Below are 72,089 nucleotides of genomic sequence, written 5' to 3'. Positions count from 1 at the left end.
TTGTTGTTACTTTTGCTCTGCACTGGCATTGTTGCTATTTATTGCTATTTGCCCATTTGGGTATTTTTTTGAATTAATTTTTGTTGTTTTTTCCTTTGTCCTTTTTTTGAAAGTATAGTCTTTACTTTTACTGCCCCTGAAGAGTCTCCCTGAGGGACGAAACAGGGCATGTCGGGACACTAGTGAGTGACAGATTGAGTCTTAGGCCCCATTCAGGGACAGGTTCCTGACGGGGTTGACCCTAACGGGGTGGATGTTCTGTTTGTTGGTAGGCAGGGACCATTAGCCCCCTTTCCATTAACTAGGTAGGGACGTTAATTAGGGCTTTATAGGATTTGCCTTCACTCAAACAATCTTACTTGTGGACCTGCCTGCATTCAAGTAATCCTGACAAGAGCCCTCGTTCATGTACTGCTATCAAAGGACAGCACCTGGCATAGACGTATTAGACAGCTCGTTCATATGGGTTGGGTAAGATCGTTCCATTTATTATTATCTTGGAAGCATTGAACTGCAGGTGCATTTACCAACAGGGTATATGTTGTTCAGATACTTCTCACTGCGTTGTTTTGAGCTATGTGTACTCTTATTTTAATCTTATTCAGTAAAAGTTATGTTTTAGGGCTCTTTCACACCTGCGTTATTGTCTTCCGGCATAGAGTTCCGTCGTCGGGGCTCTATGCCGGAAGAATCCTCATCAGGATTATCCTAATGCATTCTGAATGGAGTGAAATCCGTTCAGGATGCATCAGGATGTCTTCAGTTCCGGAACGGAACGTTTTTTTGGCCGGAGAAAATACCGCAGCATGCTGCGCTTTTTGCTCCGGCCAAAAAAACTGAAGACTTGCCGCAAGGCCGGATCCGGAATGAATGCCCATTGAAACGCTCTGGAGCGCCCCGGGAGCCGCACGGATGGTAAGTATACCGCTCCCCCGCTCCCCGCTCCTACTATGGCAACCAGGACTTTAATAGCGTCCTGGCTGCCATAGTAACACTGAAAGCATTTTGAAGACGGATCCATCTTCAAATGCTTTCAGTACACTTGCGTTTTTCCGGATCCGGCGTGTAATTCCGGCAGGTGGAGTACACGCCGGATCCGGACAACGCAAGTGTGAAAGAGGCCTTAGAATTATAGCCCAGGTCTTCTTTGGGAAAATTTGTATAGATTTGGAGAGAGTCCATATTCCTGTATAGTGTATCTTAAACAGGGTTTTCAGTTTTTGTTGTTGCGTAGCTATAATAGAAGCAGGGGAAGGGGCTGCTACAGGGCCCAAACTCAGAAGGTGCCCGTCCAGGAGGAGGATTTTATGGTCAGTGTCCCCTCAACAGTATTAAACAATGACATCATATACCGTGACAGTATATACAGTGACTAGACATACAGCAGATTTATGTAGAAAATGGACAGAGCGGCTGCCAGGCCTTGTCTGAGAGAGCAATCTTGACTAGCTGCAGGAGTAAGGGTTGCGCGGGAGGAAGGGGCTAAAGTGACACATGTTAGAGTTGTGAAATTTTGCCTGATCCTTAAAGGCCATGTACACCTTTGGGGCAGATCTTTTTTTATTATAGTATTGTACTTATTTTGAGCAAAAAATCATTTTTTTAATTGGTCTTTATTAAAAAAAATGAACTATTGTCTTTGTTGTTCAAATTCTTTTATTCGAGAGAGCCAAGAAAAGAACAATACATCAAAGAGACAAAAACAGCCCGATAACAAGTCGTGGCTGTGTACAAGTAAATGTATACAATCAGATGGTCATAGGTACAAAGAGTAAGAAGATGCACAGGAGAGTGTAACCAGTGATCATTCCTTACAGTTAAGTGGCACATCATAGTCTAATTAGCAGATGCCTAGGAGCGAGCGCTCTGATGTATACACACACAAAGAAACAAATGACATACAGTGGGGGAAATAATTATTTGACCCCTCACTGATTTTGTAAGTTTGTCCAATGACAAAGAAATGAAAAGTCTCAGAACAGTATCATTTCAATGGTAGGTTTATTGTAACAGTGGCAGATAGCACATCAAAAGGAAAATCGAAAAAATAACTTTAAATAAAAGATAGCAACTGATTTGCATTTCATTGAGTGAAATAAGTATTTGAACCCTCTAACAAAAAAAGACTTAATACTTGGTGGAAAAACCCTTGTTTGCAAGCACAGAGGTCAAACGTTTCTTGTAATTGATGACCAAGTTTGCGCACATTTTAGGAGGAATGTTGGTCCACTCCTCTTTGCAGATCATCTCTAAATCCCTAAGGTTTCGAGGCTGTCTCTGTGCAACTCTGAGCTTGAGCTCCCTCCATAGGTTTTCGATTGGATTAAGGTCCGGAGACTGACTAGGCCACTCCATGACCTTAATGTGCTTCTTCTTGAGCCACTCCTTTGTTGCCTTTGCTGTATGTTTTGGGTCATTGTCGTGCTGGAACACCCATCCACGACCCATTTTCAGTTTCCTGGCAGAGGGAAGGAGGTTGTCGCTCAGGATTTCACGATACATGGCTCCGTCCATTTTCCCGTTTATGCGAATAAGTTGTCCTGTGCCCTTAGCAGAAAAACACCCCCAAAGCAAAATGTTTCCACCCCCATGCTTGACGGTGGGGACGGTGTTTTGGGGGTCATAGGCAGCATTTTTCTTCCTCCAAACACAGCGAGTTGAGTTAATGCCAAAGAGCTCTATTTTGGTCTCATCAGACCACAGCACCTTCTCCCAGTCACTCTCTGAATCATTCAGGTGTTCATTGGCAAACTTCAGACGGGCCTGCACATGTGCCTTCCTGAGCAGGGGGACCTTGCGAGCCCTGCAGGATTTTAATCCATTGCGGTGTAATGTGTTTCCAATGGTTTTCTTGGTGACTGTGGTCCCTGCTAATTTGAGGTCATTAACTAACTCCTCCCGTGTAGTTCTAGGATGCTTTTTCACCTTTCTCAGAACCATTGACACCCCACGAGGTGAGATCTTGCGTGGAGCCCCAGAGCGAGGTCGATTGATGGTCATTTTGTGCTCCTTCCATTTTCGAACAATCGCACCAACAGTTGTCACCTTCTCTCCCAGCTTCTTGCTAATGGTTTTGTAGCCCATTCCAGCCTTGTGCAGGTCTACAATTTTGTCTCTGACATCCTTGGACAGCTCTTTGGTCTTTCCCATGTTGGAGAGTTTGGAGTCTGCTTGATTGATTGATTCTGTGGACAGGTGTCTTTTATACAGGTGACTAGTTAAGACAGGTGTCCTTAATGAGGGTGACTAATTGAGTAGAAGTGTCTAACCACTCTGTGGGAGCCAGAACTCTTAATGGTTGGTAGGGGTTCAAATACTTATTTCACTCAATGAAATGCAAATCAGTTGCTATCTTTTATTTAAAGTTATTTTTTCGATTTTCCTTTTGATGTGCTATCTGCCACTGTTACAATAAACCTACCATTGAAATGATACTGTTCTGAGACTTTTCATTTCTTTGTCATTGGACAAACTTACAAAATCAGTGAGGGGTCAAATAATTATTTCCCCCACTGTAGATGAAGACAGAAACAGAAGAACAGATGAAGGGGGAAGGGAAAGAGGAATCTTGACCAAAGACATAGAGAAACAATAATCAGAAAAATAAATTCCAGCTTGAGTTAGCCAGTCTATAAAAATTTCCCAGTTCAAATGGGATTAACAACTAGGCATAGGATAGTGAAAATCTAAGGGGGGGGGGGGGGGGAATATCTCCTTAGGGACTGGCACCGTCTCTGTTCAGCCAATTGACAAATTCGCTAGAACCCTTAAACATAATCCAAGGAGTCCAGATTTTCAAGAATTTATTGGAATTACCCAAGTCCTCCGCCCAGAGTTCCTCCATTCTGTAGATTTTCTCAAAGGTTATTAGCCAGTCCCTAAGGAGAGGGGCAGATGTGGATTTCCAGAATCTAGGTATGACCAGGCGAGCGGCTTGGACAAAGAATCTCAATAGGCCTTTTTTCAAGGTGGAAGCAGAACTAGGGAACATGGAGAGTAAAGCGCCCTCCGGCGTCCACCTAGAAGAACTGCCACAAACCAAATCATAAAGATCATTAATAACTTCCCAGAACGGTGTAATTCTGTTGCAGAACCACCAAATATGGGACATATTGCCCTCCTCACTACCACATCTCCAACAAGTATTGGGGCATGCGGGAAGGAAGGAATGTAACAGGGCCGGGGTCCTGTACCACCTAGATAACACTTTAAAATTCTTTTCCTGGAGTCCGAAGCTTATAGAAGGCTTATAAGATAGCTCAAATGCCTTCTCCCACAGGTCAGCAGGGAATGACTTCCCCAGTTTTCTTTCCCATACCCTTACAAAGGGTAAAGTGGAAATGGTGTCGTCCTTCCCCTGGAGTAGCCCATAAGTCAGAGACACTAAATGTGTAGGAGGGGATGTCTGAGTGCACAATGATTCAAAAGAGGTAAGATCTCTAGCTAAAGCTGTTTTGGGGCCTAAAGAGGATAGGTAATTTTTAAGGCTGTTGTACCGAAACCACGCCCCTTGCGACGAACCCTCCGGAAAGGAGGATAGCGGCCGTAAAGATCCCTTCTCCATAACTGAGAATAAAGTAGGATTACCTGCAAGTTCCAAACCCAGAAACGACTTACTCTTCATGCCCAAAGGGAAATCAGGGTTATTAAATAGAGGGATTAGGGGGCTAGGGAGTTGGGTAAGGCCAAGTGGTATTGCAATTTTATCCCAAATCTTCAGAATACCCGAGGTCAAGAGGGGGAGACACGGGGGTCTTTTAGACCGAGAAATCCAGAGCAGATTCTGGGCTGGGAACCCAACCTCGTGTTTCTCAAACTGGATCCACCTTTTAGAACGTCCGTTATGAAACCAATCCAGTATGTATGAGAGGATGGCTGCTTTGTGATAATTTGGCAGGTCCAGGACCCCCGCGCCCCCCCTTGATCTGTGTCTCACCAAAAATCTCATCCCGATCCTAGGAGAAGAGCCTGCCCATATAAATTTAAGGAACATAGATCTAAAGGTCCTGAAGAAGGCGTTCGGAAGGGGTATGGGGATCGTGCGGAAAAGGTACATGATGCGAGGGAGAATATTCATTTTGAGTGTGTGAATCCTACCAAACCAGGATAACGGAAGCCCCCTCCAGCCCCTTAAGTCCTTTTTAATGTCCTCTATAAGGGGGGTAAAGTTCAGAAGAAATAAATCTGCCGGGTGAGAAGGAATAACCGTGCCCAGGTAAGCTATGTGGCCACGCGCCCACCGGAAAGGAAAAGAGGTTTGTAAGTTGTTGACCAGATCTTGGGGTAAGGTGATATTAAGGACCTCCGACTTATGGAGGTTAACTTTAAAATTGCTGAGATCTCCGAAGGTCGAAAACTCCCTCAATATATTTGGGAAGCCAATTAGCGGGTCTGTGCAGTAGATAAGGAGGTCATCTGCATATATGGCAATTTTTCGACTCCAGGTCTCCCATCTTGAGGCCTTTGATAGACTCATTAGCCCTGAGCCAAAAATTCCATAACCATAATGTACAACAGAGGGGAAAGAGGGCACCCTTGTCTGGTGCCATTATGGATACGGAAAGGAGTCGATAGAGATCCATTAACTCGGACCTGGGCGCTAGGGTCACGGTAAAGTGCTAAGATTCTATCTATCATACCAGGGCCAAACCCAAACGGCTTCAGGGACTCGTGCAGGAAGGACCAGTCCATTGCGATCGAACGCTTTCTCTGCGTCGATCGATAAGAGACACAAAGGAGACCCCATTCTGTTAGCTCTATTAATGATGGCCATGGATCGAATGGTGTTATCGCGTGTTTCCCTCCCCGGGACAAAGCCCGCCTGATCCACGTGAATCAAAGATGATATAAACAGCTTCATTCTGTCTGCAAGAATTTTTGCGTATATCTTCACATCTACGTTGATCAGGGATATAGGGCGATAATTGCTACATGCTAACGGGTCTTTCCCCGGTTTTGGTATAAAACATATGTGGGCCATTAGTGCCTGGGGAGGGAAAGACGAGCCATCTGCTAGGGAGTTACACATTCTGGTAAAAGGAGGGGATATCTCCTCCAGAAAGTGGTTGTAGAAACGAGGCGTAAAGCCGTCGGGGCCTGGACTTTTACAGACTAATAACCCTTTAATCGTTTTGTGGACCTCCAATTCCGATATCTCTCCTTCTAGTTCCTCTCTATGTTCAGAGGATAATTTAGGGCCAAGTAAGCCAGCCATATAGTCCCTGATCTTCTTGATTTTGGTGTCATTGGATAAATCTGCAAACTTCCCTCTCAGGTTATACAACTCCTCATAATAAGAGCGGAATTCTTGGAGTATGTCCCCAGTTGCGTGAATACGTCCCCCCGATCTATGATTTAGGGCAGGAATATATGAGGCGTTCACTTTGGGCCGCAGCATTCTCGCTAGCAATCTACCGCTTTTATCCCCGTGGCCGTAGAAAAGTTTCTGCAGCTTATCCCTAGCACCCAGGTACTTTTGATCGATTATCTTCCGGAGAGCTGTACGGGTCTCGCAGAGCTCCTGGAAATCCTCATTGGACATTGACCTCTTATGTTTCTGTTCCAGACCCGCCAATTTCAGCAGTAATGCTTTGATCTCCCCAGCTCTGATTTTCTTAAGTCTAGAAGCGTGTAGAATAAATCTACCTCTAATCACACATTTTAGGGTCTCCCATTGAATGGTCGGGCTAGAGGGGTCAGATTCATGGTTCAGGGCAAAGTCAGAGAGGGCGGACCTAATGTCAGCTGCACAAACAGGATCCCTAAGTATGTTATCATTAAGTTTCCAGGAACCAAATGATCTGAAGGAGTCACCAATGTCTAGGGTTACCCAAGTCAGGGAGTGATCCGAAAATAAGGCAGGTTCAATGCCCGCAGCTGGGTGTGAGTCAAGCAAAGAGTGAGAAATGAAAATATAGTCTAAACGGTGGTACGTGTTGTGGGAGGCGGAGAAGAATGTGTAATCTTTCGTGGTGGGGAATAGTATGTGCCAAACATCTATTAGTCTGAGGGATCGGAGATGTCTCTTAAAACCATGGGCCACCCCAGGGGAAACAGAGGACCTACCGGAGGAGGCATCCAAGGATACATCCAAGGGGAAGTTGATATCCCCACCAAGGACAATCGGCAGGCCATCAGCTAAGTCGGTCAGTGCGGAGAACACCTTGGAGGCAAAGCGGGAGTGCCCTGTATTGGGAAAGTAGACATTAGCAATTATTAGGAGTTTAGAAGCTAGGGAGACCTTAATGAAAAGAAAACGACCAGAGCTGTCAGAAACCGTGTCCAATATTTCGCAGGGTACTGATTTATGTACGGCAATGGACACACCCCGAGACTTGGACTGTGAGTGTGTGCAATGCGACCAGGTCGTATTATACCTGTTTTTGCAGGAGGGCACATGTCCAGTTTTGAAGTGGGTTTCCTGCAAAAGAGCTATCAAGATCTTTTATTTATGCATGCTATAAAGAATTTGGTTACGTTTGGCTGGCTCATTGAGACCGTTCACATTGTAAGAGCTGATTCTAATAGACGCCATATAGAATAGTACATATTAAGAATCTATATATAAGTTTGTCAGGAATGGAAAGGGGGAGGGAAAAACGAGAGGGGAGACCAAACGAGACAGGGTAGACAGAGCAAAGACATACATTAAACACATAAAACAGTAACTAGTGGCGTTCAGCCTGAGGTAATAACATCTCAGGGATATCTTCAGCCACACAGAGGAGATAGAAGCGATGAAAGCCCAGGGTGAGCAAGCATCCTCCCACCACTCAATACTAAGGCATAACTGGTATAGAGCTATTTGGTAAACGTGTTACTGCCCCTATACTAGTCCAACAAGTGGGACTAAGGACAAGGACAGAACCAAAAAGAAACAGGAACTGCACATAACACCCGCAGGAGTATAAAGGCTAGTGACTTCTAGCTATGAACTAGAGGTAGAAACCGAATACATGAACCATAATTAATGCAAAACGGTTGCAAGAGATCCACTCGAAAAGTGGGCACAGGAAAGTCCAGCAAAGACTAAATATACAGAGCTTCTCACGGCGTCTTCCTCGCCTTCGACGAACGTGGTGAGACTTGCGTCCACTGTACTCTATCTGGCAGCTGTGCAGGGGATGGCATCGCCGGCCAGTCTGGGAGGGAGACCTTTAGTAGCGAGAATGTCTCTAAGAATTTAGGGAGATCTTCAATATCACGGAACGTCACCATCTTGCCGTCCTTCTTGGCGTGTAGTTGAAATGGGAAGCCCCAGCGGTATATTATGTCCTTCTCCTTTAGCAGGGCAAGAATAGGGCGCACTGCTCTGCGTAGCTGGAGTGTCCTTCTTGACAGGTCAGGGAGAATCTGGATTTGTGCCCCCTGATAGGATAAGTCCTCAGATTGCCGTGCAGCCCTCATAATGTCCTCCTTGATTTTAAAGAAGTGCATGCGACAAACTATGTTGCGCGGTCTGTTGGGGTCGGCAGATTTGGGCCCTAGAGCCCTGTGCACTCGGTCTAGTTCAATGGGGGTTGGATGGTACTGCTGATCTCTGCAGCAGAGAGCTGAATAGCGCCTGGACAGTGGCTTCCAAGTCAGACGGCGCGACGGACTCCGCAAGCCCCCTTATCCGGAGGTTATTCCTCTGGTGACGGTTATCAATGTCGTCGATATGAGACAATATTAACTATTGTCTTTGTGTAGCCTTGATCTGGATCGGATCTGAATTTTCCCTCTGTTCCATCAGGCAGCTCAGCTGACGGCTCTTTATCTCTAATCTATGGCCTCCTAAACACTCATTATAGCTCAATTCTTACCTTACTGATAAGAATGTTGCTTAAATAAGAGTTTATGACCTTTTAGTAATTTAGAGATAAGGTTTTAATAGATGACAGGTAGAAAGTGAAAGTACTATTCCCACTGCTAGTTATCCCTTTGTGACAGAACGGCGCAATATTTTTACTAAAGACCAATTGAAAAAAGGATTTTTAGCCCAAAACCAGTAAAATGCAATCATCAAGACAAATGGGTTTACATAGCTTTTAAGGTGAAAACTGGATGCTGAAAGGGTTATTAATGTTTGTGTCACAGTAAAAAATATTTTTGCACCATTAAGTGTTAGATGTGTTCTATAAATCAAATAATCAAATGGTAATGACCCCGCCCCCCCAATCCATTTTAATTATAGGTTCAAATGCAATAAAACAAGAAAACACCAAGAGGGGGTGAATACTTTCACAAGGCACTGATACAGTATTTTCTCCTGGCAATAGTCACAACTGAATTGTTGTCATACCTAAAAGAAATAGTTCTGTTGACTGTCTACAGGTCACTCAATAATCTATTTTCTATAAACAGACTAGAAAGTACAAAGAGCCCAATAGGACAACTTAGGGTTTGCAATGATGTTCTGATGTTACTTCCCTTCATGTCAGGCTCTCCAGGTGTTCTGTATAAATTACTGCTTTTTTTTCACCATTCTGTAGTGTAGCTGCCGGTTTCCTTGAGGCCCCATTGTGGTGTTGAGAATTGGTGCTTCTGGTTCTACGTTTTTGGTGCTTGGGGGAACTAACTGACTTGCTTTAGACAGCTTCCCTGCATACTACAAGCTTCTCTGCACACAGCTTACAAGTTCACTCTTGAACAGTTCTACACAAATGTGCACCGACGGAAACAACTCCACAAACCCACTTTGCCGAAATTTCCTCCCCCATGCTGACCAAGGATCTAGTGCCCTCTGCAGTAGTTAGATGGTACAGCAGCACCCATGTCTGTTAATGGCATACTCTATCAAACACCATATATATAGCAGTACCCTAGGCCTTTGCACCTGTGGGGAATATCCCCATAAATACAACACTCATTAGTATCTGTTTCGTGTACATGGCGGTATGACCAATGTGCTCTGTCGTACAAGCTTCATGCACATGTCTATGCTGATCCTTAATTGTCAGTAAGTAATTCTTGCATTATATTCATGAACCACAAAGTCAAGGTTAAAGGCTATAGACACTTTTGAGGTATTTTTTTTATTTTTTAATTGCTCTGATGTCTCAATCTGTATGAGGTGTTAGGAAAGTACAGATAAAAGCAGTACAGAGTCATTGGAACAGCTCTCTGTTGGAGATCAGTGAGAAACAGAAGCAAGATATCACTGTTTGCAAATACACTGAAATGGAAAGATGTAGAAGAAAAACTTGAACATTTCTAAATAAAGGGCAATTATTTGTAGCCCAAAATTATTAGAATGTAATAATAATAATAATAATAATAATAATGATAAAATTAGCCCTAAAGGTGCCCATAGGTGCAGAGTGGCAGCTACTAAAAATTTATCCAAAGTTATAGATACTCCAAAATAAAATGAAAATAAGTTGCAGGACTCCAGCAAAAATCTTTTAGCCATCTGCACTACTAGATATGTTAGTGCAGATATACATCTAGAACAGGGGTCAGCAACCTCTGGCACTCCAGTCATTGTGAAACTACAACTCCCAACATGCATACTTGCTCAGCTCTTCTCAGAACTCCCATAGGAATGAATGGAGCATGCCGTGAATTGTAGTTTCACAACAGCTGGAGTACCGAAGGTTGCAGACCCCTGATATGGGGTCATTTATTAACCTGAAATACGCCTATATTAGGTATTTAAGGCACAGATTGCGGCACAGTGGTTAGTTGCATAGCAATCTGCGACTTTTCCCCACACACGCCAGGTCTAAAAAAGTGGGTGTGGCGTGGTTTAGGCGCAGAAAATGGTCTAAGTATAAGCCAGCTAGGAAGCTGGCTTACATTTAAAAGCGGCACTGGATGTGCCAAAATGATGTAGAGACTGGCACAGTGTGGTCTGGTTTCTTGCTGAAACTGGACAACTCCTTTAAGTATAGTCCGTGGTAGTCTGTAGACTTCTTTCATAAAAGCCCAGGGGCTTCCACAAATTTTCATCTGATTATAAATATAAATCAGGGTTAAATACTAGGGCATTAGCCATGCAGCCTCATAGGAAGCAGGCTACTAGGCCTGAAGTCTGCGTGAAGGTAAAATGGCTCAGGAGGCCGTGATGACATCAATGCCACCTCTTGCACCAGGTTTCGAGCTGCACAATGACATAGTGACTCCACTGGAATTTTCTATGACTTTGAGTACCTCAATAAATCCGAAGGTGAGGCTAACCAGGGGTGGAAGTAAATTGTCAACCCATGTGTAAAGTTGTTTGGTCAGGGATCCAACATAACACATGTGTGGCAGTAATAGTATACGTTTAAGTATATACAGTTGCATGAAAAGGTATGTGAACCCTTTGGAATGATATGGATTTCTGCACAAATTGTTCATAAAATGTGATCTGATCCTCATCTAAGTCACAACAATAGACAATCACAGTCTGCTTAAACTAATAACACACAAAGAATTAAATGTTAACATGTTTTTATTGAACACACCATGTAAACATTCACAGTGCAGGTGGAAAAAGTATGTGAACCCTTGGATTTAATAACTTGTTGAACCTCCTTTGGCAGCAATAACTTCAACCAAACGTTTCCCATAGTTGCAGATCAGACGTGCATAATGGTCAGGAGTAATTCTTGACCATTCCTCTTTACAGAACTGTTTCAATTCAGCAATATTCTTGGGATGTCTGATGTGAATCGTTTTCTTGAGGTCATGCCACAGCATCTCAATTGGGTTGAGGTCCGGACTCTGACTGGGCCACTCCAGAAGGCGTATTTTCTTCTGTTTAAGCCATTCTGTTGTTAATTTACTTCTATGCTTTGGGTCGTTGTCCTGTTGCAACACCAATCTTCTGTTGAGCTTCAGCTGGTGGACAGATGGCCTTAAGTTCTCCTGCAAAATGTCTTGATAAACTTGGAAATTCATTTTTCTTTTGATGATAGCAATCCGTCCAGGCCCTGACGCAGCAAAGCAGTCCCAAACCATGATGCCCCCACCACCATACTTCACAGTTGGGATGAGATTTTGATGTTAGTGTGCTGTGCCTCTTTTTCTCCACACATAGTGTTGTGTGTTTCTTTCAAACAACTCAACTTTGGTTTCATCTGTCCACAGAATATATTGCCAGTACTGCTGTGGAACATGCTCTTATGCAAACTGTAAATGTGCAGCAATGTTTTTTTTGGCTAGCAGTGGCTTCCTCTGTGGTATCCTTCCATTAAATCCATTCTTGTTTAGTGTTTTACGTATAGTAGATTCGCTAACAGGAATGTTAGCATATGCCAGAGACTTTTGTAAGTCTTTAGCTGACACTATTCTTCTTCACCTCATTGAGCAGTCTGTGCTGTGCTCTTGCACTCATCTTTACAGGACGGCCACTCCTAGGGAGAGTAGCAGCAGAGCAGAACTGTCTCCATTCATAGACAATTTGTCTTACCGTGGACTGATGAACAGCAAGGCTTTTGGAGATACTTTTATAACCCTTTCCAGCTTTATGCAAGTCAACAATTCTTAATCGTAGGTCTTCTCAGAGCTCTTTTGTGTGAGGCATCATTTACATCAGGCAATGCTTCTTGTGAAAAGCAATCCCAGGACTGGTGTGTGTTTTTTATAGGGCCGTTTTATAGGGCAGGGAAGCTGTAACCAACACCTCTAATCTCATCTCATTGATTGGACTCCAGTTGGCTGACACCTCACTCCAATTAGCTCTTGAAGATGTCATTAGTCTAGGGGTTCACATACTTTTTCCACCTGCACTGTGAATGTTTACATGGTTTGTTCAATAAAAACATGGTAACATTTAATTCTTGTGTGTTATTAGTTTAAGCAGACTGTGATTGTCTATTGTTGTGACTTAGATGAAGATCAGATCACATTTTATGACCAATTTGTGCAGAAATCCATATCATGCCAAAGGGTTCACATACTTTTTCTTGCAACTGTATCTGTATAGGGACATGTATCAAGACCGTATTTTTCTTCGCTGGTGATCTCCTCTTCGCAACTGAAGGATGTGTCTACACCAGAAAACTGGCATGGGTAAAACGATAAATTCTCTCCATGCTTCTTATTGAAATAAAGTTTGAAAAGTTATATATTGGGCCTAGAAAAAAGTGTATTTTCATCAATGACTCTAGTTCTCATTCCACCTTGCATAGTTTGTTTTTTCAAATCTACCTCATTTATGGTTTTCTCTTACCCCCTATGCTTGAATCCAACTTCCTGTTCCTGGTTTGTCATGTGCGATTTGATCTTGCCTTAGGGCAGTGATGGCTAACCACCGGCACTCCAGCTGTGGTGAAATGACGACTCCCAGCATGCTTCTTCATTTCTATAGAGTTCTGAGAACAGCCAAGCAAGTGTAGATCTTGGGAGTCGTAGTTTTACCACAACTGGGGTGCCAGAGGTTAGCCTTTACAGCCTTAGGGCAGCGAGCTGTGTCCTGACATCAGCAGATCATGTGACACTAACCACGCCCCTTTGTCTTACCAGTGACGCTTTCTACTTCCTACATTACAAGCCTCCAGTGCAGGACGTTATCAACAGCAACTGAATATCAACACAGATTTGCCGCAGGGTGCAATGATAGCATTGATAGGCTAATAATTTTAGAATAAGGCAGTTTTAATAAATGGCAGTATTTGAGGCAATCGATATAACAGCGGGATACAATTATATTTGAGGCACAACCCCTTTAAATGTATTTTTCTTGCAGTGGTTACGGTATATTACATAAACAAATGACTTCATGTCTGTGCCTTTAGGTCAGACGTCAAGGCTGCTGTGGAGTCAAGAGGAACATCTCTGTTTGCATCAGATACGTTCAAAGATGTGGTTTGATAGATGACTACAATCTGAAATAAAACAATAAAAAATAAAAGTTTTTATTGTACAAGTGAAGTACCATTTGATTAACATTCCCTATATACAGGGCTGCATTCAGGAATTTCATGGCTCTTTATAGGCAATCTATATGCCCCCCACCCTTCTCACATTCGTAGCCATACCAGACATAACTTTTTTTCTTTTATGCGTCATGCCATTTTAACTTCTACCAACTGTAATAATGAGTTTAATGAAGGGAAAAAAACAAGACATTTTTATTTACACTATTCATGCTTCGTTTGGTGGTAAAAGCAGAATTGTGTTATGGATTCCGTTACCATGGACCATAACGCAATTCTATGATGGAATGCATAACGAAATGCCTTTAGAGGCATTCCGTTATTCAATCATTCATAATAGTAGTCTAAGGCCTGCATAACGGACTCCCCTGCATAACGTAAATGGGACGGATCTGTTTTGCAGCCCATAGACTTCTATTATGACGGAATGAATAACGGAATGCCTCTAAAGGCATTCCGTTATGCATTCCGTCATAGAATTGCGTTATGACCCATGGTAATGGAATCCAAACGCAATTCTGCTTTTACCACCAAACGAAGAGTCAACAAATTTCAAAATATGAAATTCGCTCATCTCCACTGTTTACCGATCACCATAAATAATGTAACAGAAGTGGGGTGACACTGTGGGACTGTGAGCACCCTTTTTGGAGGATCAACATTCCTGTGCATCTTCTTCACCATAGATTTATTGTTCACCATAAATAATGTGTTTATTATATTTTGTGGACTATTATAATGACTGGGATACCAAATACTGTTTTGTGATATTCAACAGTAAGCATGTTACAAAAATGCATTTATTGAAATGGTTTTTGCACCCTAATTTTCAGTGTTTTTAGTAACAATAACTGCAGAAAAATGTACCCTTTACCATAAACAAAAATGCTAGAAATAATAGTTAACGTTTTCTGACATAACTTTTATTTGTTAAAGGGACTCTGTCACCACTTTCTAACCCCCACTTTTAAAACTATAGTTCTGTCCATGGAGCCCCTGTGATTTCAATGGTGGTGTTATATGCGAAATCCGCAGGCTCGTTTTGGTAAAAAAACCTTTTATCTAACCTGTCAGTCATGATGATAAGGTGCCCAGGGCGTTTCTCCTGGTCTGAACATGCCGCCGCCGTTGGTGCCCAGCTCCTCCTCTGCCTTGAATTTGCGCCGCCTGAATGTCAGGAAATACGCCTCCGGCTCTCCCTCAGTCCCCCCTCCTTCTTTTCTAAGATCCCGCGCGTGCAGCAGTGTTCGCGTTAGCGGGAGGTTGAGCGAAGTGCGCATGCGCACTTCGCTCAATGAGGCTGAATCGCAAAGTCCGCACGGGCGCATCAGGCACAGGCCTGTGCGCACGCGCGAAATTTTAGAAAAGGAGGGGGGACTGAGGGAGAGCCGGAGGCGTATTTCTTGACATTCAGGCGGCGCAAATTCAAAGCAGAGGAGGAGCTGGGCACAAACGGCGTCGGCGGCGTCGGCATGTTCAGACCGGGAGAAACGCCCTTGGCACCTTATCATCTTGACTGACAGGTTAGATAAAAGGTTTTTTTACCAAAACGAGCCTGCGGATTTCGCATATAACACCACCATTGAAATCACAGGGGCTCCATGGACAGAACTATAGTTTTAAAAGTGGGGGTTAGAAAGTGGTGACAGAGTCCCTTTAAAGGCTATTACACAGGCCTCTGCTGGGAATTGAGTCCCTGACCTTTAAAACGGTAGGCAGTACGCTACCACTAGACTACATAACTTTACTGTGCATGTGTAATCATGTAGTATAATGGTTAGACTTGCTGGTATAGGCTTGGGTTCAATTTCCAGTAAAGACCTGTGAAATAATTTCTTAATAAAATCATAGCAGACAAAAAAAAAAAAACTTTTATTTTCCAGTGCTCATGGTAAAACTAAATTTTTCTGCAAAAACTATTACAATAAATGTGATTATATAACATATTTACTAATAAATATCACAAACAGTATTTAGTATCCCTGTAATCATAATAATAAACTCTTACAATATAAAAAAACCACATTATTTATAGTGATTGATAAACAGTTTGGTTTCCCCTTCATTTCAGTTACATATGATTTATTTAATATTATGCCTGTGAAGAAAACAGTAATTCTACTTAGCAACTTTTTTGAAAATATTAATATTCAGGTTTATAATATATGGTAAGCGTAAATGTAACTGCCATGCAGTAGGTTAGGTGTTCAAATCCCACCAGACACATAAAATTATTTAGTTACTAAAAGTCCATGGGGTTATTGATTATATTGAAATACGATGCAATCTTCAACTTTTCGCTGCTCACGCCAGGTCTAAGATTGTGGAAGGGGAAGGGGATGGGCCGGCAGGCCTGTCTCATACATCACTTTCTATACTTTTCTACGTTTTAGGCGAGAGAACGGTCTTAAAGTAAGCCAGCTTCATAACTTTGGCAGATCCACTGCCAGCTATGGGGCTTTATTAAGACCGGTGTCTAAAACACCAGTCTTAATAAATGACCCCCTGTGTGCTGGGAGAGACCCCCCCCCCCATAACTGTCATTGAAAGGAAAGTCTAGATACTGTAGCGTCATCAGTATTCACTGGACTGAGGATGGCTAAGCCCGTGCCCCCTGACTGCAGTAATGCCAGTAAAGCCCCGATGCCCTGCCTATATAGTCATGTACATCCATATAAAATGTATTTTCTTGTTTTTGATTGTTATTTAGTTTACAGCTTAGAAAAACCTTGTGTTTCCAACTGAAAACTATTATCTTCTGCTGATGATCATGTCACTTTTGAGTATTTCGTAGATTGAATGCACAATAGTATAAAGTTCTGTATGGTCTTTGGGTGTATTAAAGTGTATGTAAAATCTCCATGAATATAAACAGCAACATTTGCTATATAAAAATGTCTAATATATATATATATATATATATATCTCAGATTACTCTGCGCATCTGCTTCTCCCAGTATCCCGACAGCCTGTGACTCAGCCTCAGCAGTAAAACCCTCTCTCACCCAACCACTGGTTTTGCATTACTTTGAAATAAAAGTTAGCTCCAGCCAGGGGCGTAGCTAAAGGCTCATGGGCCCTGGTGCAGTAGTTCAGCTTGGGCCCACCTTTCCTCAGTGCTTTGTGGACCGGCGCAGGGAAGCACATAGCCTTCATGCTGTCTGAGGCAAAAATTGAAATGCCCTCCCATGACAAATTCTTGACCTAACCCCTTCCCTCCAGCCAGAGGTGTAACTTGACCAGCATGCACTTTCTATAATACTGGAGTTTTATTATGCGGCACAAGGGTCTTTGGGCCCCCTCAGGCTCCTGGGCCCGGTAGCGACTGCTACCTCTGCACCCCCTATAGCTACTTCCCTGGCTTCAGCAATTAAGAACACCTCAGTTCAAAGGCTAAGCTAGTCCAGGCCCACACTGATCTCAGTTACAGTAAAGAAGTCACTTATGGAGGCACTTTAAATTCCATTCAAGCCTACATGTGTATCTAAAGCCTCAAGTCCACTTCTATAATATGAATGTATATTGTAAGAAAACATGGTTTACATGCATTATACAGCAGTGCATGGAATGTCCAAGAGGCAACATACTGTCATTTCTCACTCTGCCACTGTGCAAGGTATGTGTACATGGCTTTGTGTGTGCCTGAGACCTAACTCTTTAGTCACTATTCCTCTTAGGGTACAACCACATGGCCTGGTTGTGGGGTGTTCAGGAAGCGTCTGTGCTGTGGTCGAGTACTGCGTGGCCAATTAGCATGGCTGCAGTTGCCTCCTATTTAACTAATGAAGACTGCACTGTATTGCTGGCCTGCATTGTTAATGGCCGAATGTTATTGAAGGTGCCGTGCAGCCATTAACAAGTCAGGCCGACTATACGGTACAGTCTTAATTAGCTAAATAAGAGGCAGCTGAAGCCAAATTGGCCGCCAGGTACTCGACCACAACACCCTCAACCAAGCCATGTCGTCGCACCCTCAGGATAAGTAGGCATTATACAAAGCCTGTTTAGTGAATGAAATAGGCTATAAAATAAGTAGCTTCCATTTTCATGAAAAGAGGATCGGCAGGCAGTTCTGCATGCAAACACACTTGTGGATATGGTAATGCAAAAGATCAGCGTAAAAAGCATTAAAAAAAATGCAGCAACACCATTATAAACAGGCTGAAAGAGATAAAAAGCAATAGATTTGGTTACAAATTTACAGTACAACTTTTATGCAGACCTACGTGTCTATATGGTTACAGACTACAAACAAACCTTGTGTTGTCTGATCCTGAAGAGATGTGTGATGCCATTCCTTTTACCCTCTCTTTTCCTGAATGTATGTTAGCAAGAAGTAGAGGGCAAATGGAAAGTGGTATACTGCAGGAGAAGACGACAAGAGGATTGGGGGTCATTTATAAAATGCTGGTCTTTTATTGTCTTTGCTCTGCCCGAGAATGTGTCTAATTTATGATGAGCATACCTCCTCATAAATTATGCCGATCCTCTGACAGTCTGCTCCTAGATTTAAAATTACTTTTTTACACTATTTTTTTGGTCGGACGAATCCAATTTTTTTTAAATCCGAATCCGACTTACAACGTTAAAGGGGTTATCCTATCATAGACAATGGGGCATATCGCTAGGATATGCCCCCATTCTCTGATAGGTGCGGGTCCCACCTCTGGGACCCGCACCTATAAGGAGAACGGAGTCGGGGAGCGTTGTGGCTGGAGGACCCCGGGTTTCCCGGGGTCCATCCACCATCAGGCACAGCTCCCCGCCTCTCCCAATGAAGTGAATGGGAGTACACCGCGCATGCGCAGCCACCGCTCCCATTTATTTCTATAGGGCCGACGGAAATAGCCGAGCCAGCGCTCGGCTATTTTCGGCGGCTCCATAGAAATGAATAGAGGGCGGCTGCGCATGCGCAGCGCGCCCTCCTCAACTTTCTCCTCTCCGTTCTCCTTATAGGATCCTAGCGATATGCCCACATTGTCTAAGATGGCCAGGGCAGTATAACTATGCCACAAGTGACCCCATTTTGGAAAGAAGACACCCCAAGGTATTCCGTGAGGGGCACGGCGAGTTCCTAGAATTTTTTATTTTTTGTCACAAGTTAGCGGAAAATGATGATTTTTCTTTTTTTTTCTTTTTTCCTTACAAAGTCTCATATTCCACTAACTTGCGACAAAAAATAAAAAATTCTAGGAACTCGCCATGCCCCTTACGGAATACCTTTGGGTGTCTTCTTTCCAAAATGGGGTCACTTGTGGCGTAGTTATACTGCCCTGGCAATTTAGGGGCCCAAATGTGTGAGAAGTACCTTGCAATCAAAATGTGTAAAAAATGGCCTGCGAAATCCGAAAGGTGCACTTTGGAATATGTGCCCCTTTGCCCACCTTGGCTGCAAAAAAGTGTGACACATCTGGTATCGCCGTACTCAGGAGAAGTTGAGGAATGTGTTTTGGGGTGTCATTTTACATATACCCATGCTGGGTGAGAAAAATATCTTGGTCAAATGCCAACTTTGTATAAAAAAAATGGAAAAGTTGTCTTTTGCCAAGATATTTCTCTCACCCAGCATGGGTATATGTAAAATGACACCCCAAAACACATTCCCCAACTTCTCCTGAGTACGGCGATACCAGATGTGTCACACTTTTTTGCAGCCTAGGTGGGCAAAGGGGCACATATTCCAAAGTGCACCTTTCGGATTTCACCCGTCATTTTTTACACATTTTGATTGCAAAGTTCTTCTCACACATTTGGGCCCCTAAATTGCCAGGGCAGTATAACTACCCCACAAGTGACCCCATTTTGGAAAGAAGACACCCCAAGGTATTCCGTGAGGGGCATGGCGAGTTCCTAGAATTTTTTATTTTTTGTCGCAAGTTAGTGGAATATGAGACTTTGTAAGAAAAAAATAAAAATAAAAAATCATCATCATTTTCCGCTAACTTGTGACAAAAAATAAAAAGTTCTATGAACTCACTATGCCCATCAGCGAATACCTTAGGGTGTCTACTTTCCGAAATGGGGTCATTTGTGGGGGTTTTCTACTGTCTGGGCATTGTAGAACCTCAGGAATCATGACAGGTGCTCAGAAAGTCAGAGCTGCTTCAAAAAGCGGAAATTCACATTTTTGTACCATAGTTTGTAAACGCTATAACTTTTACCCAAACCATTTTTTTTTTTTGCCCAAACATTTTTTTTTTATCAAAGACATGTAGAACTATAAATTTAGCGAAAAATTTATATATGGATGTCGTTTTTTTTTGCAAAATTTTACAGCTGAAAGTGAAAAATGTCATTTTTTTGCAAAAAAAATCGTTACATTTCGATTAATAACAAAAAAAGTAAAAATGTCAGCAGCAATAAAATACCACCCAATGAAAGCTGTATTAGTGAGAAGAAAAGGAGGTAAAATTCATTTGGGTGGTAAGTTGCATGACCGAGCGATAAACGGTGAAAGTAGTGTAGTGCCGAAGTGTAAAAAGTGCTCTGGTCATGAAGGGGGTTTCAGCTAGCGGGGCTGAAGTGGTTAAGTTCCGTAGCAGAGAAAAGGGAGGAGGCAGGCCGGGAGGGTGGGCAGGCGGAACGTCACTAACTACGTCACGCGCCTGTGCCACCTGCTTCATTGATAAAGTGGGTGGCGCAGGCGCATGACGTAGTGAGTGACTCCCCGCCCTCCCAGCCTATATCCTCCCTCCTCTCTGCTACAGAACTTAATGTTGTAAGTAATACAGATGGATTACACATGATTATTATATCTTAAAAATGCCTACAGGTTAGATAAGATTATACAACAGTGAGCGGGGTCGGTGCATTAGAATACAGGGACTGCACTGGTCCCCGCTGGTATTTGTCGGATTCGAATTTTATTAAAGTACGTCGTGATTCCAGTCCACGAATCCCACGAATCCAACTTCGTGGATTCCACGGATTCGTCGTCCCACCTCAAATTACAACTGTGTTACCTAAAAATATATAGATTAAAGGCTATGTACACTTTGAGGGGTATTTTTCATGATTGCATTTTACTCAATTAGGGCTAAAAATAATTTTTTCAATTGGTCTTTATTAAAAAATATTGAGCTGTTCTGTTACAAAGGGTTAAAGGGGTTGTCCAGGTTCAGAGCTGAACCTGGACATCCCTCCATTTTCACCCCGGCAGCCCCCCTGACATGAGCATCGGAGCAGTTCATGCTCCGATGCTCTCCTTTGCCCTGCGCTAAATCGCGCAGGGCAAAGGCATTTTTCTGAGTTCCGGTGACGTACCGGGGCTCTCTATGGGGCTGACAGGAACCCCGGTGACGTCACCGGCACTGATGGGCGGGATTTGGCTCTGCCCTAGCCAGTAAAACGGCTAGGGCAGAGCTAAAGCCCGCCCCTCAGAGCCGGTGACGTCACCGAACACACTGCTGGGCGGAAGTTACCGCCCGGCAGTGTGTTATTGTAAACACAAGAGCCTGTGCCCTGCGCGATCTAGCGCAGGGCACGGGAGCGCATCGGAGCATGAGATGCTCCGATGCCAGGCTCAGGAGGGCTGCCGGGGTGAAAATAAGGGTATGTCCGGGTTCAGCTCTGAACCCGGACAACCCCTTTAACTGTTTTTCTAGCTCTGTAAATGGTACTTTCACTTTGTGCTGATTAAAGCCACATCAGTAAAATAAGAATTTTTCTATAATGTGTTTATAAGGTCCGAGATCAGAGATAAGGAGTCCTTCAGCTCCCTGTCTGACAGAGCAGAGAGAACCAGCTACTAGATAAACTCAAAGTTATGCAGGAAAAACGGCTCTGCGTGACGCCAAATTGCAGTGGCCGGGTTTGGGGTGGCCCCAATGCTACGCTGGGTCCCCTGGACACTGTCGAGGTGTCAAAACATGTTGCTGCTCTCCAGAACGCATGGTAAGGCATAATGCATTAATAAAGACCAATTGAAAAAAAGATTTTTAGCTCAAAATGAGTACAATGCAATAAGAAAAAAAATGCCACCAAAGATGTACATAGCCTTTAAAGAGGATCTTTCAATTCATCAGTTTTACTTATAGGAGCTAAATACCTGTACTTGCGGGGTACCCCCACTGATGCTGCCACCCATTTTTTTTTTTAAACATCGCTCCTACCCCCCGCTGTGCCCCCCTGTAATTTTCCTGCTCAGTATGTTAATACTGAGCATCGGAACAGGGAAGAGGAGACGCCAGGGTTTCTCAATGGGCGTCTCCTTATCCCTATCTGTCCCACGATCCAATCACAGCGGAGAGCGTCACAGCCAGGGAGAAAAAAAAGCTCACCTTCTCCCTGGCTGTGATGCTCTCTGCTGTGATTGGATTGCGGCACAGCCAGGGAGAAGGAGACGCCCATTGAGAAACCCTGGTGTTTATTCCTCCCTGTTCCTATGCGCAGTATTAACATACTGAGCGCAAGAACTTCAGGCGGGCACAGCGGGGTGTAGGGGCTATGTTTAAAAAAAACAAAAAACTGGGTGGCAGCATACCCCGCAAGTACAGGTATTTAGCTCCTATAAGTAAAACAGATAAAAGGTCCTCTTTAAGAATTTGGCATAGATTTCTATATGATGGAAGTCAATGGCACACATCTGCAGCATACTTAAAAAAAAATAAAAAAAATACCATCAAAGAAGCCGTGGTGCAAAACTTACAGGTCCTGAGGTGTGGGTCGAGCCCAAACTTACAATTATGCCTTATACTGGTTGGTAACTTCCATATTGGGTGATACAGTATACTTATACTAAATACATTTGTACAGGTTTTATCCTTTTAGTATTTTGTGCAGTGGCAGGGTTTGGGGTGGCCCCAATGCTACACTGGGTCCCCTGGACACTGTCGAGGTGTCAAAACATGTTGCTGCTCTCCAGAAGGCATGGTAAGGCATGGTTCACCCCAATGGGAAATAAGTAAGGGTCTGCAGCAAACCAGGGTGCTTCTTTATTGGAGGAATTCAGGTGCAAAACAATACAGGCAAGGCACAGGGCTGGCTTCTCCAGTCTCCTGCCTGGCAGAAGAAGGTTATGATTCTGAGGAAAGGCTTGAGCTAGCTGTTCCTCTTTCTCTTCAGAAGACTGGTACCCTGGACAAAAGGCCCACAGTCTGTCGCTCAGTAGTCCGAGTGGTTCCTTCGTCACAGGGCTTGTGACCCATGGTCTGTGGCTTAGCATCCCCATCTCAGCATCTTCTTCTGGTCACTCAGGAAATCGGACATGAGTCTCCCTCTCCAAACACTGGTCCCTGCAGAACACTAGGGGCTCTGACTGCTTTCCTTATATACCATTTCTAGGTAGACTGGAACCTTCTTTTTTTTTTCTTTTCTTTTTTTAAATTTCAACACCTTTATTAATATACAAAAACAATACACAAGGAAACTTCAAGCTTAATATAATTAATACCACTTTACCCTTAACCCCCTTTCCCGACGCCCCCCTTCCTGTGATGCGTCCACCCCCTCCCCCTCCCACACCTCCTATAAGTGGCAGAGAAAGAAGGGGAGAAGGAAAATAAATAAATAAATAATTAAATCAACACTTCCAGTCCTCCCATATCTTAATCCATTTCTCTAGTACGTCTCTCTGCTTATAAAGAATCTGTTCGTAATTTTAAACCTTATTAACCAGGTTTATCCAATTGTTTACCTCTGGAGTATGGCATGCGAACCAGCTCCGACTAATCAGAACTCTGGCCAATAATAGTATTCTACCTAGCAGGATCTTTTGATATTTATGACTACCTAGTGATGAAAAATCATTCAGTAGAAACAGTTGTGGCTCAAAAGGAATCCGTATTTTCATGGGTAAGGAGATTATTAATACCATTCCAGAAGGCCCCAAGTTCTGGGCATGCCCAGATCATGTGCAGATAGTCCGCACCTACAGTATCACACCGAGGGCATTTGGAGGTATCTCTCAATCCACACTTATTTAACCAAATGGAGGCAACATATAATCTGTGATAAATATTGAACTGTATTAAAACATGATTAAAGTTATAAGATAGTAAGTAGACGTTAGTAAAAATGCTTCCCCACCCTACCAATTGTATATTTGGACAATCCATCTCCCAGGCCCTTTGTCCCAGCGATTGTGTCTCTCCAAAACGTGACTTAAGTAATAATTTACAGGAAATAATTATTTGACCCCTCACTGATTTTGTAAGTTTGTCCAATGACAAAGAAATGAAAAGTCTCAGAACAGTATCATTTCAATGGTAGGTTTATTGTAACAGTGGCAGATAGCACATCAAAAGGAAAATCGAAAAAATAACTTTAAATAAAAGATAGCAACTGATTTGCATTTCATTGAGTGAAATAAGTATTTGAACCCTCTAACAAAAAAAGACTTAATACTTGGTGGAAAAACCCTTGTTTGCAAGCACAGAGGTCAAACGTTTCTTGTAATTGATGACCAAGTTTGCGCACATTTTAGGAGGAATGTTGGTCCACTCCTCTTTGCAGATCATCTCTAAATCCCTAAGGTTTCGAGGCTGTCTCTGTGCAACTCTGAGCTTGAGCTCCCTCCATAGGTTTTCGATTGGATTAAGGTCCGGAGACTGACTAGGCCACTCCATGACCTTAATGTGCTTCTTCTTGAGCCACTCCTTTGTTGCCTTTGCTGTATGTTTTGGGTCATTGTCGTGCTGGAACACCCATCCACGACCCATTTTCAGTTTCCTGGCAGAGGGAAGGAGGTTGTCGCTCAGGATTTCACGATACATGGCTCCGTCCATTTTCCCGTTTATGCGAATAAGTTGTCCTGTGCCCTTAGCAGAAAAACACCCCCAAAGCAAAATGTTTCCACCCCCATGCTTGACGGTGGGGACGGTGTTTTGGGGGTCATAGGCAGCATTTTTCTTCCTCCAAACACAGCGAGTTGAGTTAATGCCAAAGAGCTCTATTTTGGTCTCATCAGACCACAGCACCTTCTCCCAGTCACTCTCTGAATCATTCAGGTGTTCATTGGCAAACTTCAGACGGGCCTGCACATGTGCCTTCCTGAGCAGGGGGACCTTGCGAGCCCTGCAGGATTTTAATCCATTGCGGTGTAATGTGTTTCCAATGGTTTTCTTGGTGACTGTGGTCCCTGCTAATTTGAGGTCATTAACTAACTCCTCCCGTGTAGTTCTAAGATGCTTTTTCACCTTTCTCAGAACCATTGACACCCCACGAGGTGAGATCTTGCGTGGAGCCCCAGAGCGAGGTCGATTGATGGTCATTTTGTGCTTTTTCCATTTTCGAACAATCGCACCAACAGTTGTCACCTTCTCTCCCAGCTTCTTGCTAATGGTTTTGTAGCCCATTCCAGCCTTGTGCAGGTCTACAATTTTGTCTCTGACATCCTTGGACAGCTCTTTGGTCTTTCCCATGTTGGAGAGTTTGGAGTCTGCTTGATTGATTGATTCTGTGGACAGGTGTCTTTTATACAGGTGACTAGTTAAGACAGGTGTCTTTAATGAGGGTGACTAATTGAGTAGAAGTGTCTAACCACTCTGTGGGAGCCAGAACTCTTAATGGTTGGTAGGGGTTCAAATACTTATTTCACTCAATGAAATGCAAATCAGTTGCTATCTTTTATTTAAAGTTATTTTTTCGATTTTCCTTTTGATGTGCTATCTGCCACTGTTACAATAAACCTACCATTGAAATGATACTGTTCTGAGACTTTTCATTTCTTTGTCATTGGACAAACTTACAAAATCAGTGAGGGGTCAAATAATTATTTCCGCCACTGTATATATATTTGAAATCTTCATTCTTTGTGATATATTCCCTACCCACCCATTTAACAGAGAAGTATTATCTATTTCTAACAGTGATTTATCATTCAAACTAAAAAGTGCTGACCAAAGCTGAAAATACCTAAGCCATGAAAGATTCACTATTTTATGTGATAGTTCCACGACTTAATCTCTCTATTCTTAACAACCTGTGTGACATAAAGAATCCCATTCTTTTGCCAAAATTGATCCGTTGCTATACCCTCTAGGGTCTGTAAGTGAATATTATGCCAAAGAGACGTGAATGTAAGTGATCCCTTTTAGTGATGTCCCGAACTATTCGCCGGCGAATAGTTCCCGGCGAACATAGCTTGTTCGCGTTCGCCGCTGCGGGCGAACATATGCGATGTTCGGTCCGCCCCCTATACATCATCATTGAGTAAACTTTGACCCTGTACCTCACAGTCAGCAGACACATTCCAGCCAATCAGCAGCAGACCCTCCCTCCCAGACCCTCCCACCTCCTGGACAGCATCCATTTTAGATTCATTCGGAAGCTGCATTCACAGTGAGAGGAAGGACAGTGCTGCTGCTGATTCAATAGGGAAAGCGTTAGCTAGGGCATTGTTCTGTGTCCACAGACTCATCTGCTGTAAGGACAGCATCCAGACAGCACCCCAAAAAGCCCTTTTCAGGGCTGGTACATCAGTGTGCTTTTTTTATATTTTTTTATATATATATATATATATATATATTGCAGTTGCCTGGCTGCCGTGTGTGAGAGACTGCAGGCTCAGTCACAGACAGCATTGTGTGCACTGCACACCATTCATACAGGGTGTGACAGAAAATACCTTGCAGATAAAAAAAAATTATATTTAATATTTTTCTGTGACATAATCACATTTGCAAGCCCGTGTGTGTCAGGTGCCCACACATACTGTATACTGCTAGTGGCTAGGCCTGCACTCATACCGTTACAGGGTGTCATTCACTCAAATACCTTGCAGGAAAAAAAAAATCTATTTAACATTTTTCTGTGATCTAATCACATTTGCAAGCCGTGTGCATCAGGCCCACACATACTGTATTGTGCCCACTGGCTAGTGGCTAGGCCTGCACTCAAACCGTTACAGGGTGTCATTCACTCAAATACCTTGCAGAAAAAAAAAATCGATTTAAAATTTTCTGTGATCTAATCACATTTGCAAGCCCGTGTGTGTCAGGCCAACACAGACTGTACTGTGCCCACTGCCCACCACTTATATAGGGTGGCACAGTACCTTGCACGCATAGTAACACTTATCTAATAAAAAATGACAGGCAGAGGCAGGCCACACCGCAGGGGCCATCGTGTTCATGGTGCTGTGATTTCCACTGGCCCTGGAATAATGCCCAGTGTTCAGAGGCCACGTACCCTGAACCCAAAAAATTCAGAGAAAATAGTTGACTGGCTTACACAGGACACCCAATCTTCAACAGCTTCCGCTAAGAACCTTGACGCACCATCCTCCTCCAGCTCAGCTTTGGTCACCTGCTCTCAAGTTACCATTCTCCTGCCCGCCACCACCACCACCACTACCACCACAGCCACCACAGCCGCTTCACTTGATCCCTCAGAGGAGTTATTTACACATCAGTTGGATGAAATTAGTGATGCGCAACCATTATTGCCAGGGGATGTAGATAACAGGGATATGTCTCAGTCAGGCAGCATTACACACATGGATGTACAGTGTGATGATGATGATGTTGTACCCGCTGCTGCTTCCTTTGCTGAGGTGTCAGATACAAGTGAAGTGGTTGATGATGACGATGTGTCTGTGGATGCCACGTGGGTGCTTGCTCGAAGAGAAGAAGAAGAGGGGGAAAGTTCAGAAGGGGAGACAGAGAGAAGGAGGAGACGAGTTGGAAGCAGGGGGAGGTTGTCGCAAGGAGCTAGTGGCACAGTCAGATAGCATGTATCGGCACACGGGGTCAGCCAGACAGGCACGCCAATCAACGCATGCTGTTGCCACCACCAGAATGCCGTCATTGCAAAGCTCAGCAGGGTGGCTTTTTTTTGTGTGTCTGCCTCTGACAACAACAATGCCATTTGCAACCTGTGCCAAAAGAAACGGAGTCGTGGGAAATCCAACACCCACCTAGGTACAACTGCTTTGCGAAGGCACATGATCGCACATCACAAACGCCTATGGGATCAACACATGATGACGAGTAGAAGCAGCACACAAGCTCAAAGCCACCATCCTCCTCCTGGTCCAGCATCTTCAGCCACGTCAACCACTGCTGTCCTCCTTGCCCCCTCTCAACCACCCGCCACTCCGCCTCTCACCTTGAGCAGTTCCATCTCATCTGCCCACAGTCAGGTGTCTGTAAAGGAAATGTTTGAGCGTAAGAAGCCAATGTCACAGAGTCACCCCCCTTGCCCGGCGTCTGACAGCTGGCTTGACGGAACTCTTAGCCCGCCAGCTTTTACCATACCAGCTGGTGGAGTCTGAGGCCTTCAAAAAATTTGTCGCTATTGGGACACCACAGTGGAAGGTACCCGGACAAATTTATTTTTCTAATAAGGCAATCCCAAACCTCTACTCAGTGATTGAAAAGGAAGTCATGGCATCTCTGGCATACAGTGTTGGGGCAAGGGTCCATCTGACCACTGATACCTGGTCTGCAAAGCACGGTCAGGGCAGGTATATCACCTACACTGCGCATTGGGTCAACCTGCTGACGGCTGCCAAGCATGGAATGCGTGGCTCTGCAGCGGAGTTGGTGACACCGCCACGACTTGCAGGCAGGCCTACTGCCACCTCCTCTACTCCTCCTACTCCATCCTCTTCCATAACCTCCTCGGCTGAGTCCTCTTCTGCTGCGGCGTCTGGCTGCACATCAACTGAATCCCCTCAGCTCCCCAGGGGCTATTCCACATCCCGGATACGACAGTGTCACGCTGTCTTGGGGGTGACTTGCCTGAAAGCAGAGAGCCACACCGGACCAGCACTCCTGTCCGCCCTGAACGCACAGGTGGATTAGTGGCTGACCCCGCACCAACTGGAGATCGGGAAAGTAGTGTGTGACAATGGAAGCAATTTGTTGGCGGCATTGAAGTTGGGCAAGTTGTCACATGTGCCGTGCATGGCACATGTGTTGAATCTCATCGTACAACGCTTTGTGTCTAAGTACCCAGGCTTACAGGACATCCTCAAGCAGGCCAGGAAGGTGTGTGGCCATCTCAGGCGTTCCTACACGGCCATGGCGCACTTTTCAGACATTCAGCGCCGAAACAACATGCCAGTGAGGCGCTTGATTTGCGACAGCCCGACACGTTGGAATTCAACACTCCACTTTTTCTTGTTGGACCACCTGCTCCAACAAGAAAAAGCCGTCAACGAGTATTTGTATGACCGGGGTGCTAGGACAGCCTCTGCAGAGCTGGGAATTTTTTTGCCACGTTACTGGACGCTCATGCGCAATGCCTGTAGGCTCATGCGTCCTTTTGAGGAGGTGACAAACCTAGTCAGTCGCACCGAAGGCACCATCAGCGACCTCATCCCATTTGTTTTCTTCCTGGAGCGTGCCCTGCGAAGAGTGCTGGATCAGGCTATAGATGAGCATGAAGAGGAAGAGTTGTGGTCACCATCACCACCAGAAACAGCCTTGTCATCATCGCTTGCCGGACCTGCGGCAACGCTGCAAGAGGAGTATGAGGAAGAGGAGTCAGATGAGGAATGTGGCTTTGAGGAGGAGGAAGACCAACCACAGCAGGCATCCCAGGGTGCTCATTGTTATCACCTATCTGGGACCCATCGTCTTGTACGTGGCTGGGGGGAAGAACAGACCGTCAATGACATCAGTGAGGAGGAGGAACGGGAAATGAGTAGCTCGGCATCCAACCTTGTGCAAATGGGGTCTTTCATGCTGTCATGTCTGTTGAGGGACCCTCGTATAAAAAGGATGAAGGATAACGACCTGTACTGGGTGGCCACGCTACTAGACCCCCGGTATAAGCAGAAAGTGGCGGAAATGTTACCAAATTACCGGAAGTCAGAAAGGATGCAGCAGTTCAAAACCAAACTAAAAAATATGCTTTACACAGCTTATAAGGGGGATGTCACAGCACAACGGGAATCTAACTGGGGAAGAGGTGAAAGTAATCCTCCTCCTACCACGACCACGGCGGCAAGGACAGGACGCTTTACAGATGTGTTGTTGATGGAGGACATGCAGAGCTTTTTCAGTCCTACACATCGCCACAGCCCTTCGGGATCCAGCCTTAGAGAACGACTCGACCGACAGGTGGCAGACTACCTTCGCCTTAACTGCAGATATCGACACTCTGAGGAGCGATGAACCCCTTGACTACTGGGTGTGCAGGCTTGACCTGTGGCCTGAGCTATCCCAGTTTGCGATAGAACTTCTGGCCTGCCCCGCTTCAAGTGTCCTGTCAGAAAGGACGTTCAGTGCAGCAGGAGGCATTGTCACTGACAAAAGAAGTCGCCTCGGTCAAAAAAGTGTTGATTACCTCACCTTCATTAAGATGAATGAGGCATGGATCCCGAAGGGACTGACAGTAGGGGATACGTTTAACTAACAAAAGGCCTGATGACATGCCTTGGCCTCAAAATGGTCCCCACGCTGCTGTATTTAATGTCTGCATACCGGATGACTTTCGTGAATTCTCCGCCACCAACTAGGGTTCAAGCTGCAATGTTTTAGTCACCTTTCTGCCTTGAAAACATCAATTTTTCCGGCCGCTGCAACAATAACATTGTTTTTCAGGCATGTGTACATGCCAAATTTTTCTGGCCTCTGGTGCTGCACTGTGGCTGCAAAAGCAAAATTAAAAAAAAGGCACATACAAGTGTCAATTCCCCTTTCGTGATCATTACCTTGTTGTGGTGAAGGGGCTTGCGTATCACAATGAAGCGATCATCACCTCTATGAGTGTGTTGGCAATGTTGCCAGACCTTAGATGATAAGGCCGTTGCTTCATTATGATCAGACCAAAAGCGATCGGGACGGCTGTATGTTTTTTCATAGAAAAAATGTTAATTTTTGTATTTATTTTTTTAAGTTGTATGGGTGGGTTTTTAATACATAAAATAAAAAAAATCAGAATAAAGTCTCTTAATGGTTTATTAGAAATAATGCAGACAATTTAAAAAATCCCCATCAATTCCAATACAAATCAAGTACAACATCAGAACTAAATAATTCAAGGATGTCGTAATGGTTCGTTAATTCGACAATGGTTCATCAATTCGACACACGTCCCCGGATAGGGGACGTAACAGGGATTAAACTCATAGGAATAGTACTAGTTAAGACACCACTCATATAGGGTGTCACAGCACATTGCTCCGTGCACGCGCAGTGCCCCAACTTGGGAGTAAGAGGACCGACCAACCTGCTTTTTCCATCTCCCGGTTCCTAAAATCAATTCAGTTTGGTGTATCAGAGTTTGGTCTGTCACTGTGAAGGCAGTCGAAGGTACCCGGCCTGAATTTTTTTTCACAAAAGGCAATCCCACCCTGATATGGGACGTAACAGGGATTAAACTGATGAGAATAGTACTACAGAAAATAGCACTCATATCGGGTGTGACAGTAGATTGCACGGCGCAGACGCATTGACCGTGGCGTGGATTCAAACAAAGGGGAGGGAGCCAGCAATTTTTTTAACCATCTCCCCGTTCGAAAAAACAAATTAATAAATGGACCCCAGATTGGGGATGTCACGTAACAGGGATTAAACTGATGAGAATTGTACCACAGAAAATAGCACTCATATCGGGTGTGACAGTAAATTGCATGGCGCAGACGCAGTGACGGTGGCGTGGATTCAAACAAAGGGGAGGGAGCCAGCAATTTTTTAACCATCTCCCCGTTCAAAAAATCTATTTAAGAAATGGACCCCAGATTGGGGACGTAACAGGGATTAAACTGATGAGAAGAGAGAACTACAGGAAATACCACTCATAGCGGGTGTGACAGTAAATTGCACGGCGCAGATGCAGTGACCGTGGATTCAAACAAAGGGGAGGGAGCCAGCGTTTTTTTAACCATCTCCCCATTCGAAAAATCAATTCAATTCACCTTTCGGGGACCCTTGGTGTTGTACGTGGCTGGGTGGAGGAAGAAACCTTCAATGACATCAACGGGACATGGCTAGCTTGGTATCCAACCTTGTGCAAATGGGAAGTTTGCGGTTGGGCAAATGTTTAATTGCCCCTTCAAGCTCCTGAATTGAGAGATCAGCCTCAAGTACCCTCCTTTGGGCCGAAGTAATAGTGGGAAAAATAATACCATCAAGATAGACATCCATCATTTCATCCGTAATCCTACAATCGGCTCGATAAAGATCTGAGAAGTAGTCCAAGAAAACGTTCTCTATAGAGTTTTGTCCAGGACCTATCCTCCCATTAGCCAGTAGGATATTATCTATATTTTTCTTGGGTTCCTGATTCGAGATAACTCTAGATAAAAGTTTCCCCGGTCGCCCCGATTCGGTGAAATATTTTTGACCCTTAAAGAATAAACTCAGTTGGGCCTTCTCCAGCAAAAAGTTAGAGTATGATTGTGTGGTCTTCTGCATAGTTTCCCTGTTTTCCTCTGTCCTATTTATATAAAAGGATGGTGTAGCTGAGGAAGCTTGTTCTTTTAAATTTTCATCCTTTTCTCCATACTCCTTTCTCAGGTTGGCGATATTACTAACCATTATTCCCCACATATAAGCCTTGAAGGTGTCCCATACTACTTGTGTTTTTGCTGAAGTATAATTAGCCTCCCAGAATTGAATAATTTCCTTTTGTATTATTTCATGATTCTTTATTACTGATAACCAATAGAGGTTAAGTCTAAATGAAGACCTCCCCATTTGTTTATCATAGGTCAGGCAAAGTTCGAGGAGCAGGGGGAGATTGTCCGAGAGTGACCTGGTCTCATACTTCATTAGTTTAACATATCGCACATATTTTTTTATTAATCAGAGCATGATCTATTCTGGACATAGATCTTCCTAATTTACTGATGCATGAAAAAACCCTTCTCCCCTGTCCCAAACTTCCCCAAACATCCTCGAACCCGGCCTCAAAACAAAAGCGTGCCAAGGGGGACCCCTGAACAGAGGCGTCTTCCTTGACACCCATAGAGACCCTGTCGACCGCGGGATTGATAACACAGTTAAAGTCTCCCATGATCAATGTAAGACATTCTGGCCATTTATCCATACATTTTAGCAGAGAATTAAGTACTGAAAAAGCTAATGGTTGGAGGTGGAATATAGACAAAGGCCAAAATACACATCTTCCCCGCCAGCTTACAATATAGGAAGACGAATCTCCCCTGGTGGTCAACAGAGGATCCCTCGCACGTAAAATCAATTGTTCTATGAATAAAGACAGTTATTTCCCTTACAATGACTAGAAAAGGTAGAATGGTACGTGTGCGCAGCCCATCCCCTGGAGGTCTCCCCAGTAAAATGTGTTTCTATCAAACATACAATGGCTGGGAGGTGTAAGTGCATCAGGTCAAAAAACGCTTGTCTCTTTCTTCTATCCCCCAGGCCCCTGACATTCCAAGTAAGAATTCTAATTGACATTATAAAGAATAATAAAAAAAAACACATCTCTTCCCCATACTAGACACATCACAGCCCACCATCCAACCCCCAATCCAAATAATCCACCGCATAAAGCAGCAGATCTCTAGCCTATGACCATCCCCTTCCCCCACCCCTCCACTCGACGGCCTGCCCGTTAATTAAACAGAGAAGGGGAAAGGTAAAAAAAATCATCTGTCAATTATTGATCTGTTGTTCCCAACAGAGCTTTAAGCAGTTAGATCACATATTGTTTCGCTCAAGCCACTCCGCAGCTTTATCCGGCATATCAAAAAAGAAAGTTGTATCGTTAAAAATAATCTGAAGTTTGGCTGGGAAGACAAGTGAATACCTAATATCCCTTTCTCTTAATGTCTTTTTAACGGTAATAAACAAGCGTATCTTTTCTTGGACATCTTTTGAAAAATCTGGGAAAAAGGCCTGTCTATTTCCATCGTGGAGAACAGGGGGACATTCCCTCGCCCCCGCCTTAGTACTGTATCTCTGTCTCTTGAAATCAGCATTTTTGCAAGGAGTGTCTGTGGTTGTCTCCCAGGAATTCATTTACCGCCTGGGAAGCGATGGGCTCTTTCTACTAGAAACGAGGGCGAAAAATGTTCCCTCCCCAAATTTTCAAGAATCATCGTCTGTATGAATTGAGTTAGGGTTCTTATCTTCCGCGCACTCTGGGATCCCCAGGATTCTTACATTGTACCTTCGTGATCTATCTTCCAGATCCACCACATTTTTAAAGGAGATTAAAATCTGTCTTCAACGTGGACATCTCAGTATTGATTTATTTGTATTCATTCTGCATAATAGCCATAGAGCTCTCCACATTATTAACTCTGTCTCGGATTTTAGACAGATCATCCCTAATCAGTCCCACATCAACTTGAATTGAGCCAAGCTGAGTTGTAATAGGCTGTATTAGGTCCCCATTCTGTTTTACTGCCAATAAAATTTATTTTAACGGTGAGGGGTTGAGGTTAGTAACATCTTCTCTGTCTATTCCCTCCTCCCCTTGGGGGTACCCAGAAGCTTTTTGTAATTTGGGTTCCATCACTTCAGAGTTATCATTCTTTTTAGAGCTACTATCCTTCTGCCCTCCTTTGGTATTGACCCTTGGGGACATCAAAAATTGGTCTATTTTTCCTCCTTCGGAGGGTTTGGCAGACGATTTCTGACCAGAAAGATCCACAGAGCGCCTACTTGGCTTGGGAGCCATTTCTCTTATTTATTTATTTATTTATTTATTTTTTACTTCACTTTATCCTTTTTTCTTCTTTTTTTCCTTTTAGTATCTTTCTTTCTCCTTTTTTTTCTTTTTCTTTCTCTTTCTCTTTTTCTTCCCTCCTCCTTCACTCCTTTTTTTCCCCTCTTTTTTTTTTTTTTTCTTTCAGCCTCTCTTTCTCTCCTCTATAATTTTTTCCTCACCAGGCACCTCCCTCTCGCTCTACCTCCACAAGCAGATTTTTTTTTTTCACAGAGTCCCTCAATTCCTATAAGTACAATATCCCATATAGAGTATAGGTTGAGACTACGTTAATGTCCTTTTAGTCAAATGAATTAACTGGTTGCTCAGTTACTCAGTTAGCTACTCAGTTAGTATTAGTGGGGGGAAAAATACAGGAACAATCTCACCGATCTTCGGTTCACTGTAGAGGTGCCCTGCTGGAGAAAGCAGGGGGACGCACTCCGGAGGATCACAAGCTGCAGACAGGTGGAGGATCAAACGAAGGACCGAAGGACCAGAGAGGAACGGCCAGAGGAGCGACCACTCAAGCCTCAATGTCACAATAGGGCGCGCAGCACGCAGCAGCAGAAACCATCCAAACGCCGGTGATCACGCAGGGACTGGCTCAGGAGGCACCGGGCAGCAGGAGAAAGAAGGAAGGAGCAGAAACACCATCACTGCTCGTTCAGATCCACGATCCACAGTCCCGGCATGAAGACAAAGGAGGCAGTAGGAAGGGACGAGAGACGCCAAAATCAGCAGTCAGTAGGGCAGCTGAGCAGTGGGGAGAAGAGGCGGGCGTGACGGCCTTACGTCATCATGTCATCACCACCACGCCGAGGCTAGGTGACTGGAACCTTCTAGTGGGAGGGGTGGAGTGGAGAAGCTCAGCACACGGAGATACATTGTTTCAACCTCCGTCTCTCATAGACTTACATTGGAGCTTCAATGATACTCAATGTCAATGACACAACAGTTTTTCTAGACAAAAACAAGTTTCCAGACATAACATCAGAACTAAACCAGACACTCAAAAGGTCAGTCTGTCTGGTTTTCATGGTAAACAAGTCTGGGTTATTCCCTCCAAAACATACTCTTTTATAAACTCTATGGCTGCAGTGGAAAATTACCAACTTCTCATTTAAAGTCCCAAAAGTCTCTCAGTATTCATTAACCCTTTCCACAGAGCCTCACAAATACAGTGCAAATTAACAGGATATACATCACAAAATACATATAAAATGCAGTTAAGCAGTATTATACAGTGCAAGTTAAACCTTTCAAGAGAAATAATAATTTAATTTTAATTTTGCATAGGGGAAAATGTCCAGACTTCAAAGTAACCCAGGGCACTACATATGCTGGTGTGTAATATACGATCTCTGGTTTAAAGCTAAAAGTCAGATAGTTGCAGGATTTGAGTCATTAATTCCCACAATTAGTAATATAATAAAATAAAATAAAAAATGTAGATTGGATTAACATCTCTATTGTCATCAACAGAGATTTGTGAATTACATCTGTGATGCTGTTAAAGGAATGGTGGAACAACTGAGCTTCTTTTCAGTGATGACTCTACAGAACCGACTGGCCCTTGACAGCAGAAAAAGGAGGGGTCTACAGGTACTGCTGCATCTACATTCCGGACAACAGTGCCCCTGATGGAAGGATCACCAAGGATCTGAAGAAACTGATGGACTTTATCAAATGAACTGACGGGAAAACTTCTGAAATTAATCAAATCAAGGCCAGAATAATGTTTTGAGAACTGGTTCAGCTACTACAATGTTATTAGAATTAGGTTTTAACTCAGTTGAAGTTGCTGAAACCACTCCTATCAGGTTAAGGAGACAATAGTCTCTACTTAAGGAACACCCCTTTTTATGATGTCATGTCTGCTATTTAAGTCAATGTAATGTGAATAAAGCTCTCTCTTCTACCATGGCTCAAAAGGGGTGAAAAGATGCTTTCATGAAACCACCTAGTGTGTCTGGTCTCATTATGAAAGCAGTATGATACGTATATACTTATACTTCTAATTGATTTGGCACCACACAAGCAAGATGAGAAGCGCATTAATTGCGCTGACACCCAACCACTTTTGCTTCAAGATGAGTACATGGGAGGACCAACGCAGCACGTCTCGGATGATGACTAAACACAGGTGCCAACTGCTGTGGCTTTCGAAAGTGTGCAGACCGACAAGGTGGGCAGGGGTGAAGACTAGGTGGAAGATGATGTGGAGGACGATGAGGTCCCACATGGAATCAAGGTCACGCGAGTGACCTGTGTAGTTCGGAGGAAGAGGCGGTGGTCGCACAGAGCCACCAACACAGCAAAAGAGGAAGCAGGGTGCAAAAGCGGAGCGGCCGTCCCCTAGACAGTGCGCCTACTGCCCACCGCAGCAAGGGACCGAGCACACCAAAGCCAGCTGACAGGAGTTCCCTGGGTTTAAAAAAACACCTTTTTTGGGCAATATACTCAATTTGACAGCCCTTGCTGCATCTGTATGTGCGAAATTCAAGCGTTATATACTGCTATCATATTCTGTTATTAAAAAAACACCCTTTTTGAGCAAAATAATACATTTTACAGCCCTTGCAGCATCTGTCATTGTGAGATACATGCTTTAGATACTGCTGTGCTATTCTGGTATAAAAAAAACACCCATTTGGGGCAAAATACTTAATTTGCGGCCTTGTCTGCATCTGTCAGTGTGAAATTCAAGCGTTATATACTGCTGTCATATTCTGTTATTAAAAAAAACACCCTTTTTGGGCAAAGTACTTAATATTGCAGCCTTTGCTGCATCTGTAATTGTTAAAAACAAGCTTGAAATACTTCAATCATTTTCTGGGTTTTAAAAAACAAAATTTTTGGGCAAAATACTCAATTTTACAGCCCTTGCTGCATCTGTACATGTGAAATTCAAACGTTATATACTGCTGTCGTATTCTGTTATTTAAAAAAACACCCATTCTTGGCAAAAAACGAAATTTGCGGCTTTGTCTGCATCTGTCAGTGTGAGATACAATCTTGAAATACAGCAATAATATTCTGGGTTTAAAAAAACACTCATTTTGGGCAAAGTACTTAATATTGCAGCCCTTGCTGCATTTGTCATTGTGAGATACACGTGTTAGATACTGGTGTTCTATTCTTTTATAAAAAAAAAAAAATCTTAATTTGCCACCTTTGCTGCATCTGTCAGTGTGAGATACATGCGTTAGATACTTCTGTTCTATTCTGTTATTAAAAAAACACCCATTTTGGGCAAGATCCTAAATTTGAGAAATATGAGGAGAGCGTCAAATAAGGTATGTAGCAAGGTCGTGGTGCTGCTGGTGGAGCTCCTGTTGCAGGGAGAGGACGTGGTCGATCTGTGCCAGCTACACGCACTAGTGAAACACCTTCCTGCGAGTAGGCGACAGAACCTTCAGAGGTATTTGGTCGGGTCTAATGCGGCTCTACGAATGGTGAGGCCAGAACAAGTACAGGTGATAGTAGATTGGGTTGCTGACAGTGCCTCCAGTTCCTTTACATTGTCTCCCACCCAGTCTCCTGCTGAAAGATCAGAGTTGGCACCTACAGCCGATGTCCATCAGTCTTTCACCTCACCCCCTTGCAAATCAGCCAAGCAGTCTGAGCCCCAAGTCATGCAGCAGTCTCTTCTGCTTTTTGATGACTCTGCTAGCAGGGTTTTCCAGGGCCATCCACCTAGCCCTGCCCCAGAAGTGGAAGAGATAAATACCAATGTAAGAGATGGGCTTTATAACTCTATATAATGTGGTGTGAACATTCTGTAGTACACATTTTTGTCCACTAGATGGCTGCAAACCATATGTATGAGAAGGTCAATAAGGGAGGGGGAAAATGGGGATTACATTACATTTTTCAAATATACCTATGAACTCAGTTGAAGTTGCTGAAACCACTCCTATCAGGTTAAGGAGCCAATAGTCTCTACTTAAGGAACGCCCCTTTTATGATGTTATGTCTGCTATTTAAGTCAATGTAATGTGAATAAAGCTCTCTCTTCTACCATGGCTCAAAGGGGATGAGAAGATGCTTTCATGAGACCACCTAGTGTGTCTGGTCTCATAGTAACATAGTACATAAGGCCGAAAAAATACATTTGTCCATCCAGTTAGGCCTGTTATCCTGCAAGTTGATCCAGAGGAAGGCAAAAAAAAAAAAACCTGTGAGGTAGAAGCCAATTTTCCCCAATAAAAAATTCCTTCCCGACTCCAATCAGGCAATCAGACTAACTCCCCTCTCTAGAAGCTATAGCCTGTAATATTATTACGCTCCAGAAATACATCCAGGCCCCTCTTGAATTCCTTTATTGTACTCACCATCACCACCTCCTCAGGCAGAGAGTTCCATAGTCTCACTGCTCTTACCATAAAGAATCCTCTTCTATGTTTGTGTACAAACCTTCTTTCCTCAAGACGCAGAGGATGTCCCCTCGTCACAGTCCTGGGGATAAATAGATGACGGGATAGATTTCTGCACTGACCCCTGATATATTTATACATATTAGTTAGATCTCCCCTCAGTCGTCTTTTTTCTAAAGTGAATAACCCTAATTTTGATAATCTTTCAGGGTACTGTAATTGCCCCATTCCAGTTATTACTTTAGTTGCCCTCCTCTGGACCCTCTCCAGCTCTGCTATGTCTGCCTTGTTTACCGGAGCTCAGAACTGTACACAGTACTCCATGTGTGGTCTGACTAGCGATTTGTGGTAGGACTATGTTCTTATCACGGGCATCTATGCCCCTTTTGATGCAACTCATTATCTTATTGGCCTTGGCAGCAGCTGCCTGACACTGTTTTTTGCAGCTTAGTTTGCTGTTTATTAAAATTCCTAGATCCTTTTCCATATCAGTGTTACTGAGTGTTTTACCATTTAGTATGTACGGGTGACTTGCATTTTACCATGTGCATAACTTTACATTTGTCAGTGTTAAACCTCATCTGCCACTTATCTGCCCAAGCCTCCAATCTATCCAGATCCCTCTGTAGTAGTATACTGTCCTCTTTAGTGTTAATTACTTTACACAGTTTAGTGTCATCTGTGAAAATTGATATTTCACTATGCAAGCCTTCTACAAGATCATTAATAAATATATTGAAGAGAATAGGGCCCAATACTGACCCCTGAGGTACCCCACTAGTGACAGTGACCCAATCTGAGTGTGTACCGTTAATAACCACCCTCTGTTTTCTATCATTGAGCCAGTTACTTACCCACATACAGACATTTTCTCCCAGTCCGAGCATTCTCATTTTATATACTAACCTTTCATGTGGTACAGTGTCAAATGCTTTGGAGAAGTCCAGATATACGACATCCATTGTTTCACCGCTGTCAAGTCTAGAACTTACCTCCTCATAGAAACTGATTAAATTAGTTTGGCATGACCGATCCCTCACAAAGCCATGTTGATATGGCGTTATTTGCTTATTTCCGTTGAGATGCTCTAAGATAGCATCTCTCAGAAAACCTTCAAACAGTTTACCCACAACAGATGTTAAACTTACTGGCCTATAGTTTTCAGGCTCTGTTTTTGGACCTTTTTTGAATATTGGCACCACATTTGCCATGCGCCAATCCTGTGGGACATTCCCTGTCAGTATAGAGTCCGCAAATATCAGAAATAAGGGTCTGGCTATGACAGTACGTAATTCCCTTAGGATACGGGGGTGTATGCCGTCCGGTCCTGGCGATTTGTCTATTTTAATCTTTTTAAGTCGCTGATGTACTTCTTCCTGGGTCAGACAGGACACTTTTAATGGGGAATTTATTTTCACATTCTGCATGTCATCTGACAGTTTATATTCCTCAGTGAATACATTGGAGAAAAAAAATATTTAACAGCTTTGCTTTCTCCTCGTCGCTCTCTGCGACTTCCCCCTCATTACTCTTTAATGGGCCGACACCTTCAGAATTATACTTTTTAACATTTATATAATTGAAGAACATTTTAGGGTTAGTTTTACTCTCTTTGGCAATTAATCTCTCGGTCTCTAGTTTGGCCGCTTTTATTAGTTATTTACATGTTCTATTTTTTTCCTTATAGTTTTTCAGTGCTTCCGTGCTACCCTCCTGTTTTAGTGATTTATATGCTTTCTTTTTGTCAATTATTGCTTTCTTTACAGTTCTATTTATCCACATTGGTTTCTTTTTGTTCCTTAACATTTTATTCCCATATGGTATGTACCTCTTACAATGAGATTTTAGGATGCTTTTAAAGATATCCCATTTTAGGGCTGTATTTTTATTTTCAAGGACTTTGTCCCAGTTAGTTAGGCCTATGGCCTCTCTTAGTTGGCTAAATTTAGCTTTTTTGAAGTTTGGTATTTTTGTTCCTCCCTGTAGAAACGCTCTTTTGAATAATAATTGGAAGGTTATTACTTTATGGTCACTATTTCCCGGGTGTCCCCCAACCTGAACGTCTGTTGTTCTGTTAGGCCTATTGGTTAATACTAAGTCCAGTATGGCCATCCCTCTAGTCGGGACCTGAACCAGTTGGGAGAGTCAATTGTCTTTGGTTATTGCTAAGAACCTGTTTCCTTTATCAGATATACAAGTTTCAGTTTCCCAGTCTATATCTGGGTAGTTGAAGTCCCCCATAATAACCACCTCATTATGATTTGCAACCTCGTCTATCTCGTTTAGTAGTAGATTTTCTGTGGACTCTGGTATATTAGGTGGTTTATAGTAAACTCCTAATAGTAATTCTCATTATGAAAGCAGTATGATACATACATACTTATACTTCTAATTGATTTGGCACCACACAAACAAGATGAGAAGCGCATCAATTGCGCTGACACCCAACCACTTTTGTTTCAAGATGAGTACATGGGGGGACAAACGCAGCATGTCTCGGATGATGACGAAACACAGGTGCCAACTGCTGTGGCTTTTGAAAGTGCGCAGACCGACAAGGAGGGCAGGGGTGAAGGCTGGGTGGAAGATGATGTAGAGGACGATGAGGTCCTCGAACCCAGATGGAATCAAGGTCATGCGAGTGAACCTGTGTAGTTCGGAGGAAGAGGCGGTGCTCGCACAGAGCCACCAGCACAGAAGAAGAGGGAGCAGGGTGCAAAAGCGGAGCGGACGTCCCCTAGACTGTACGCCTGCTACTGCCCACCGCAGCAAGGGACCGAGCACACCAAAGCCAGCTCCAAGGAGTTCCCTGGCGTGGCAGTTCTTCAGACAATGTGCTGATGAAAAGACACGAGTGGTTTGCATGCTGTGCAATCAGAGCCTGAAGCGGGGCTTAACCTGAGCACAACTGCTTGACCAGGCATCTAAGTGCAAAGCACAAGCTGCAGTGGAGTAGACACCTTAAAAACCAAGAAAGGTCTCTGGCTCCTCCTGCTTCCTCTTCTGCTGCAGTCTCAGCCTCTTCATCCACCTGTGGAGTGACAGTGGCACCTGCCACCCCACAAACAGAGCATCTGTCAGCAACACCACCACCTGGGTCACAAGCATCTCCACAATGTCCCACGGAAGCGTTTAGCTCTCCATCTCCCAAACACTGTAGCGGAAGAGGAAGTACCCCCCTACCCACCCGCGATCCTTGGCCCTGAATGCCAGCATTTCAAAATGACTGTCCTTTGAATTGCTGTCATTCTGTCTGGTGGAGACTGAGAGTTTTAAAAGCCTTATGGCGGTGGCTGTCCCACAGTACATCGTGCCCAGCTGCCAGTACTTTTCCAGGTGTGCCATCCCTTCCCTGCACAGCCAAGTGGGGGACAAAATCAGGTGTATACTGTGCAACGCCATCTGTGATACGTGGACCAGTAAGCATGTTCAGGGACATTATATCTCCATAACAGCACACTGGGTAAATGCAGTGGCGGCTGGGCCTGAGCCGGATAGCAGTTTGGCGCATGTCCTTCCACCACCGAGGATTGCAGGGCACTTCAGTTTGCCTCCTGTTGCTTCCTCCTCCTTCTCCACTTCCTCATCCTCTTCCAGCTCCTCATCCAGTCAGCGTAACACCTTCACCACCAACTTCAGCACAGCCAGGCAGTTTTAAAACGTATCTGTTTGGGGGACAAACCCCACACCGCGCAGGTGCTGTGGACAGGCATGGAGCAACAGAGCGATGAGTGGTTGGTGCCAGTGAGCATCAAGCCCAGCCTGGTGGTGTGTGATAATGGGCAAAATCTCGTAGCAGCTCTGGGACTAGCCGGTTTGACGCACATCCCTTGCCTGGCGCATGTGCTGAATTTGGTGGTGCAGAGGTTCCTTAAAAATCATCCCGATATGTCAGAGCTGCCGTCTGTACGCTCTTTTGGCGTTCTCACCCTGCTGCTGCTCGCTTGTCAGTGCTGCAGCGTAACTTCGGCCTTCCCGCTCACCGCCTCATATGCAACGTGCCCACAAGGTGGAACTCCAACTTGCACATGCTGGCCAGACTGTGCCAGCAAAAGCAGGCGATAGTGGAGTTTCAGCTGCAGCACGCACGGGTGGGTCGCTCTGTGGAACAGCACCACTTCACCACCAATGACTGGGCCTCCAGGCGAGACCTGTGTTCCTTGTAGCGCTGTTTCGAGTACTCCACCAACATGGCCATTGCCGATAACGCCGTTCTCAGCATTACTATCCCACTTCTATGCCTCCTTGAAAAAACACTGCTGGCGATGATGGAAGAGGATGTGACACAGGAGGAGGAGGAGGAAGAGGGATCATTTCATAGGGTTTCAGGCCATTCATTCAAAAGTGGCTCCGAGGGTGGGTTCCTGCACCCACAAACACCAGGAACACAATTGTCCAGCCAGGGCACAGTTCTGGAGGATGACGAGGTGGAGGATGAGGAGGAGGAGATGGAGCAGGAGGAACCGTGTTCACAGCAGGATGGCACCCAAACCAGCTCATGGCTATCACTGGTGCATGGCTGGGGGGATACAGAGGACATAGACGATACACCTCCCACAGAGGACAGCTTTTCGTTGCCTCTGGGCAGCCTGGCACACATGAGCGATTACATCCTGCAGTGTCTCCGCAATGACCGCCGAGTTGGCCACATTCTAACTTGTGCTGATTACTGGGTGGCCACGCTGCTGGATCCCCGTTACAAAGACAGCGTACCGTCCTTTATTCTGTCACTGGATCGCAATCGTAAGATGCGCGAGTACAAGTGCACGCTGGTAGACGCGCTGCTGGTGGCATTCCCACCTGACAGCGGGGGCACAGTGGAAGCACAAATTGAATGCAGAGGAGGAGGAATAGGCACCACCAGCACCTCAGAAGGCAGGGTTAGCATGGCCGAAATGTGGAAAAGCTTTTTTAGCACGCCACAACAACCAGCACCACCAGCTGATATGGAACGTCTTAGCAGGAGGTAGCATTTCAGCAACATGGTGGAGCAGTATGTGTGCACACGCCTAAACGTTCTGAATGATGGGTCTGTCCCCTTCAACTTCTGGGTCTCCAAATTGGACACATGGCCTGAACTTGCCCTTTACGCCTTGGAGGTGCTGGCTTGCCCTGCAGCCAGTGTATTGTCTGAACGTGTGTTTATCATGGCAGGGGGCGTTATCACAGACAAGCATATCCGCCTGTCCACAGCCAATGTGGACAAGCTCACATTCATTTAAATGAACCAGGCATGGATCCCACAGGACTTGTCCGTACCTTGTGCAGAATAGACATGTATACCGGCCTTAACCAGCCATTGTTATACTACAGCACAATTGCTCATTGTTGTATTTGGATATTTCACACTCTTTTGGAGTGTACCTTATTAAAAAAAAATATATATAATTAAAACCAAAAACCTATGTTAGCTACCTCGTCCTCCTCCACCGCCACTTCCACCTACACTGCTACGTCCATCGCCTCCTCAAACTCCTACTCCATATGGACCTCCACTTCATAAATCAAGTTTATTTTTTTAATTTGTACGTATTTTTTTTAATGTCATTTATGTTATATTTTAGGGTAAAAATCTAAAATTTTTAAGTGTGATATACCCCGGCTCTACCTAGTAGACAGGTAACATTTCACTAATTTGTCTGTTACATATTCGGGTGAAATTCACCAATTTTTGGGTGTGATATACCCCGGCTGTCCCTAGTAGACAGGTAAAAACCTTTCACTAATTTGTCTGTTACATTTTATGGTGAAACTCAACAATGTTTGGGTGTGATATACCACTGCTATACCTAGTAGACAGGTAACATTTCACTAATTTGTCTGTTACATATTCGGGTGAAATTCATCAATTTTGGGGTGTGATATACCCCTGCTGTACCTAGTAGACAGGTAAAAACATTTCACTAATTTGTCTGTTAAATTTTCGGGTGAAATTCACCAATTTTTGGCTGTGATATACCACTGCTATACCTATTAGACAGGTAGAAAAATGTCATTAATTTGTCTGTTACATATTTGGCTGAAATTCACCAATTTTTGGGTGTGATATTCCCCTGCTCTACCTAGTAGACAAGTAACATTTCACTAATTTGTCTGTTACATATTCGGGTGAAATTCACCAATTTTTGGGTGTGATATACCACTGCTATACCTTGTAGACAGGTAAAAAAAAATTCATTCATTTGTCTGTTACATATTTGGGTGAAATTCACCAATTTTTGGGTGTGATATACCCACCCCTGCTGTACCTTGTAGACAGGTAAAAAAAAAATCATTCATTTGTCTGTTACATATTCAGGTGAAATTTACCACTTTTTGGGTGTGATATACCCCGGCTGTACCTAGTAGACAGGTAAAAACATTTAACTAATTTGTCTGTTACATATTCGGGTAAAATTCACCAATTTTTTGGTGTGATATACCACTGCTATACCTATTAGACAGGTAGAAAAATGTCATTAATTTGTCTGTTACATATTTGGGTGAAATTCACCAATTGTTGGGTGTGATATTCACGTGCTCTACCTAGTAGACAAGTAACATTTCACTAATTTGTCTGTTACATATTCGGGTGAAATTCACAAATTTTTGGGTGTGATATACCACTGCTATATCTAGTAGACAGGTAAAAAAAAAATCATTAATTTGTCTGTTACATATTTGGGTGAAATTCACCAATTTTTGGGTGTGATATACCCCTGCTGTACCTAGTAGACAGGAAACATTTCATTATTTGTCTGTTACATATTCGGGTGAAATTCACCAATTTTTGGCTGTGATATACCCCGGCTGTACCTAGTAGACAGGTAAAAACATTTCACTAATTTGTCTGTTACATATTCGGGTGAAATTCACCAATTATTTGGTGTGATATACCACTGCTATACCTATTAGACAGGTAGAAAAATGTCATTAATTTTTCTGTTACATATTTGGGTGAAATTCACCAATTTTTGGGTGTGATATACCCCTGCTCTACCTAGTAGACAAGTAACATTTCACTAATTTGTCTGTTACATATTCGGGTGAAATTCACCAATTTTTGGGTGTGATATACCACTGCTATACCTAGTAGACAGGTAAAAACATTTCACTAATTTGTCTGTTAAAAATTCGGGGGAAATTCACCAAATTTTGGCTGTGATATACCACTGCTATACCTATTAGACAGGTAGAAAAATGTCATTAATTTGTCTGTTACATATTTGGGTGAAATTCACCAATTTTTGGGTGTGATATTCCCCTGCTCTACCTAGTAGACAAGAAACATTTCACTAATTTGTCTGTTAAAAATTCGGGGGAAATTCACAAATTTTTGGGTGTGATATACCACTGCTATACCTAGTAGACAGGTAAAAAAAATAATTAATTTGTCTGTTACATATTTGGGTGAAATTCACCAATGTTTTAGTGTGATATACCACTGCTGTACCTAGTAGACAGGCAACATTTCACTAATTTGTCTGTTACATATTCGGGTGAAATTCACCAATTTTTGGCTGTGATATACCCCGGCTGTACCTAGTAGACAGGTAAAAACATTTCACTAATTTGTCTGTTACATATTCGGGTGAAATTCACCAATTATTTGGTGTGATATACCACTGCTATACCTATTAGACAGGTAGAAAAATGTCATTAATTTTTCTGTTACATATTTGGGTGAAATTCACCAATTTTTGGGTGTGATATACCCCTGCTCTACCTAGTAGACAAGTAACATTTCACTAATTTGTCTGTTACATATTCGGGTGAAATTCATAAATTTTTGGGTATGATATACCACTGCTATACCTAGTAGACAGGTAAAATAAAAATCATTAATTTGTCTGTTACATATTTGGGTGAAATTCACCAATTTTTGGGTGTGATATACCCCTGCTGTACCTAGTAGACAGGTAACATTTCACTAATTTGTCTGTTGCATATTCGGGTGAAATACACCAATTTTGGGGTGTGATATACCCCTGCTGTACCTAGTAGACAGGTAAAAACATTTCACTAATTTGTCTGTTACATTTTGCGGGTGAAATTCACCAATTTTTGGGTGCGATATACCACTGCTACACCTAGTAGACAGGTAAAAAAATGTCATTAATTTGTCTGTTACATATTCGAGTAGAATTCACCAATTTTTGGGTGTGATGTACCACTGCTATACCTAGTAGACAGGTAACATTTTACTAATTTGTATGTTACATTTTCGGGTGAAATTCACCAATTTTTGGGTGTGATATACCCCGGCTGTACCTAGTAGACAGGTTTAAACATTTCCCTAATTTGTATGTTACATTTTCGGGTGAAATTCACCAATTTTTGGCTATGATATACCACTGCTACACCTAGTAGACAGGTAAAAAAATGTCATTAATTTGTCTGTTACATATTCAGGTGAAATTCACCAATTTTTGGGTGTGATATACCCCGGCTCTACCTAGTAAACAGGTAATATTTCACTAATTTGTCTGTTACATATTCAGGTGAAATTCACAAATTTTTGGGTGTGATATACCCCTGCTGTACCTAGTAGACAGGTAAACAAATTTCACTAATTTGTCTGGTAGATTCTCGATTGAAATACAGCAATTTTTGGGTGTGATATACCCCTGCTGTACCTAGTAGACAGGTTAACAAATTTCACTAATTTGTCTGTTACATTCTCGGGTGAAATTCACCAAGTTTTGGCTATGATATACCCCTGCTATACCTAGTAGACAGGTAAAAACATTTCACTAATTTGTCTGTTACATTCTTCGGCGACATTTGACCATTTTTGTCGTGATTAAACCCCTGCTCTGCATAGGTGATAGGAACATAGATTTAAAAAAATTGTCTATTACAAGGTGGCATTCTATCAATTTTGTCGTATACAAACCCCTGCTCTGCATAAAATTCTTCTTTAATTGAATGCTTAAACTTTAACAACTTGTCCCACATTTGCGCTTCATTAATTTGTCCCACTTTTCCACTTGATTATATTTAATTTAAAAAAATTATCCTCCCTTGGATGTGGTCTCTCTTTCTGATGCTTCCTCTCCGGCGTGGGACCCTGATTTGCTGATAACCATGATCAACATGGTAGGCTCAGAAAAGAACATCGAAAGTTGATAGAGAAGAAATCCAAATGGATCGTGGACGATTTTCAGGCAGAAAATATCTAGAGTCAACAAAGCGGCCGCAGGGCCTCTCCTGTCTAACGTTTCCAAATCCTAAATACCCCAGTGACATTACCTATAATTTTTAATTAATCATTCCAATAACAGGGCATCTTAGGAGTCCTGTGTTTTTATTTATCGTCACTACCTCCCCAAGTTGGGAGTGGGTAATTGCCGCGTGCCCCCTCCTTTTTTTCGATTCTTCCGTTTTAATAACTTTTCCCACATTTCCGCTTAATCACAAGTTTCATCCATTGATCTCCCTTGGATGTGGTCTCTGTTTCTCACGCTCCCTCTCCTGCGTGGAACCCTGATTCTCTGCTAACCGTGATCAACATGGTAGGCGCAGAAAAGAACATCGAAAGTTGATAGAGCAGATATCCAATTGGATCGTGAACATCACGGGGACGTGCGACATGGTGGGGCAGTATGTGTGCACACGCCTACACGAACTGACTGATGGGTTTGCCCCCTGAAACTTCTGGGTCTCCAAATTAGGCACATGTCCTAAGCTTGCCCTTTACACTTTGGAGGTGCTGGCCTGCCCCGCAGCCAGTGTATTGTCTGAATGTGTGTTCAGCACGACTGGAGGGGGTTATCACAGGTTATATTTCCCAATGTTTTGGGGTGTACCCTTATTTAAAAAAATAAATTTAAAACCAAAAAGCTGTGTAGGCTACCTCCTCCACCGCTGCTTCCACTTACACCGCCACATCCACTGCCTCCTCAACCTCCAACTCCATATGGACCTCATCTTCCTAGATCAAGATTTTTTTTTATTTCTTTACGTATTTAATGTTATTTAAAGTAACTTACCTATCCACATTTGTTTGCAGAGCACTTGCCATGCTCTTATCTACATTTTGATGCTATTTGCAGCCCTCTAGCCCTTTCCATTACATTTGTAGATCCATATTAGTGCTCAAAATTTCGGGTCCCCATTGACTTCAATGGGGCTCGGGTTCGGGGTAAAGTTCGGGTCCCGAACTTGAACTTTTTTGTGAAGTTCGGCAAAACCTGTCGAACCCGAACATCCAGGTGTCCGCTCAGCTCTAGACACAACCCCTTTAAGGTAACAAAAAAAATAAATAAAATCTTACCATGGGTATGAAGGCTCCCAGGCATTGCTTCTGGGTATCACTTTTATAATGTGCACAATATGACTGCCGCAGGACGTATGGGCCAAAAAATACTCCCAAAAAACTAAGATCTAGAGCAGCAAGTATCATTCCACTAATTGCAACCAGAGAGCTGAAGATGTTCATCACCAAGCTTGCCTGTACCTGGAAGATAAAATAGCAAACATTATATAAAGGGGTTGCCTCCATAAGGGCATTATAAATGGGGAATCAACTGCTGGAAGACCTCATTAATGAGCCATAGTGAAGAGACACTTTGTAAGAGCAGCTCCCATTTTGATTGACTCCAGTCCCAAGAAGATTGTGTCTTATGAGACAACCCATTTAATAGACGGTAGTCTCTTCACTCATTTAGGACTAGCCAGAGTGGAGAGCAGTTATCAAGGTGTATTTCACTTTGGAGGACACAGCGGGGTAGATTTATCAAAACTGGTGTAAAGAAAAACTAGTTTAGTTGCCCATAGCAACCAATCAGATTCCACCTTTCATTTTTCAAGGCACCTCTGGAAAATGAGAGGTAGAATGTGATTGGTTGCTAGGGGCAACTAAGCCAGTTTTTCACCAGTTTGATCAATCTTCCCCAGCTATCAGTATGTTTTGTAAACAACCATTTGATTTTAACCCCCTTCAGGATCCTGCCATTTTCAACTTCTTGACCCTGCCTATTTTTGAAAATCTGACATGTGTCACTTTATGTGGTAATAATTTTTGAACGCGTTTACTTATCCAAGCCATTCTGAGATTATTTACTTATGACACATTGTACTTCATGTTAATGATACATTTACTTATAAAGAAAATCCAAAATGTACTGAAAATTACTTCCAATTTTCTAATGACAGCATTTTAGAAACTAAACCCCTCAAATTACAAACTTTGTTAACCGTTTAGGTGTTTCACAAGAATTAGAACAAAATGGAAGTGACATTTCAAAATTTACCTTTTTTTTTGGGGGGGGGGGGGAGGGGAGGATTTCTAATTAATTATTTTTTCCTGCAACACAAGAAGGGTTAACAACAAAACAAACCACAACATTTATTACCAGATTCTGCAGTTTACAGAAGAACCCCAATATTTGGTCATCCTTCAGTCAATGACAAATCCGGCGCCTGCGCACTCCATTACCCACTAGGGCAGAGGCAGCAGAGCGTTTAATGCGCATGCGCCGGCCCGTACATCCTGATATTTTGGCAGTTTACTTCCGCCGGCTAGATCGGGCCGGCGCATGCGCATTAAACGCTCTGCTGCCTCTGCCCTAGTGGGTAATGGAGTGCGCAGGTGCCGGATCTGTCATTGACTGGAGGATGGTATCTCAAGAACCGAGGGCGGGCCAGAGGGGTGAAAGGGGAGGGGTTTGATTTGAACAGCGCCGTGGAGCCTGGGCACCGGCCGCATAAACGCCGCCCCTGGGCACCTTCAGAACCTGATTAGCATATGGATTAAAAGCGTTTTTAAGAGAGAATAGGCGACGGACAGTAATATGAAAGGTAAGATTATAATATGGGAAATGTAATGGATATCATCATGTTTGTGGTGTATAATGGTAATTTTAGGTGAAAGACTCCCTTTAAGCCTTCTAACGTCCTAAAAAAATAAAATGAAATTTCCAAAATGATGCCAACATAAAGTAGACATATGGGGAATGTTAAGTAATAAATATTTTTTGAGGTATCACTTTCTGTTTTAAAAGCAGAGAAATAAAATTTTAGAAAATTGCAAATTTTTCAAAATTTTTGGTAAATTTAGAATTTTTTCTGAAATAAAGGTGAAATATACTGACTCAAATTTATGACTAGCATGAAGTACAATGTGTCACAAAAATACAATCTCTGAATGGCTTGGATAAGTAAAAGCATTCCAAAGTTATTACCACATAAAGTGAGATATGTCAGATTTGCAAAATTAGGCCTGGTCAGATGTGAAGTGTTTAAACAAATGTCATTTCAGTGCTAATATGTTGTGCCCATCTTGTGCCATCTTTGAGACAAAACCCCCTTTAATAGCGGGTTTTACTAGATATTAAAATACAATAAATTTGGACGTAAACAGCTGTTTGGGTACGCTGCAGGGTTCACTGGGAAACCAGTGCAACCATTTTCTGAGAACCATATGTTAATTTTTTTTATTTTTCTCTCAATTGAGCTGTGTGAGGATTTTTTATTTTTTTTGCCGGAATGAGTTGCCATATCATTGGTTCTATTTTTGGGTAAATATGATATTTTGATAAATTTTATTTAGCTTTTTGGGAAGCAGGATAAAGAAAAGCTGCAATTCTATCACTACTTTATGGGTTGTGTTATTGTGGTGTACACTGTGAGTAAAAAACTATGCTGTTAATGGCATTGGTGTTAATCTAAAGGCACTTTTATTGGGGCCCTTTGAATTTACATAGGTGTAGTCAGGAGCATATACACATATCATAGGGCCCCGAAGAAAACTTAGTAAAGGTCCCCCAGTAAGTTTTCTGACAAATTTACACATTGTTAAAAAGTCACGATGTCCATTAGTCACTGAAAAGTGGCGGGGGTGCCATGCAGACCAAAGGGTAAGACCTTATATTGATACAGCCCCTCAGGTGTGATGAAGGCAGTTTTGTCTTTGGCAGCCTCTGTTAAGGGCACCTGCCAGTTCCCTTTTGTGAGGTCCAAAACAGAAAAATATACAGGGCTTGTCCTAACCTCTCGATGAGCTCATCCACCCGGGGCACGGGATACGCATCGAATTTGGAAACCTCGTTAAGTTTTCGAAAGTTGTTACAAAACCACAATGTCCCAACCGGCTTTGGTATCAATACTATAGGACTGGACCACTCACTTTTTGACTCTTCAATGATGTCTAGCTGCAACACTAGTTGCACCTCCTCTGATATAGCTTGTAGCAGAGCCTCAGGTACCTGGTATGGTTTTAATCAGACTTTTGCCTAAGCCTCAGTGACAATGTCATGCTCGATTATGGAAGTGCATCCAGGGAGGTCCGAGAACACATCCGTGTTCAGACTAACGAACTCCCTGGCCTCCTGAGTCTGTTTAGAAGAGAGTCTGTCAGCAATTTTTGCTGTGGCAGCCGGCTCTCTTGCATCTGTACAGGTTTCCCTATTTTCCACTGTCTGGGGGCTAGTTATCTGGCAGGTCGGACAAGACTTACAAAACTCTTCCACTTCTTTGAATATGCTGGTCCAGTAAAACAGCTGTAGAATACGATCCTGAGTTTTTTGCAGCCCCAGGAGACCCCCGAGAACGTGTTGGTGGGCTAGATCTAACACAAGCTTGCGATAAACCTTTGGGACCACCAACTGTTCAATAGGCTTACCCCGTATTTGGTTTACCCAATACAACATATCCTGATGAACCACAAAACGGGGAAACGCTGACTCTGCCCCAGGTTGTTGTGGTTCGTCATCTACTATTAACACATTTTCCCAGGCGTGGGGGTCCCGACATTGGGCAGTTCCCAAATTATCCCTGGAGACATTGAGGTCTGCCAATTCGGGACCCGGCGGCAAGTCCTTCACGTCTCCCACCATCACACTTAGTGGGATTGTCTCCCCCTCTTCCACCGAAGTGGCAGTCACCCCTACCGCTGGCCTTTCGGTCTCAGGTTCCCAGGATTCTGGTCTTCCCCTGAGCCGGGCCACTCTGCTAGGGTTACTCCTGTCTCATGGGTATCAGTCACTCTAATAGCAGGCCACAGTGTCGGGAAGCCTGGGAAGTCTCTCCCTATTATGAGTTTATAATGTAGTTTTCTGGTGACAGCCACCTCGTGGGTCCATCTGCTGGCCACCGTAGTTAGAGACACCAGTGCGGTGGGATAGTCTTTTAAGTCTCTGTGGATGCACATCACCCCGACTTTCCGGCCAGTATACTCAGGGGACCGCACCAGGGTAGCCATTAATAGGGTTACCAGACTCCCTGAGTCCAGCAGAGCCTCCGCTGGAGTGTCCCTTACCTCCACCTGGCACAAGTGATCTAGGGACTCTGGGGCACACAGCCTCCTATCATATAGCGACTGATGGTAGCCATAGTTAGTGTCCATGGGCTCAACCCGATGGGGACAGTCAGCCCTTACATGGCCATGCTCCTGACATCTCTGGCCTGGGGTGGAGATTTCTGAGGTTTGCTGACCCCCCTCCTGACAGAACCGTCCTTTAGATTCCTGGTAGCTTCATACTGGTTAGTCTCCTGCTGCTCCTTATTAGCCTCGCGTTGCTGCAGGCTTGTTTCTCGCTTGGCGTGCGAGAGGTAGCGGGATCGATTCCCGCATCATCCATCAATTGTGGGGACTCGTTCTGGTAGACAGGATTAGCGGACGCAGTATAGAGGCAACAAGTTCTTTGGATCAAACAGTTCAGTGTTTTATTCACTCTTTAGGCAAATGACAAAACAAGCAGTAATAATCAAACAAAAAGTCACCTTGCGGTGTTGGTGGTAATTCACACCATGTGGCAATTCTGTCTCAAAGAGTCCTTGCTTATAGCGGCACCAACCTGCTTTCACGCCAAACAGGTAGCAAGCCTTCATCCAGACACAAGGCTCCCAGATCCCAACACAGAGACCTGGCTTCTGAACCCAGCTGCCTATTTAAGGACAGCCAGGTGCTGCCAAAACCCGGATCGGCACTTAAAATCCGGTCCGGTATTTGACCTCACCTGGCTGTAAATCAGCCCAGCAGCACATGCACATTCACTGTTTCACAATATATATATATATATATATATATATATATATTCACATTCACTTTGTCACAATATATATATATATATATATATTATATATATATATATATATTATATATATATATAAATATATAAAAATATATATATATACTGTATATATAGAATTATCAACCCTACCAGGCAATATGCCTGGTTTAGTATGGTTTATCATGCTGAAAGAGGCTCTTTGAAGCAGTTGTGCAAGAATACGGGGTGTATTTTAGCATCCTTTTCCCCCATCCCGGTCCACTTTACCAGACTTTACAGTAATGTGAAGATTACTTACCTGCTTCCTGCTCCTTCTTTTCACGCCCTGTCATGTTCCGCTGGGCTGTAAACATTCTGCATGACATTTGGTTTGACATGACCTACAGCAATCACTGGCCAAAGCAGAGGATAGATGTCCTTGTGTAGTGCCCTGAAGCAGGGGTACTTAAAAGTTTGAACATTTGAGGACAATTGCCTGTTTCCTTGTCACAGAAGGTGAGGTAAGGGAAGCAAACAAAACACAACAAAATTACACAAAACAGCAGGCTAGGCCCCCACAGCTAGGGAATAGGGAAAGGTCACCACCTGATAGTCCCTGAGCCTTTCCCTGGCTGCTACCAACATTAACAAATCTCGATAGTAGAAGTGTTCATGCACTCGAACCTAAGCCCTGCTGCAACCGATACAAACCCTCAGCTAGGGAGCAAGTGAAAAGACAACTGGTTCCTTGCACCAGATGAAGAAACCCTTGTCTTTCTAAGGCCTAGCCTGAACAAACAACAGAAGGGGAGGAAGGAGGACTTATCTGAAGACGAACTGGGAGCAGGAGATCCACAAAACACCAGCAGTGAACTCCAGGAGATACTATAAACCGCAAAGGCTATAGTGAGAGGCAGGTATAAATAGCATCACTAACAAACTAATGAGCAGAACCTGTGAGGAGGTGGAATCCTGCCCAAAGCCACAACAAAGCAATCTGTCAGATACAATCACATGCAGCAAGTCTGACAGATCTTCTTAGATCACTCACAAGGCATTATTATTATTTATTTCATTTTAAAGGGTTAACTTACATTGACCTAAACTGCTTAATACTGTTTAAATGCATTTTATATATGTTGTCACATGTACCCTGCTCATTTTCACTGTATTTGCACAGCACTGTGGAAAGGGTTATCGAACACTGAGAGACTTGTGGGACTTTCTAGCTAATAATGAGATGCTGATAATTTTCCACAGTTACCTTAGGGTTTAAGGAAGAGCATGTTTTGGAAGGAAAAGCCAGACTTGTTTACCACCAAAACCAGATAGACTGATCCTTTGAATGTCTGGTTTAGCTCTGTTGTTATGTCTGAAAACCTGTTTGTGTCAGGAAAAACTGCTTGGTCAATACCATTGGATATTATTAATAAGCTCTAATGCAAGTCTACAGAGTTGTTACATTGTAACTGTGCTGAGCTTCTTCACTCCAACCCTCCTACTCGAATGATCTAGCTCAGCTAGAAATTGTATATAAGGAGAGCAGTCAGAGCCCCAAGTGTCCTGCAGTTAGGGAACAGTGCTTGGAGGGGCATACTCGGCCAGACTACCTGAGTCACCAGAAGAAGACACTGAGATGGGGATACTCTGCCACACACCCTGGGCCTCCAGCCTTTGGCCAGGGTACCCGCCTTCTGAAGAGAGAGAGAGAGGGACAGCTAGCTAAGGCCTTTCCTCAGCATCAAACACTTCTTCTGTCAGGTAGGAGACTGGAGAAGCCAGCCCTATACCTCGCCTATATTGTTTTGCACCTGAATTCCTCCAGTAAAGAAGCAGACTGGTTTACCGCAGACCCTGACTCTCTTGACTTAGTTCCCATTGGGGTGCACCACGTCTTAACATCCCTTCGATGTCAAACCAGATGTTTTCAGTAAGGGAGCCCAGTGGAGCATCGTATATTAAAAGGAGAAGGAGCAGGGAGCCTGCTCAGGGAAGCAGGTAAGTAAGCTTCCAGTAAAGCCCTATAAGAAAGATATTTCCCATCAAATTTCGTCTTTCTTCAACCTTTTTTCTTACCTTTCCCAAGGTTGGTTTCATGGAAGCAGCCACTGACAGTGATCCAGAAATAATAAACTATGGAAATGAAGATGATATAAAGTTAACTATTATTTTATAGAAGAAAATGAGGAAAAACTGAATGATATTTGAAATATGTTGCCTTTATCATCAGTAACCTTTGGTCCTGTTTTCCTAAATCTATTGATAAAAAGAGAAATGTACTGAGAGGCAGGGCTGTATTACCAAAAGGTTTTCCAATCCCTGAAAAGTGAAAAGATATGCAACTTTCTAATATACTTTGTGTTTTCACTTTCAAAATCTCTGCATTCTTTCAGTGAATGGAAATATTAATTGTTTACATTCAGAGGTTGCAAAACCCACCCTGACCATGTCCAACTGGCCTGCACCTTTCTAAGCTGTAAATGATCAGGACAGGTTTATGGAATTTGAAAGTAAAATATTGAGAGTTTTTATTCACTGAAACTAACGGGGACTGATTTTTTTTCTGAATACCCTAATTGGGACATTAGTTAATAGGGTTGGTTCCCATGGGCCCTCAATTATTAGCAAGCTCAGATAATACTAAAAAGAGAATTTGTTCCTCTGAAAGTCTGAGCACATAGCTGCATAAGATAGGAAGTTAATTCATGTCAATCTGAACAGTGTGAGAAATGCTCTACTTCTGCTATGGTAGCGCTGCAGGTGAAGCAAACACTTACTGTCGGCTTCCTGTGGAAATCACAGCTGATCACTGGGAGTCAGGGAAGCAGGACACCCTGTGATCAGCTTACTTCCTGTGGGGTATCCTACAGCATCCACTAGGGGGAGCTCACTGCATGGTAGCAGTATAACTTATGGTAATACAGTATGTAGTGAGCTCCACCTGTTGGTTTAGGGAGCCATAAGTTTATCATTTACTATATGAAGTGAAGCAATGAGTTTGGAGGTCACTAGGGACATGTGGCAATTTTCTGGTTCATCTTTTTATTTATAATTGTATGTTGTTCTATTCCTCTCTTATTCCTACTAGATGCTTATTAATTACTGACTAGATGTTGGAGGTGTGTCTCTGCACAGTTTGACACTGCACTGATTGGACATGATCAGAACGTTCAGGGACTAAACCAATTAATTGCGTGCATTTACTATGAAGCCCCACAAATTCTGTGTATGCCCCTGCCTCTGTAGTCACTGCAGATAAACTGAAGTTACAGATCACAGCTTTGTCCTGAAATAAAAGCAATCAAGCAACAAACACTGAAGGAAATTAATAGCTGGTAAACAGTATAACTGGACATTAACTTACAATTTGTATATCTTACCAAAATTCCAGACCAAAACGGGATATAGCTAATTAACACAAGTACAAGGGCAATCATTTCAGTGCTGACTATTGTCATAGGAATGCCAATAGATATGAGAAAGATTCCTGCAACTATTTGTGTTGTCTGTAAAAGAGAAATTAATTTCATTATACATTCACTCTTAGTATAACTGTAGGAAACCAAGATATATATATATATTTATACACACACACACATCAATATTTCCAGTGTCTACCCTTCTTTTTCAAGACTTCCAGTTGCCAACTGTCTTGAATTTGGTAGGACTGACCTCTATTTTCAGAGACAGGCATGGCAAATTCACACTGTCCTGGGTGGGGTAACACAAACCCCACCCATAGGTGTGTGTTCCCGGGTGAGAACTGGATTTTACCAGGGTCTAGGTTTCAATCTCCCCATATTTTACGAACTTAAACATTGCACTCTGTCTCAGTTCTGACAAATTGCTTGTCAGAGGGCCCCAATAACAGAATAGTGATATAGAAAATTATATTGTCACAGACCACCACCATTTAAAACGTAGCCTTTATTGTATAAATATCTAAAATGCACAAAAGTGCCGTATGGTGTTATGTCGGCAGGTTATGATAGACGGGAATATAGAGGGAAAAACTGATTCCTAATTCTATCCCTACATTTTTGTACCCTGCCTAGAAACGGTGAAGAAGACACGGCTGACACACTGGCCGCGGTAAGCAGTAATTTGCCCACAGGCCCCAGAAGTCCCTACGGGGCGCATGGGGAGATACAGAGGGGATCAATTTGGCCACAGAGGAGGAGGTCATAGCACTGGAGGGCTACTCCGAGGGGGAACAGCAACCTCTGTCCCCACATAATGCTGTGCCTGGCTATAAAAGTAAAAGCTCTGTGGAGTGCAGTCCTGTGACTGAAATAGCAGAGCCAACATTAAAAGATATAATGGCAGCGATCGCAAGCTGCAACGTCACTCTTAAGACCATGAATATACATATTGGGAGCCTAAAAGAGGACATATCTATAATTCGCCATGACTTACACAAAGTGGCGGCCCAAACTACAGAGGTGCAACGGAGGGTGTCGGATCTGGAAGATGGCGCCAAAACGCTGCATGATGCCGGTAAAGCAACAGCAAAAGATATAGTGGCGCTGTACGCCAAAACCGATGATCTTGAAAATCGCACACGTCGAAACAATATTCGGCTAGTGGGGGTACCGGAGAAAATAGAGGGTCCGAACCCCACGGATTTTATAGAAAAGTGGATTGCTGAGAAATTCCAAGACAAAGGCCTCTCTGCAATATATGCCGTTGAACGAGCACATCGTGTCCCAACCCGACCGCTGCCGCACGGTCGTCCACCTCGTCCGATACTTGCTAAGATCCTGCACTATAAGGACAGAGACACTGTACTTAGAGCCTCTAGGACTAGGACCCATCCTGACCTGAAGATCAATGGGGTACGGATCTCTATCTTTCCCAATTATTCATTCGAGGTACAGAAAAAGAGGGTCCGCTTTGTGGATATAAAGAGGAGACTCCGGGACTTTCAAGTCCAGTATTCTATGATGTTCCTAGCCAAGCTGAGAGTGGTGGCTTATGGTTCTGCAGTATTCTTTGAAGACCCAGATGCGGCACTGAAGTGGTTGGACCAAAATGAACGTTGACTGAGGAACCAGAACGTGGACACTTGAAGCATATACCCACTACCAGGCAGTATGTGATGTTTAAGTGGGACGGTCTGCATATCATATATATACAGCTGTTGATTAAGTTCAGTTGTCTTGGGCCTGTTGCTGGAGACGTACACTGCGTTATACTGAAGCTCCCCGGTATTATGACAGTCCTAAGTGCTAGGGTGTATGGGACTGCACATTGTTGTGGACACTGTTGGGCCAGGTTTCTTCTATTGGCCCCAGGTTACAGAGGATATTTTGTTTCTTATACAATTTACATGTGTTATCTGCAAATGGGCAAAAGGTCGGGGAGCAAGGGGTTACATGGTGTTGGTGATCTGCAACAGGTAACTGTACAATGCTATATTCAGGTTAAGGGCAATAGCCTTTCGTGTCATGAGAGAGCTGCCACAGCAGGAGAGGGGGCGGGTACTGTTTAAAAACTGCTTTTCCTTTACTGGATGATGGTAATAAGGCATCTGCTTAGGCAGTTATACAATCAAATAAAATGTGATGGGGCCGGACATAAAAGTACTTAGTTGGAATGTGAGGGGAATGGCGGATGGCACCAAACGACAGGGTATCTTTCAATATCTGTCAAGGTTTCAACCTGTCTGGCTTGACCATAAACTGGCATAAATCTGCGCTAATGCTCATTGATGGGCAGTCGAAGTCGCGTGTGATAACAGACAGGAACATCCCCTGCGTAGAAACCTTTAAATATTTAGGAATATATATGTCTCCCAAGGTTAAGGATTTAGAGCGAATCAATTTTGAACCTCTGCTGCTTAAATTTCGGAACAAAATTAAGGCATGGTGCAAATGATATTTATCAGTGGCAGGAAGGACGAATCTTCTTAAGATGGTACTAATGCCTCAATTGCTATATATTTTGCAAAACTCCCCAGTATGGCTTCCAAAGGATAGATTTGACAAGATCGACTCTATTTTTCGGGAGCTCATTTGGCGCAAGGGCCAACCTAGGATTAAATTGGAAACGCTGCAATACTCTAAATCAGAGGGGGGACTGGCGGTGCCGAATCCCTGGTTATATTATCTGGCTGCTCAGAGTCAACACTTCAAGGGATGGTTAGACTCTGAATCTAGCGATGTGACCAGCCAGATAATTCAATACCAACTGAAAATCCGAGACCTTTTGTTGCTCCTGGAGGGTGCAGAAATACGTCAGGGAGGACCAATAGGCGCTCTAGGTTACACAATGTATAAAACTTGGAGTAGGATAAAACAGTTAAGAAAGGTTGAAGGAACTACGGAATATACTCCTTTATGGGGTAACCAAGCATTGCCCGAGTTTGCCTCCTTAGAAGGCTTTGGGGATTGGAGACGGAAAGGGATTCTAAGAATAGGCCATTTACTAGAGGGTGAAGCCTTTGCATCATTTACTAAATTGCAGGAAGCGTATGATATACCTAGAGGCCAATTTTATAAATATCTCCAAATACGCCACGCGTATAACACGAGATTCAAAAACAATGTTAGAGTGTCAAAAAGGGATGTGGTCCTGCAGAGGGATGATATCCATAATATATAAATTACTGCTAGATAATTATTTGATGTCTTACCCTTTGTCCAGGATGCGCAAGTGGGAACAAGATGTAGGGACTATTTCAAATGACCAATGGTCAGATATTCTGGAAGCGATTCCGTTATCCTCCTTGAGCGAAGGGGGTAAGCTCTCGCAGCTGTTTATTGTCCACAGAGTCTATAAGACACCAGTCTTTTTACATCGCTTAGGCTATAGACCCAATGCTGATTGCCCTCGGTGCTCTGTGGACTGAGGAGGTACTGGAGGAAGGTACTGAAGGTCATACATGATGTGTATAAGGTGCAAATACCGTATGATCCCAAGCTGTGAGTGCTGGGCTATGTGTCAGATATTGCAACTGAACACATGTATAAAGTAGCAGTGGGTCGGTTATTATATGTGACAAAAAAGCTGATAGCCCTGCACTAGATACAGGCAGAACCTCCATCCCTTAGAGAATTTATACGCAAAGTTGACACAATGCTGGTTTATGAAAAAGGTATATTTTAGAAAAGGGGGTGTCCCACAAAATTTGAAAAGCTTTGGGACCCCTGGCTCTTGTTTAGGCATTTGAATAACAATATTTGTTAAGGATCACCAACACCAATGGGAAGGGGTGGGTGGGAAGGGGAGGGAAGGGGGGTTAAAAGTTGTATCATGTTATATGCTAAGGTTCTGAGTACAGACCAAGATTGTATGTGTTGTTGGAAAAGCCTTTCATTGCTATATTCTGCTGTAAGACTGTATTATTACGGTATTTGGCGATGTTAATAAAAAGGATCAGATTTTTTTTTTTTTAAAGACAGAGGAGAATATGTCAGTGAAGCATTCTGCATTTTATCAAACATTAACTACTATCTCCCCCTCACTGAGGACCCAGCAACAGAACACAAACTGGCATTGAAGACCCTCATTGAGTCTGCAACACATACTGTATACTCAATAAGAAAGAACAAGAATACATCCTTATTTCAGATCCAGTAGCTGCAACATTTTATTATTTACCCAAAATCCATAAGGACATTAAAGACCCACCAGGCCGGCCCATCATTTCAGGGATCTCCTCACTTACTTCAGGTCATTCCCCTTGTGCCCTCTCTCACATTCCCCTCTTTTGAGGTTCACACTATTAGACTCTCTATCCATTCCCCCTGAAAGTTGCAGTTGTCTATCGTCCTCCAGGCTCCCCCCACCAATTTCTGGATCACTATGCATCTTGGCTTCCTCACTTCCTATCTTCTGAATCACCAACTCTTATTATGGGTGATTTTAATATCCCCATTGATGATCCTATCTCCCCATCAGCCGCTCACTTTCTTTCCTTAACCTTCTCACTTGGCCTATCACAACTTACTTCCTCTGCCACGCATGAACAGGGCAATATACTTGATCTAGTCTTCTTCCGTCATTGCTCAATCTCAAACTTTAGTAACTTATCCTTCCACTTTCTGACCACAATCTTCTTTCATTTACCATAAAGACCTCTCACTTTTCTCATGGCAATCCTACTTTTCACACTTACAGAAACCTACACACCATTAACTTATTAACACCTTACAGTTAGCTCTTACCCCAATAACTTCCCTCCCCTGTCCAGACTTGGCTGCCAATCATTACAACCAGACCCTCAAAACCACCCTAGATGAAGTTGCTCCAATATCAATCCGTCCCTCTCGACACAGAACACGGCAACCCTGGCACACACCTGAAACACGTTTTCTACAGCGCTGCTCCAGATGTGCAGAATGCTTATGGTGAAAATCGCATATACAGTATCAGCAGACTTCCTCCATTATAAATTTATGCTCAAAACATATAATTCGGCTATCAACATTGCCAAACAAAAGTACTTCACCTCTCTCATCTCCTCACTCTCAAATAACCCAAAACGACTCTTTGACAATTTTCATTCCCTTCTAAGCCCTAAGGTTCCAGAACCTGTCACTTACCTCTGCACTGATGGCATGGCCTCTTACTTCAGAGACAAGATAGGCAGTATCCGTCAGGAAATAATCTCCCAGTCCCCAAATAATTTCAATTCTCCTCCCTCTGATTCCTCCACATGCTCTCTCTCCTCTTTTGACCCTATAACAGAGGAAGAAGTCTCCAGGCTTCTCTCTTCTTCTCGACCCACAACCTGTAGCAGTGAACCTTTTCCATCACACCTCCTCCAGTCCCTCTCCCCGGCTGTCATCTCTCACCACAATTTTTAACCTCTCTCTCTCTTCTGGTATATTTCCCTCCTCTTTCAAACACTCTCTTATCACCCCACTACTAAAGAAATCATCTCTTGACCCGACCAGTGCTACTAACTACAGACATGTTTCTAATCTCCCCTTCATCTCTAAACTCCTTGAACGTCTTGTCTACTCTCGCTTAATAAGCTATCTCTCTGCAAACTCTCTTCTTGACCCCGTACAATCTGCCTTTCACCCTCTTCACTCTACAGAAACTGCCCTTACTAAAGTGTTTAATGATCTCCTAACAGGAAAAAGAAATTATGACTATTCGCTATTGATTCTGCTGGATCTCTCTGCAGCGTTTGATACTGTAGACCATAAACTCCTCCTCACCATGCTCCACTCAATTGGCCTTAAGGACACTGCTCTCTCTTGGTTCTCTTCCTATCTCTCTGGCTTCTCTTTTAGTGCATCATTCGCTGGCTCTTCTTCTTCTCCTCTTCCTCTTGATGTTGGCATTCCTCAGGGCTCAGTACAAGGTCCTCTACTCTTCTCCCTCTATACAGCCCCCATCGGACAGACTATCATTAGATTTGGCCTTCGATAACATCTCTATGCTGACGACACCCAACTATACACTTCATCCCCTGACATCACCCCTGCTATAATCCAAAACACCAGTAATTGTCTTGCAGCTGTCTCTAACATCATGTCGTCTCTGTATCTAAAACTGAACCTCTCAAAAATTGAACTTCTTGTCATCCCCCATCTACTAACTCACCTAAATTTGATATTTCAATTTTGGTCTGCAGCACTATCATAACTCCTGTACAACATGCCCGCTGTCTTGGGGCCACATTTGACTCTGATCTTTCCTTTGTTCTCCATATTCAATGACTTACATTCTCTTGTCGTCTGCACCTCAAGAATATCGCCAGAATCCACCCTTTTCTTACTGCGGAAACTGCAAAAACTCTTGTTGTTGCCTTGATTCAGTCTCGTCTTGACTACTGCAACGCATTACTAATCGGTCTCCCTCTCACTAAACTCTCCCCCTTTCAGTCTGTCCTAAATGCTGCAGCCAGGCTCATCTATCCATCCAACCGCTACAATGATGCTACTAGTCTGTGCTAGTCACTTTACTGGATGCCCATCCACCACAGAATACAGTTCAAACTTCTCACCCTCACCCACAAATCTCTCCACAGTGCTGCCCCTCCATACATCTCCTCCCTCATCTCCACCCTACTCATGTTCTCCGTTCTGTTAGCGACCTAAGATTAATAACCTCCATAATTCATACCTCTCACTCCCATCTTCAACACTTTTCTCGAGCTGCACCTACTCTCTGGAATACTCTGCCCTGGAATACTAGGTCAATTCACATCACCTCCACCTTCAAACGTGCCTTAAAAACACATCTTTTCAGGCAGGCTTATCAAGCTACCTAAAATTACTTTTCACAGACTAAACCTTTCCCCAACCAACTTCTATGGCCTAAACTCGATCCTCTAGTTCGAGCCGACACCACTCCTGTCAGTTCAATAATGGCTCAAATCCTACTTAAATAATCAACTACCTTATGTGTCACCCCCCTTTCCTCATAAATTGTAAGCTCTTGCGAGCAGGGCCCTGACTCCTAGTGTTTTAGTTGAATATTAGCCAGTTAGTTTTGTTTTGTACATGAACCCTATGAATTTGTAAAGCACTGCGGAACATGGTGGCGCTATATAATTTTTTTATTATTATTATTGTAATTTATCGCATTATGTTTAGAGATGAGAACATTTTTTGAAAAAATGTGGTTCGATCCGAATTTATTCGTGGCGAATCACGTTAAAAAAACGGCTATTTCCTGGCTGCAGAGAGCCTTTATAGTGGTGTAAAACACTGTGCCTTGCAGTAACACGCATAGGGAGTCTGCTGTGGTAGTGAAATAATACTGTGAGTCAGAATGACATGCAGCTGACAGGCGTTTAATAACCTCCATAATAAAAAAATGTGGTTCGATCCGAATTTATTCGTGGCGAATCACGTTAAAAAACGGCTATTTCCTGGCTGCAGAGAGCCTTTATAGTGGTGTAAAACACTGTGCCTTGCAGTAACACGCATAGGGAGTCTGCTGTGGTAGTGAAATAATACTGTGAGTCAGAATGACATGCAGCTGACAGGCGTTTCTCTAAGAATCACTGCACACTTCACTTATTTGGGCAGTCACAGGGCCAAAACTTACCTCAACCTTACTGAAATACATGGACTTTTGCACTACAGGTCCTTCTAAAAAAATTAGCATATTGTGATAAAGTTCATTATTTTCTGTAATGTACTGATAAACATTAGACTTTAATATATTTTAGATTCATTACACACCAACTGAAGTAGTTCAAGCCTTTTATTGTTTTAATATTGATGATTTCGGCATACAGCTCATAAAAACCCAAAATTCCTATCTAAAAAAATTAGCATATCATGAAAAGGTTCTCTAAACGAGCTATTAACCTAATCATCTGAATCAACTAATTAACTCTAAACACCTGCAAAAGATTCCTGAGGCTTTTAAAAACTCCCAGCCTGGTTCATTACTCAAAACCGCAATCATGGGTAAGACTGCCGACCTGACTGCTGTCCAGAAGGCCATCATTGGCACCCTCAAGCAAGAGGGTAAGACACAGAAAGAAATTTCTGAACGAATAGGCTGTTCCCAGAGTGCTGTATCAAGGCACCTCAGTGGGAAGTCTGTGGGAAGGAAAAAGTGTGGCAGAAAACACTGCACAACGAGAAGAGGTGACCGGACCCTGAGGAAGATTGTGGAGAAGGACCGATTCCAGACCTTGGGGGACCTGCGGAAGCAGTGGACTGAGTCTGGGGTAGAAACATCCAGAGCCACCGTGTACAGGCGTGTGCAGGAAATGGGCTACAGGTGCCGCATTCCCCAGGTCAAGCCACTTTTGAACCAGAAACAGCGGCAGAAGCGCCTGACCTGGGCTACAGAGAAGCAGCACTGGACTGTTGCATGTCATTCGGAAATCAAGGTGCCAGAGTCTGGAGGAAGACTGGGGAGAGGGAAATGCCAAAATGCCTGAAGTCCAGTGTCAAGTACCCACAGTCAGTGATGGTCTGAGGTGCCATGTCAGCTGCTGGTGTTGGTCCACTGTGTTTTATCAAGGGCAGGGTCAATGCAGCTAGCTATCAGGAGATTTTGGAGCACTTCATGCTTCCATCTGCTGAAAAGCTTTATGGAGATGAAGATTTCATTTTTCAGCACGACCTGGCACCTGCTCACAGTGCCAAAACCACTGGTAAATGGTTTACTGACCATGGTATTACTGTGCTCAATTGGCCTGCCAACTCTCCTGACCTGAACCCCATAGAGAATCTGTGGGATATTGGGAAGAGAAAGTTGAGAGACGCAAGACTCAACACTCTGGATGAGCTTAAGGCCGCTATCGAAGCATCCTGGGCCTCCATAACACCTCAGCAGTGCCACAGGCTGATTGCCTCCATGCCGCGCCGCATTGAAGCAGTGATTTCTGCAAAAGGATTCCCGACCAAGTATTGAGTGCATAACTGAACATAATTATTTGAAGGTTGACTTTTTTTGTATTAAAAACACTTTTCTTTTATTGGTCGGATGAAATATGCTAATTTTTTGAGATAGGAAATTTGGGTTTTCATGAGCTGTATGCCAAAATCATCAATATTAAAACAATAAAAGGCTTGAACTACTTCAGTTGGTGTGTAATGAATCTAAAATATATGAAAGTCTAATGTTTATCAGTACATTACAGAAAATAATGAACTTTCACAATATGCTATTTTTTTTAGAAGGACCTGTATATTCAAATTTTTTAAGTTTCACCTGTAGTATCACTTAGCCCTCATGCACATGACCGTTGTTGTGTCCGTTGTTCCATTTTCCGTGATTTTCTGCGGAACTATTGACTTTCAATGGGTCCGTGGAAAACTCGGCTAATGCACCGTTTGTCATCCGCGTTCGTTATCCGTGTTTCCAGTCCGTGAAAAAAATTGGACCTGTCCTATTTTTTTTGACGGACAACGGTTCGCGGACCCATTTAAAGTCAATGGGTCCGTGAAAAAACACAGAGGCACACAAGATTGTCATCCACGTCCGATTTTTTTCCTATCATTTGCATGGCAAACTTGACTTTTTTTTTACTTTCCTTCATGTCTGGTGACCCTCCAAAAATAAAGGAAGACACACGGAAACAAAAACGGACACGGAACAACAGAACCCCTTTTTGCGGTCCGCAAAAAAATACTGTCGTGTGCATGAGGCCTTAAAGTGACCAAAGTAATCGTAACTGTTAAGTTGTATGTCTCTTCAAGAAGAAACGTGTTACTATAGCCATTGTCTGCAACATTTTAGCAAGGCATAGTACCCCAACAAACTAGAAGCCCTATTACCATCTCATGTCTTATAATAGCTTATAATAGTATATGACATGGACTTACCCCGAGAACTTCAGGTTCTCCTTTGTAAAATTCAGCAACTGGTTTGGGAATGCTGCCTGAAGCATTGGAAGACTGCAATTCCTCAGGTCCATTTCCTTGATCATTTTGTGGTCTCACTTGAGTGATAACTACAACTGCATCTGGTGCGACTGGAGACATGGCTCTTAAAATGCAACAGGAAGTGACAGATTAGTTCAATGATATTTTATGTATTAAGGGTACTTTCACACTAGCGTTTTTCTTTTCCGGTATTGAGTTCCATCCTAGGGGTTCAATACCGGAAAAAAACTGATCAGTTTTATCCTAATGCATTCTGAATGGAGAACAATCCGTTCAGTATGCATAAGGATTTCTTCAGTTCAGTCACTGTACGGTTTTTGGACGGAAAAAATACCGTCATCAAAGGTCCTTTTGCAGGTCCTCAAAGAAGAAGAAAGAAGACGATGCCGGCTGCGCGATCAAGTGGATGAGGTGAGTTCATTTTTTTAAAATTTTTAACCCCTCAAGCATCATTTTAGTAAGCATTTTGAATTAAGAATGCTATTATTTTCCCTTATAACCATGTTATTAAGGAAAATAATAACATCTACACAACACCGATCCCAAACCCGAACTTCAGTGAATAAGTTTGGGTCTGGGTACCACATTCCGTTTTTTATCACGCACGTGCAAAATGCATTGCACTCGCGCGGAAAAAACTGAACAATGCAACGCAATCGCAGTCAAAACTGACTGAAATTGCGTGCGCATTCGCGCGGGTTTCCCGCAATGCACCCGGGACGCATCCAGAGCGTATAACAAAAGATCTGTTTGTGTAAACAACCATTTGACCAATGATTGGTCAGAAAATCTGTCAGATAATCTGTTGATATAATACAGCCCTTAACCTGTGTGTATATTAGCATTTTCAAGTGTATCTGACAATGCAGTGTTGGGTGGTAGAAGAAACCCACCACCACTCTGGCTTCTGGTCATTGATAAGATACTGTATTACAACCATCGGCCATTGTAAACCATGGTATAGTAATCAGAAGAAAGAGACAGAAGTAAAGATGTTCAGGAAGGATTGCTGCTCCATCCACTGGATTTTAATAACGTGTGCAAGCCATTTAGCAATAGATGGAGAATTTGGAGCATTTCCAGACAATGGATATGCAGGCCTTGCCACCATCTAGTCTACGTTTTAAATAGGAGCACTGACAAGGGCTAAGGGGATGTTGATGTGATGGAGAAAGAAAAGCCACAGGTCCTCCTGCAGGGCTTGACCTTGTGCCAAATGTGCGGGAGAAGGCTGTAGGCCAGAAAACATGGATCTAAATGCAAAATACGTAAAGTTTATTTTTGCCTTAAGTTGGCCAGCAGTTTGCAATTAGTTTCCTTGTATGTCGAGTATGCAAAAACTTATCTCCAAAGGAAGAGAACCATTTTGCTACTGCCACTTTATGGAAGTGGCTCCCTATGAGTTAAAATCTGGCTTTTTAACAAGCCTTGGGATCTGAAACAGGGAAAATAGCCAAGTCAAATATCCATCATTATCCCTTGTGAAATTCAACAACTTGTTAAAAAGTCTGATTTTAACTCATAAGGAGTGAGTTCCACAAGATGCCACTAGACAGATGGTTCTCTTCCTAGGGAGATACCTCTTTGCATATTCTTTTTCAGGGAGCATTGCCAATAACTTTCCTTACCATGGAGTACTTCCAGTAAGGCTATATACAAGACTGGTCTCTTTAAAGGCTATAGACACCTTTGGAGCACTTTCTTTTAATGATTACAGATCGCTCCTTTTGGGCTAAAAAAAACTTTTTTGAGTTGATCTATATTAAAAATGATCGACCATCATTTTTTTCCCCTTTGAATCCTGTCATCTGACGACTCATGTATAGCTCTTATCTCTGACCCCCAGAACTCATAAGCACTCATTCTAGCTCAAATGTTGTCAAACTGATAAGAATATGGCTTAAATAAGTGTTTATGATGTCAGAAGTAAGAGCTACAAATGAGTTGTCAGATGAAGGGATTCAAAGAAAACAGACAATTTTTAACTCTATATCTCAGAGAAAGCGGAAAGTGGAAAAATGATTTTTACTCCAAAATTATTAAAATACAGTAATATGAAAAAATGTCCCTGAAGGTGTATATAGACTTTAGGTCACCCAGCACCCTGCCTAAGCTTGGTACTTTGAGGAAATATACTTTTTTTTGTGCCAAGATTAAAAAGGATTTTCTGAACCTGTGGTCATTTGAAAAACAAAACAAAGCACTCACCTCTCTGCAGTCCTGCCCTTCATAAGCTGCAGCACCATTCCTGGCCACAGATTAGTCCCGTGACTTCTGCGGCCAATCACTGGCCTCAGTGGTCACATATGCTAGAACGAAATGTCACTAGCAGTTAGGCACCATTCCAGCACATGTGACCATTGAGGACAGTGATTATTTGCATGGTCACAGGACCAAGTCACTTCCAAAAGCAGCCAGTAATAGGGCAACAGGGCAACAGCATGGAAATGGTAGGACTGCGAATAGGTGAGTTAAGTTTTCTTTTAATTGGCTGCTAGTTACAAACTTTGGGATTGTCGGACCCTAGGCCAAGCAACCCCTTTAAAAGTCTGGATTTCTCTTCTGGTGTCTTGGTTGTCAGAGAGTTTCTTTCTCATTTACCCATGAAGGGTAGTAATGACTCATCAGAAGGATTAGTCAGCCATCTATAGATTATGGAGTATGAACACTAAACTGGACCTTGAGAGTTTTCAAATAGTGTTTGAGAATAAGTAGAGTGCAAGGATTTGGGGTTGAATAAGTGCAAAAAGTGCAGTAAATAGTATACCAGGGGTAAGTCTGGGAAGATTGGAAGGATTAGAATGACCCAAATCTGCAGCCTATTTAGTTTTGTACAAGAAGGACTATACCTGAAACTCTCCCCTGACAGAGCCAAATGCCAAATGTGCCTCTTGAAACATCTGATGTAAAATCAGGGTTCCCCTACAATTGGGTAAAAAAGGATGGGAAAGGTAATAAGGAACAGGTAGAAAAATCGTTGATGTGCAGCAACCCGCAGGGGGAGAGCAAGAGGAAGGGAGTGATAATTGTGGCACTGATAGGATTGATGGTGGTCAACGGTGATGGGCATCGAAGCAACATACCCTTTCCACAGCAGTAAAATCTTAGTGTCATAAACTCACAGTACCTTACTGTTTGTCCTGCACAGCCTTGAAAGTGGTTCTCAACCCTCTAAGATACCTGCTCTTTTTCCCTCAGCCTTTAGGTTTAGTTTCTTCAGTAGGCAGGTGAAGAAACATGCTCATCAGAGACTGGAGAAAAAATTACCATTAAGCTGCAGGAAATTCGGATTTGTTGTGAATCAAATTTTTCTTAAACTTTGGATTGAATTCTGCTTCGGATGCTTCGATTTGCTCAACACTTCACAACCATAGAGGTCATTAATGTGATTTATGATCCTGGGGTTGTTTTAAGTAAGAGAAGAAGTAAGCAAATTCTTCTCTTTCTGTGTGCAGTGGATGGTAACTAGTCCTCCACCCACCATCTCTGAAAGAACTACAAACTAGACATTCAGCATCAGCATGCATATGGTAAAACTGTTAAAAAAAATACCAGATTCAAGTCTTATAACGGCCAGAGATAGTACTATTTTTCATGTACACAAACTGTACTATTGATTAATGAAAAGGTTTTTGAAAGGTTAGGTACACTTTAAAGCAGCTAGCAGTGGGGAAAAATGATTGGCAAAATCTCATAGTAAGTTTAAAAAATTAAAACATTACATACTCACCTCCCTGATTACTTGCCTCTCCGCTTCCAGTGCTTACTGGGTCCCCACTAGACCCTACAGTACTTATTGGTCCCATCTGGACACATAGGAAATGTCCACTCAAACATTGGCTGAGGCAGGTCACTGTAGCGGCCAGTGATTGGCTGGACGGTCATTTCCCATGTGTCAAGACAGAAAACACATGCAACACTAAAGCTCTCTCCATACACATGAGATAATGATTAGCACCATTGCACGCAATCAGTTGTTCATCGGATCATCATGCTGCCTGAACGCTGGCCAGTCAAATGGTGAATTACAGCCTTCATTAAATGTTGAAAAAAAATGGCCATATGTGAATAACCCCCAGGCTATTTTCACAGTAACCTGGCAAGCTGTTGCAGCAGAGAACAGCCTGTCAAAATTCTCTGGATCCAGCATACTCGGATAGTGCCCATAGAACCCCATACTCTATAATGAGATCCGGTGGAAATCTAGCTGCTCTCAGACCTGATACTCACATTTGGCAGGTGGATACATTTCTACCCAGCATACGCTTTGAGCTGAGCACAGCAGCATCAACTCTCTCCTATCTTCAGAGTTTTCTATTAAGTACTGTACAATGTTCCTTGATACCTTGTGATATGATCTGAAGAACACTTTTCCAGAGACATATCCTCACCGTTGGTTCAGAGGATGTCGTGGAGCTGTTTACAGAAATGTCTCAGCTATGATGTGACTTCATACAGGGAGGAGCAACTGTGTCTTCTGTGTTTCTGGGAAAAGTTCCAGCAGCTTCTCCATTTTATTCTACACTGAACAAAAATATAAACAAACGCAACACTTTCGGTTCTACTCCCATTTTGCATGAGCTGGACTTAAAGATCTGAAACATTTTCTACATACACAAAAGACCCATTACTCTCAAATATTGTTCACAAATCTGCCTAAATCTGTGTTAGTGAGCACTTCTCCTTTGCCGAGATAATCCATCCCACCTCACAGGTGTGGCATATCAAGGTTCTGATTAGACAACATGAATATTGCACAGGTGTGCCTTAGAGTGCCCACAATAAAAGGACACTCTGAAATGTGCACAGTTTTGCCTTACTGGGGGGTGGTCAGAAAACCAATCAGCATCTGGTGTGGACACCATTTGCCTCACACAGTGCAACACATCTCCGTCACATAGGGTTGATCAGGTTGTTGATTGTGGCCTGTGGAATGTTGGTCCACTCCTCTTCAATAGCTGTGCGAAGTTGCAGAATATTGGCAGGAACTGGAACACGCTGTCGTATACGCTGATCCAG

At 43.2% G+C, this 72,089-nt stretch overlaps 1 protein-coding gene across 6 annotated transcripts; it reads right to left on the bottom strand.

The window, feature by feature from the left end:
* Positions 1-13,533: 13,533 nt before the first annotated feature.
* On the bottom strand, positions 13,534-71,517 carry LOC122926882 (membrane-spanning 4-domains subfamily A member 4A-like). 6 transcript variants are annotated; one of them, XM_044278395.1, is made up of 7 exons: positions 71,301-71,499; positions 67,011-67,173; positions 57,141-57,266; positions 55,837-55,893; positions 49,044-49,226; positions 17,886-18,005; positions 13,534-13,793 (listed from the first exon to the last, which is right to left on the bottom strand). In XM_044278395.1, the coding sequence occupies exons 1-7, from the start codon at positions 71,330-71,332 to the stop codon at positions 13,686-13,688; spliced, it is 789 nt and encodes a 262-aa protein (XP_044134330.1). In that variant the 5' UTR covers positions 71,333-71,499; the 3' UTR covers positions 13,534-13,685. The 6 variants fall into 6 exon arrangements, with proteins under 6 accessions (XP_044134330.1, XP_044134331.1, XP_044134333.1 ...); XM_044278396.1 differs by lacking the exon at positions 71,301-71,499 and adding an exon at positions 70,801-70,847; XM_044278394.1 differs by having other exon boundaries at positions 13,536-13,793; positions 71,416-71,517.
* Positions 71,518-72,089: the final 572 nt, after the last annotated feature.

This window comes from Bufo gargarizans, chromosome 2 (assembly GCF_014858855.1).
Source record: "Bufo gargarizans isolate SCDJY-AF-19 chromosome 2, ASM1485885v1, whole genome shotgun sequence".
NCBI lineage: Eukaryota > Metazoa > Chordata > Amphibia > Anura > Bufonidae > Bufo > Bufo gargarizans.
The sequence above is the reverse complement of the archived record's forward strand: the minus strand, read 5'-3'. Positions and strand labels throughout refer to the sequence as shown.

Bases quoted from the DNA above. Each gene is read 5' to 3' on its own strand.
- LOC122926882 (XM_044278394.1), bottom strand. From the start codon at position 71,453: ATGTCTCTGGAAAAGTGTTCTTCAGATCATATCACAAG. The intron at 57,267-67,010 runs GTAAGTCCATGT...TCTCTTTTACAG, and splicing joins GAGAACCTGAAGTTCTCGGG to ACAACACAAATAGTTGCAGG. The intron at 49,227-55,836 runs GTAAGAAAAAAG...TTTATCTTCCAG, and splicing joins TGAAACCAACCTTGGGAAAG to GTACAGGCAAGCTTGGTGAT.